Source organism: Euphorbia lathyris, chromosome 7, assembly GCF_963576675.1.
Source record: "Euphorbia lathyris chromosome 7, ddEupLath1.1, whole genome shotgun sequence".
Taxonomy (NCBI): domain Eukaryota; kingdom Viridiplantae; phylum Streptophyta; class Magnoliopsida; order Malpighiales; family Euphorbiaceae; genus Euphorbia; species Euphorbia lathyris.
The window spans coordinates 66,147,496-66,219,584 of NC_088916.1; the positions used below are offsets into that span (position 1 = coordinate 66,147,496).

Sequence of the window (72,089 nt, forward strand, 5' to 3'; positions counted from 1 at the left end):
ATATTATATCGTGTGTTTATTCTACACTAACTTATTTCCCAAAAATGGATTTATTTACATGGTTCGCACCTTAATCGCCGTTGGAACGATTCAGGTGCGTTTTAAAACCCCATTTGATGAAGTTTACCCGAATCGCCGTTGGAGCGACTCGAGTATTTGAAAACGTTTGAGATAAAAAAAACCTTTTAATGAGAAAACATGGTTAAACATACAAGTCAATTTTATTTTGTACAAATTCTTTAAGAAAATGGTTCAAAACTCTATTATTCGCAAAGAAAACGATTTTAATTACAATGATCCTTTAATCCGCCTTTGGAACGGATTAGGGTTTTAAAACTTGGTATTTTGAAGACAACTTGAAATATTAACAAGAATGACTCCATTTATTTACATTACAAATCTAAAAAAAACATTAGTTTAAATAATTCAATTGAAAACTCTCTTTTTGGTGATTTATTTTCCCCACTTACTTTAATGGACTCTTTAACTATTATAATTACAATAAACTAACATTTACACTCAAATGAAGCCCTTTTGAAACATGGACCCATGAATGGGCCAAAAGAATAAAGAAAATGGTTTTAGACCATATATATATATGTATACATTTAAATCAAAAAGGAAGATAAGAAAATAAGATTTAACCAAAAACAACTATATGTATATGAAGATAATAAACACAATATATCTTATACTTTGAAATGTGAAAATAATAAGTAAATCCTATAACTAAGAAAGTAATACTTATCTAAAAATAATTTAACTCAATAATCACTAAAATAACCCAAATATTCTAAAAAAAACTATACATATATATACATAATTAATATAGTTTAAATATCAAAAATACCATATGCTAATGTCTATTCATTATTTCTCAAAATATCAAGTAACTAATATTTAAATATAACCTAAGTTAATAAAAAAGGGAAATACATATATATATATTTATACTTATATTACCAAATAGAATAAAAAGAGATATACAAATATTCTAAAATAGATATATATACTAAAGTTCTAAAATAAGTTGAAAAACATGTATTACATAATCATATATATATATATATACTAAGGATTAAAAGTCTAAAAGTTAAGAAAAAGGGACTGAAATGGCATTTTTTACATTTTGGCAGATTTACCGACGGAATATCCGTCGGTAAACAGCCTTTAGTGACAGAATTGGCAAATTACAGCAGCACTCCAATATTTTCCAGATTTGTTCAAAAGCCTTAAATTAAATCTAATTCAATCGTTTTGGACTTCCGAACTACCAAAAATGGATCATAGTCGAAAACGGAAGTTCCTAAAACGATGTTTTTATTTTAAAACATTATTTGGAAATTTCTTTTAAATTAAAAAACTTATAATTACAACATTTTCGACACCCGAACTACCTTTTTATCGGATCACGGTTCGTATTGGGATGTCAAAACAAGGTTTTTATTTTAAAACAAAACCGAATTTTATTTAACACGAAACGAAAATTAAATAAATATGCTAACTAAATAAAACGTGACAAAATAAATAAATGACTAAAGGAATAAAAAACTATAACATAAAAAAAATAAATAGAAGGAGAGAAATAAATTAAATAAAGAGTCTAGTCCTCGGATAATACCTTTAATTCGGTATCTGACAGTCAAAGCCGATTGATTCCACGAACCGCGAGCTTCCGTTTTTTAATGAAAATTTAGTAAAAATTGAACTTAGGAAATTTGGAATTTTTGAGAAAAAAAATATTTTTCTCAAAAAAATCCACTCTCTCTCTCTAAAAATGTTTAGAGTGAGAAAGTTTTTCTCTCTCTTTTTGCCTTGGGATCCGTGCCCTTATATAGGGAAACGGGTCCCGGAACTTTGGGCGACGCCCATAAAATTGGGCGTCGCCCAAAGTTGTTGGGCGGCCGCCCAACACTAAGTTGGGCTACCGCCCAACAATGTTGGGCGATCGCCCAACGGCGTTGGGCGAGCGCCAAACAATGTTGGGCGGCCGCCCAACATTCGTTGGGCGATTGTTGGGCGATCGCCCAACGGCGTTGGGCGAGCGCCCAACGCAATGTTGGGGCGCCCGCGCCCAACCATCGTTGGGCGTTCGCCAGACGTAGTTGGGCGCTCGCCCGACGACCTTCGGGGCGCGCCTCGCGCCGTCGGACACGCGCACCCCGCAGCCGTCGAGCGCGCGTTTCGCGCCGTCGGACGCTCACACGTCGCGGCCGCCGAACGCGCGCTTCGCACCACCGGGCGCGCACGCTCAATGGCCCATGAGAGCGCGCACCGTGCCACCAGACCCGGGCATTATTTGGACGTCAGGGGCGTGCCACTCGCGATGCATCCGACGGACGCCGAGCGCACGTCCCGTGCCGCCGAGCGGGCGTTCGACCATTGTCGTCCGCGTGCAGGATGCCGCTAAGCACCCGTGCCCTGCCGTTAATTTTCTTTGCTTATTATTCTTTATATTTTTTCAAAAACTTCCGGAACCAATCGCTTCAACTGTCTTGTTTTCAGGTTTTCGTCACAGGTCCTCCGACTCGGTGTCTACAATGGTAATTAAAATCGCTTTCTTTGTGAATAATAGAGTTTTTGAATCATTTTCTTAAAGGATTTGTACAAAATAAAATTGACTTGTATGTTTAACCATGTTTTCTTAACTAAAGGTTTTTGTCTCAAACGTTTCCAAAGCACTTGAGTCGTTCCAACGGCGACTCGAGTACACTTCACTAATCGGGGTTTTAAAACGCACCTAAATCGTTCCAACGGTGATTAAGGTGCGAACCATGTAAATAAACTCGTTTTGGGGAAATAAGTTAGTGTAGAATAAACACACGGCATGACATTTAAATAAGGTTATAAATAAATCACTTCTTTCTTCCCCCTTCTCTGTGTATGTATAATATAAATGGGTGATTCTTTACTAATATGGCTTTCCAATAATATATGCTCAAAACGGTTTCTGAAAAAAGAAAGAAAATGTTTCAAATGAATTTTAAACTTAAAGAAGTATACGATTAGTCCGTTATCGCCTAACATGCTGAGTAGGAGGCCGGTGGTTCATAACCGGACGATGTCGGGGTGCCTAGTAGCCTTTCTCCGGAAAGGAGCTAGCCTTCTCGGCTCGTACCTAAGTTTCCCGAACCCACACCGGTCTCCCGCAAGGGATCGGTGTTCATTTTCCCATTCGTGGGTGGCGACTCTTCTATATCTCCGAGCTCCGGTCCTGCCGAGCAGCTTGATTCCACGATTGGTTGCTTTCGGCGCAAATCACCGCTTACGTCGCCATGAGGTTGTCCACCCCCCGGTCCGCCCGGGAGATTAGGCCGCGGCACCTCGTCTAACAACAGCCCTAGCCAAGGGGTCTTCAACAAAACTCTCAACCAAGGTACTAATCTTTTTAGAAAAGAATCAAGGACATTTGGCTGAGAAACCACTCCTCCTCGAAAGATCTCCTCATTCCGCCATCTCTAAATCTGATGGCAAACCACCACAAAAAGAAGAACACCCTGATTCCCATCAGGCAGAAGACTCCCTTTAATTCCATCAACAAACCAATCATTCTCAGAATGGGCTAAAAAGGAAGATAGCACATCCCTAGGGAGAATTCTCCTCCAAACCTCTTTACTTTTCTCACAATCCCTGAGAGCATGGCACAAAGTCTCCTCCACCCCCCTGCATCTTCCACAGGCTCTAGAATCCACCAGATGCCTCCTTTTTCTATCCGAATTAGTAAGCAACATATTCCTAGCCCCAAGCCACAGGAAGCTCCTAATACGGTACGACACTTTTAAGGCCCAAATCGTCTTCCACACCCCAGGGGACGAAGAATCCAAACCCTGATAGAACGCTTGAAAAGCAGATTTACACGAATAGGCCCCATTGTTAGTCAGCGCCCAACACTAACTATCCTTGTCTTCAATTTGATTACTAATCTGAACACCTCTAATTGTAAAGAGCGATTCCAGACTGAGGTAGGAATCAAATTTATCCCAAATCCACTCACCCTCAGAATCCACCTTATCAGCAATCCTCCAGTCCTGAATGTCCAACGGAGGTAAGGAAGTACAAACCTCCAATAAAGGCTTCTTACCTATCCAAATATCCTTCCAGAAACTGATGGACCTGCCATTACCTACATTCCACCCAATCCCAGAACAAAATTCAGCAAAAACCGCACTAATGCCTTTCCAAAGAAAGGAACAATTAACCACTCTATCCTTAGGCCCCCCAAACACCTTATCCTTCTGATACTTACCGCATAAAAGCTGGACCCACAGAGCTGAAGGAAACTGCCACATCCGCCACATGAGTTTTATTAATAAGACTTTATTGTTATCTTTGGCTTTCCTAATGCCCAGACCTCCTATATCTTTAAGCTGACAAACCTCACTCCAAGGAACAAGGTGGATCTTTCTCCCCTCCTCCGCTTCCCCCCACAGGAACCTACGGTTAATTTTATCAAGATCTTTAAGCACAGGTTCAGGAAGATGACAAGCCTGCATAATGTGATTGGGAGTCGCACAATTAACAGATTGAATTAACGTAAGACGGCCAGCGAGAGAGATAGTCTTAGCTTTCCACGTGGCACACTTCATATTAGCTTTATCCAAAGTATCTTTAAAAGACACTTTAGACACTCTCTCATTGTGGAGGGGGATACCCAGATACTTCCCGAGAGAGCAAGTCAGAGGAATACTCGACTATCAGGCTCCTCTTTAAACATGTCCTTATAGAAATCTAGGGCCAAGCTCCGAATATCATCATCCTCATACACCCAATCACCATTAGAGTTCTTAATAGCATCAATTCTATTCCTCTTCCTTCTAATGATGGTAGAGAGATGAAAATACCTGGTATTTCGATCCCCATCTCTGATCTAAGACTTCCTAGATTTTTGAAACCAAAGAAGCTCCTCCTGCCTGAGCATAACCTCCAACTCCTTCTGAAGGGTTCTGAGAAAGCCATTCAAACTGTGATCAAACCTAACCTCCAACCTATGCTGAATGCCCTCAATTCTATTCAATAATTTATTCTTCCTCCTAATAATATGCCCAAAGACATTTTTATTCCACCCTCGCACATTATTCCTGAATCCTTCAGCAGCTTGAAGGACATTCGAGTGAGGCTTCCAATTATCATGAACGAATTCCTTAAACTTAGGATGAGACTCCCAAACCAACTGATAACGGAACGGTCTCTCACCCCTAGGAAGATTGCCTCTCATCAGCCTAAATAAGATAGGACAGTGATCCGAATGACGGAACGGGAGATTTAACACAGAACTTTCAGGGAAAGTAGTCTGAGCTGAAACATTAGCATAAACCTTATCCAAACGAACAAAGGTACTGCTTATGGTGAAGGCAGCGATTAACATAATGATGCGAACCCCCTCTCTAATCACTCATAAAAGTAATATCATTAAAGTCATTAGCCACAAACCAAGACTCATATATGTTAACACTCATAGAGTAAAGAACCTCCCAAACCCGTTTCCGATTGGCCAAGATAGGGTCAGCATACACCAGGGTAATAAAAAAAGGTTTATTACCGGAGACACTCACTTTACAATGAATAAACTGCTTATCCATGCTAATAATATCGAAATGAACCCGATCTGGCTTCCAGAAAAGCCAAATCCCACCAGCCCGGTCAGTAGCCTCCGATCTAACACAGTTCCAGTTCCTAAACTTTTTAACCACCTCATCTGCTTTATCTCCACTAATCTTAGTTTCCATTAAAGCAAAACAAGAAGGATTAAATTGTTTAATTAAATCATTAACATAGATACGGGTAGCCTTGCTAGCCGCACCTGTAACATTCCAACACAACAAATCCATAGAAAGGAGGAAAACTGACCGCACCAACAACCCTAAGCCAGGTATTTATTAGGGGCTCTTGAGAGCCTCGCCGAGGTACCTGCAGGCCCCCTCTTCTCTGGTAAAACCATAGTGTTCTGGACACTTTTTTGCTTTCCCTTTAGCTTTTTCATACTAGTTTTATTAACTCCCATAGTCTTCCCAATCCTAGGATCACCACAAAGAATAGGAATACTAACCTCATTTATCTTCTTCATCCTTTGTGCAGCCAGGGCCAGGGTCCCCCCTGGGCTTCATCTTTGGAGACAAAAAGGGGGTTAACAGATTCAAGCACCTTCTCGGATGGTTCAACAGACTCCAAACCTGGCATGCTTTGATCAATATGCTCATCAACCTGGTCTGAATCTTGTACTTCCTCAATCGTCAGGGCCCCAAATCTGGATCTTGACGTGAAAGCTAAAGCTGCTCCAGTATCCTCCCTTGCTTTAGGGTTAGGCTTCTCCTTGACACTTGGATTAGCAATAGGCTTTGATAGGGAAGACTTCATATTAATGTTAATATCAGGAGGACGATTTTGAACAACTGAAGGTTGTGTTCTTCGTCTAGCAGACCTCTTCGCCACCATCCAGGGTCCAAAATTCCCTCCATTTCCCTGGCTCCCTTCAGATCTCCCAACACCACCCTCAACAACCTCTTTTACAACCTTTTCCCTTTTAGGGCACCCATCCTGAGAATGACCATACATGCCACAATCATAACAAATGTTATGTAAACCTTCATACTCAATAAAAAAACACCTTGTTTCGAACACAGAATTTTGATAGCAAAGGTTTTGCAAGATCAACATCAATACAAACCCTTGCAAACTTGCCCCTAATAGCACCAATTGTAGTTTTTTTCCACGTGGTGGACCTTCCCAACCAGACCTCCTATTTTATTGAGAAAATTTTCATTATAATATTCAATGGGAAGGCTCGGGAACCTAACCCAAGTCAAAATCCTGTTAACCGAGCAATCATGAGGATTAAAATTAGAAACCCAAGGCCGTAAGGCCAGAACATGGTTGGAAATAATATACGGGCCCCCATTGATCACAGTATTATAATCCTCAACTCGGGTAAATTTAATGACATAGTAATCATTTTCCAAGTCAGTAATACTGACTTTCCTTTTCCTAGCCCACTGAGCTTGAATCCTTTGGGCAAAATAGTTAAAGCTAATTCTCTTCCCAAGCACCGTAACTATTAAAGACACCTTCCACTTATCCCTGAGCTCCCGCTTCTCAGCTGAGGAGAGTCTAATCACAGGACAAAGAGGATCGTCTTGGTCACCATCCTCTTCATCAGAATCAGAGTACATATCATCAGACTCCCCCACCATCAACACTTCCTCCATACAAGGCTCCTCCTCGACCACCCCCATAACCGTATCTTTCCAAGAACTTTTCCCTATTTCGTTCATACTAACCCTAGACCTAGGGGAAACCGCGTTCCCCTGGACCTGAGCTCCACACTCATCACCAAACCTACCCGCTCTATTATAATGGATCTGCCCCGAGGCAGCCTGCCCCCTACCGCCGCCCCAACACTGCCCGGGGACTTGCTGCCAGCGCCAGACCCAGCGCCGGCGCTCCAAGCCCAAAGCCCAGCAGCGCCGCCAGCGCTTACTGCGCAGTGCCCTGCGCTGCCGGTGCTCAACCCGACGCTAGGCACAACACGCCCAGCCTCACCCCCCGAGAGCGGAGGCGCCTTGCCCCCAGCGTCCGATACCCCCTGGGCAGCAGGCCTGCCCTCAAGGGTCAGCGCTGCACCTCCTGCACTTATCAAATTACCACCGCTAGCAACAAAATCGCCAGCCGCAAGGAATCCCTTGCTGTCACACGCCTTACCATCATCCATCCTCTGCCTAAATTCTCTCCCTCCCAGAACCTCGCCCTCAATCATCGCCCTACCACCAACAATTACATCCAATGCCCTTCCCCCCTCCAACTCCAGCCGATCCACAACCCTTCCTGGATCTGTGCGATCAACACCCGCGTCGGTTCTGCCTGACCCCCTCAAAACCAAACTTGCCCCTCTTCTTCCACCACCCTCCACTGTCCCCTCCGGCACAAGAACCCCGCCGATCACCATGCCCTCATCCCGATCCGACCTGTCCGCCCAGAACCGGCCCCCCGGACCACCGATCGCCGCCCTCTCCTGAGATCTCTCCGTTACTCTAACCCGCTCCCTCTCACGCTCTTTCTCTTTCGCCTTTGTCATTCACGCCCGTAAAAGTGTGAATGAACTCATCTAATAGCAAATGAAATAATATTAAGTTTAAATATTTGTTAACTGACACAAAACTGAATATTTTTTATACAAAACTAAAATTTGTCCATAAATGTTCTAATCGAGCCTGTTCACGAGCTTTTGAGCCGAGGTTTGACATGCTCAAACTCGTCTAGTTTACAAACCGAGCCAGTAAATTATGCTCATAAACTGCTCATTTACAAATTGAACTGAATTAAGCCGAGATTTTATCGAATCAACCATCGAACCGTTTATGAGCGGGTCAGCTCGTTGTACTTGCTGCAGGGTTGTTGGATGGAGATAGAACATGAGGTTTTATTGAAATCAAGCAGCAGTCAACGGTAGGTGTGAGATTATCCATTTGAAGTCTATCCAATTTTAGCGAAATTTACTAATTTTAGCGGCAATACAGCAGTACTGCTTACAATAGGACAAAAAATAATATTATATAAATTAAAAATAAATAATTGAAATATACTAATCATTGTGATAAGAGAGCAAGGGTAGAAGTAGTGCTAATTTATCAATCTGATGAGATTTAAGAAGAGAAAGAAGATAGTGCAAAATAGGAGCATCAAAAGGCAAAATGATAGGACCATCTTTAGGCAGCCCAAATACTTCCTCCGACAATCTTAATAGCTCTCTGAATATGTTGCTTTGCAGATATGCCAGCGGAACGACAAATCGTTTGGTATCCATAGAGTAAACAACGAAATGGCCCTTCCTATGCTTATGCTTATGCTTGGGCACTGGACTTATTATTAATGTAACAGTAGAGAGAACTTTTCTGAAGCTCATCATTGTCATGGAATTATAAATTACACATCTACTCTTACTTTATATATATATATACAAATAGGGAAAGGAATAATGAAGGGAAAAGGCGTGTGGTGATTGGATAGAAATTGGTAGTTTGAAAAGGACTTAGCTAACAGCAGCATTGCACATGGAATGGAATGGGAATACTAATAATTGTGAATATGAAGCAGTGTATCAAATATCCGACATCAACTACAGAACCAGGCAATGTAATAGAAACAAGATATGTCTTCAACTGGAAAATAGGAGAAATTATTGGCTGCTAAGTCAACTTACTAGTTCTGCGAATTACGAGAAGCACATGGTTTTCTCTATCAAATGGATGACATTCCATACATATTTTGTCATGTGTAATATGGATTCATATGTATTATAAGAGGTCACACTATTTTAATTATTAAACGAGATCACAATATACGTGTACAAATGTAAATTGGGGGTTCTCCAAGTGATATGGAAGACCGGATGCTTAATATAAGAACTCTTGAAATTAATATGACACTTTAAATAATTATTATATTATTGACTTAGAATCCTATAAGATCAAAATTGCTTTGCTAAGTTTGAGGGATATCAGTTTCCTTGTCTATTTCTATTTATACAAGTTATTAGGGTTAAGCCCATACTAATCACATGACTAAACATTCAACCCATATATAGCATATATGTTGAAGACCAAAACACCTCCTCAAGTTGGAACAATTAGATCACGGATGCTCAACTTCCAAAATAAGTATAAAAATGGTCATTTCCCATAATGGCAATCCACCTCTATGTGCGTACGCTCGTTAAAAACTAGATTTTATGCAATATGGAGTGTAGACTTATTGTCACATGTAATCACTGCCATAGAGCGATATTTCACCTCTGTGGATGAGCGAGATATTCCGCCTCTGCGGATGAGCGAGATATTGTATGTTGTTTTTTGGTTTTCCATGAGATAAGAGACAACCAAGAAAGATAAGTCAATCAGTAAGTGAACGATGTGTGAAATGACAACTGGTCCAATAAAAATCACACCACCCAGTCAGGTACAAATCACAATCTGACTTTAACAAAATACCTTGCCCCAAACATCATTTCAAATACTGAACAACATTAAGAACCGCATCCTAGTGCTCTTGTCGCGGTTCTTGCATAAATTGTGCAAGGATGTAAACTGACCAGATCAAGTCAAGTAAAGGATAGATAATTGAGTTGGCCAACAAGATGATGATACCTTTCTGGATCATTGAGGGGAGCCCCAGTAGCAAAAGCCAAAGTATGATTTTGTTCAATCGAAAAGCTAGAAGGCTTTGCACTGAGCAGACCTGTTTCCGCAATTATATCAAGTGTGTAATACATTGACACAGGAAAATACCCTCGGGAATACGAGCCACTTCAATTCCTAAAACATATTTCAAATGTCCCAGATCTTTCATATAAAAGAATGCACTTAAATACTTCTTGAAATCAGCAGTAGCAGAAGAATTATTAGCAGAAATTATCAGATTATAGACATAAACAAAAACGTTTAAGTGTACCTTTCCCTTTTGGAGAGTGAATAAGGAGTAGTAGGAGTATGACTGAAGGAAACTATATTGTTTTAAAGAAGTCGCTAACTTAGCAAACCAGCACCTCGGGGCTTAGCAAAAGCCACAGAGAGATTTCTTCAGACAACAAACCATACCAGGTTGTCCCCCCACTAAAACCATGTGGTAATTTCATATGAACTTCCTCATCAAGGTCACTATGAAGAAAGGCATTATGAACATCCATCTGATGTAATTCCCAATTTTTAGCAGCCGCAACAGTAAGAAAGGCATGGAAGATGACCATTTTCGCAACTCACATTTCAGTGCAATCAATGCCTTCAACTTGATGAATACCAAAAATGAACAGGCGTGCCTTAAGCCGCTCGATTGTGCCATCCGTATGATACTTGATTTTATAGACCTATTTACATCTGAGAACCTTCTTGCTTAAGGATAATTCCTCCAGCACCCATGTCTTATTACTTCTAAAGCCCCAATTTCCTTCTGCATTGCTTCACGCCAACCGACATCTTTCATTGCTTCATTAAAAGTATGTGGCTTAATACCTGATATAACATCTGCAAGAAATATATGGTGTCATAGAGAAAAAGTTCACATTTCACAAAACGTGCTATAGGATGGAAGGTACATGAATGACCAGAAGGCACAGATCGGGGAGGGACTCATTTTTCTGAACAGTGTGCATAAGTCTTTCACCTAACCTAGAAGATGTTTTGCATGAAAGTCACGACCCGTAACAGTGACATGTTGATGAAGTAGGGGAAGTGTGCTAGTAGACATACCCACTGGTGAGGGTAACATACCAACTGCCAGAGTTGGATAGGTAGTGAAGGGGGTTGCATCATCATTTTCTATATCTAAAACCTCATGAGCCACATCATTATCGCCCAACACTGTCTCCATATCTGCCAATAAATCATCATCAATGGCCCCGCTTATTTTTATAGCATAAATACAAGTTTTGGCAGTAGGAAAAGGGATCAAACTCAATCAACAATCAATCAAAAAAACCAACAACAAATCTCAACAATGACTCAAAAGTCTTAGAAAAATCTCTACAACAATTATTGCCAATTTCTTTCAATTTTCAATTGCACTTTCTTTCAATTGTCAATTCCAAGTTCTTTCAATTCAATTCTTATATCTGTAATCCTTTCAATTTTAGAATCTCAATTTCGATTATTCAAGCATTCCTTTTTATTCTTAATTTCAAATTCATCATCGTTTTCTTAAATTAATCTCGATATCCGTAGATATAATTGATGAACTTTAAGCTTTTTTTCATGTCCTTTAAGCTTTCACATAATCTTTTGATTTAGAAGTCAGATTTCCAATTTTTGTAAGTTTTCAACAAATTTTCTGGCACGCTCGCAATCCAATTCACTCAAAAAAGGCGTTAAACAATGAGTAATCCAGGGGAAGCACAATATAAGGCCATTGTGAGAATGATAAGGTATTTACGGTACACTCATGATTATGGATTGCACTATACAAGAGAACCTACAATGTTAGAAGGATTCTTTTATGTGAGTTGGATAGTTGATATTAAAGATTCTAAAGCTATGAGTGGGTACGTGTTTACTCTAAGAGGAGGAGTAGTATCCTGGAAATCCTTAAGACAAACGATAATAACCAAATCCATTATGTAGTCTGAGTTTGTATCTATGGATAAAGCTGGAGAAGAAGCTGAGTGATCACGAAACTTCTTAGAGGATATTCCAGATGGCCTAAACATATTTCCACATGTAACATTGTTATAATCAAGCAGTGATTAACATGGCACATTGTATAATAGTAAAAATCAACATATGCGTCTTCAACACAACACTATTAGACAATGGTTCTCAACACATGTCATAACTATTGATTTTGTAGGATCAAATGATAACACTATGGATCCACTAACCAAAGGTTTAAATAGAGTTTGGGTTGAAAACGCATCAAAAAATAGGACTAAAACCCATTAATATTTAAGGCGTTATGTGAAGGAAAACCCTACCTTATTGACTAGAGATCCCCAAGACCTAGGTTCAAAGGGACAACCTAATTCTATAAACCTTGTTAGTTCATTGTAGGGGGGTCACCCCGAGCCCATTCCTATGATGTAAATAGTGATGTAAGAACGAGAAAGGTTAAGTTATGCTTGTTTAAGCTTATAGATTTTAGTGATTCTTTGTGCATCTAGTGTTTGAGCAAAAGAAACCACCTACTTGAGAGTAAAGTGGAGTTGCTTCAAAAAAGACTAATGTGGCTTAGTGTTCTTAAACTTTTGTAGAACCAAGAGATGTTCATGACCATAATGAACATAACCGTGACAACCAAAAATCGCGGTATGTTGGTATTTGTATGGAGTATATCATCGTTTACAGAAACGGTAGAATAGTTCAAGGACATCGCGTCTACTAGTCGGCTAGTAAATGAAATATACTTTCATAAGGGAAGGTTCAAGGGTCTTTCCTACCTATCCTATGCAGATATCAGCAACAGATAGTTATCACTATATCGAATTCCTTTTCGCTTTGAATTTCATTCATGTGGAGGATTGTTGGAAAATTGAGTACATATAACATTTTATATGTTATTTTTTCATCATTTCGAGGCTTCAATATACAAAGGATAAAATGGTAATTTAAATAATTTTAACACGTAAACATATTATGCCATGAGAGCTTCAATCGGTATATCATACATTCAAACCAAACAAGTGGTGAATGAGAAATTAAAGCTCAAAGTGAACCACTTGGAATTATTTGCATTCACTTGGTATATTAATTACATTCAAATGTTGAAAGTAATTGCATTCAATTGGCTGATTAATTACATGAATTAATCTGTCTATAATGGTTTTTCCAACACCTTTATATGGATAAGCCTGCATCAGTTTGTCTTTGGCCAGTAGAGATAAATCGCATCTTCTCAAATCTTTATTCCAGCAGACTGATCTTCTTCTTCTACTACTTCCTCTTTTTGCCTCCTGTTGGGGTTTAGTGTCCTATAGACAATTGTTCTAGGATACAAACTTAATGTAAATGAATTGTTCTTTATATCATTTATTTAATGAGATATATGTTTTATAACTATATAAAGGCAATCCCTTTTAAGCACTAAATAAAGTCTAATAAAAGGAAATCCGTAAGTTTATTTAAAGTGATTATAAAGTGTTCATACAAGCATGAAGTGAGACAAAACTTTACAGTAAACTGATAAACTTAAAACCACCTCAAGTCAAGTGATATGTTTGGGATTGACATATCACTGTTGAGACTTGTATGTAACAATGTCTTCTGTCCGACAGAAAGCTGATCTCACAAGCTTCATATATACAGATATCTGGACAGTTACATAGATCCGATGAAACGTTGTTCATTAGGATTGGGGATCCGATTTGAGATAACAGGATGGGTAGATTCATCCTTGTCACCTGTTCATCTCATTGGTATTAATAGGTATAACTAATCCTCAGACTCAAAAGAATATTAATTGGTGTGCTGGATTACGGAATGTGATGCTTTGACTCTGGTGTAACACGATCCTTAACAGAGATGACTCTGGGGTGTGAACAGTAGACGTTGGGTATCACATGAAGTAATTGCGGAGTCGTTATATATTGGATTGAGCATTTATCACTCCCGATAAATGGGAGATACATCCATGGATCGCTTGTGGAAGACTCGACTCTAAATCCTTGCAAGGTGATAGCTTAAGAGTAAGAAATACAGATTTCACTTAACCTATCTTTTTGAGTTGACTCGGCCTGTACAAGTAAAACGAACGTCTCGCTATATGTGACTTGACATCACCCATAGTCATAAGATTCAGTTCAAGGATGTAGTTGATAAAGGATCGAATTATACTGTAACTAATACGGAAAGGTTAACGACAGAATCAACCTGTCTTCTTATAGCTCTGGGGGAATGATTACGGACTTGCTAATCACATACTCTGTACATCATTCCGTTATGCAAAGATTAAATATAATTCTTTGAAAATTAATTTAATAACGTTGCATATGGCTAGAAGCAATAAGAACCTAATGGATCACACATAAGACTTGGAACCTAAAAGAGAGATAGATGTTAATTAATTGATAGAAGCCCAATTGAGCCCAATAAGGCCCATGGACATAAGGGGGTCGAAATTCATGTAGTGATATACATGAATAATTAATTTGATTTTGTTAATCCTAATTAGATTAGGAATATGAATTAAATTAATTAAGAGATAATTAAGTTATGAGTTTTAATTAGATTAATATACTCCTATTATTATCCAATAAGGTTATTATTATTATCCTTAATATATTATATATATAGTGAGATAATAATTAGGAATTCTATTCCGAATGGAATTCCTATTCAGTAACCTAATTCTATCTAACTAGGGATTAGATACAAGAGATTATAAATACCCCTTCCCTTGAGATTTTCGAAATCCAAGCAAACCATACCCTACTTGTGATTTTCGAAATTCACCTAGTCCAAGAGAGAGAAAATTCGACACCCCTAGTTCGAGGATGAGATTTCTCTACGGCTTCGTTTGATCAATTAATTTTCATCTATTTCTTTTATCCTTGATCTTGTGTTGATTAGTTAGAGGCAATCTACTTTGGTTGCTATTCAACGGTTGATACTAAATTAATCTTCCCGTGTTTTATTTCGTGTTTGGAAACTCGAAGAAGAAAAACAAAAGGGAGAAATTCGTTTTGCTACTCCTACATCAGGTCAGTTCACGATTTCGCGGATTCCTGGAGATTGAACCGTTGGATCGTCGCGATTTTTGGACAGGAGCTTCTAGACATATTCTTCCACGTTTCCACCGAAGGGATTGTCGTTCGGAGGTCTGGAAGGTCTGTTTCGGATAGGGGCAGATTGGTAGACAGTTTCTATCTCTTTTGAAGTTGTGGGTACTTCGTTTGCAACGGTAGATAGAACTTCTAAAAGGTATTTCTTCTTATCCTTCTTTATATGAAATAACGGTTAACGGATCTTGTGGTTAAATGGAAATAAGTTAAAAAATTTATATTTCCGCTGCTATACCTTAGCCTAATTTCCAACAGTGGTATCAGAGCCATCGTTAAATCCGTTATTTCATATATGAAAATTTAGAAGTTTTTCAATAGGATTGAATAAATATTTACAGTTAGGATTAATTAACATATTGTTTTGATTAATTAATTTTAAAGATAAATAAGTTTTAATTAATTGTTAATTAAAACAGATTATGCGTATTTTCCTAATTATTTTGGTTGATAATCATTATAACAAAATCTATTAGTTTTATAGTTAGATTGATAAAATCAGTTTTATTAATTCTAAAGATAAAACGGAAATCTATAGTAGTTTTTTCTATTTTCTGAAAATCGTTTTAAAACAGTTTTAGAACTGATATATATATATATATATATTTAAAACCGTTTTTATATTTAAATATATATGTTTCAGAAATTGATAGTTTTCTGTTTTGATTATCGAATGAAAATTTGTTTAAAAGTTTGTTTTACCAATTTGTAAATCAAAATGTTAAATGAATTAAAATCAAAATAATTGAGACGTGCATAATTAAAGTTTTGTATAGTTATATTAATCTAAAGATTAATATAAAAGATACGAAACTATTAGAAGTAAAATTGGATGAAAGTTAATTGATAAGTTAATGTGATTAATATAAATATTACATAAGATAGTTATGTAATCAACCAATTAAATTTATTTAATTGAGTCTATGTATGTTTGGAGTTATGGACATATTTGGACCCTCTTTAGTCTTTTGGTATTTTTGAAATAGGGCATGCGAGTCCTACATTTCTACTATCTATTGTAATTTCTCCTCTCATATGATTGCCTTCAATTCAATTGAAGTTTTCTTTAGTAGTATAGAAATTAATATGTAATTTCAAGGCGCCATGGAGAAGACGGAGGACCTAAAGAGAAATATATAATAGTTAGTATTTCCTTAGGTTTGCCCTTTTATTCCGTCTCTGGCTCGACGGAATAATTTAGATGATATGTCCATAACGCCAATGTATGTGAATGTATGTGTCTGATGTATGCTAAAGCAAATCAAGACTAAGTTAGATTATGAGACCTAAAATAAAATCCCTCATTAAAAAGTTAAGTAAATAAACAAGTTATTAAAATCGGTTGCCCCTCCCTAATATTATAATTCAGCCAGCAGTGCTGAGGGCCCTTGGGTTGTTGAGTAAACTCAAGCTCGGGGTCCTTTCGGTAACACCTGAATTATCGAAAATCATTTTTCATGAATATGAGGTAATACTTAAATTAGATTGTGATAATTGGATGAGTAAACTCATGTTGTCATAAACTAATGGGCAAGACGGTTGGGATTAATATGAATAGCATATTAGTTACTAATGTGGTTAGTAACCCAATAACCTAGGAATCACATTAAAGATGTGATTGATTACATGAATCTACCTAATGAATGAGACTAGCTTGTTGAGTAAACTCAAGGCGAAATCTCAAGAGTTAGGATCCTAGCTCACTAAAGGATTTGTGAAATTCTTCGAATTAATATGGAGGGCTATTAATTTGACAAAATAGTGGGAGCAATCTAAAATAAACTAAAAGGCCTATAATTTTAGATGGATATACTTTAAGCAAATGAATGACATACGTTTACTCTTTCTCACTCTCAGGTTTAATTAAACCCACTCTTATAATCATGACTAAAACCAATCTGCAAAACATTCTTACCGATAACAAATTGAATGGTTCAAACTTCACCGACTTGGTATATTAATTACATTCAAATGTTGAAAGTAATTGCATTCAATTGGCTGATTAATTACATGAATTAATCTGTCTATAATGGTTTTTCCAACACCTTTATATGGATAAGCCTGCATCAGTTTGTCTTTGGCCAGTAGAGATAAATCGCATCTTCTCAAATCTTTATTCCAGCAGACTGTTCTTCTTCTTCTACTACTTCCTCTTTTTGCCTCTGATGATAACTTTGCACGTGGTTAGAGTTCGTTAATGGAATCCGTTGTATTTTGGAAGACGACCACCAATTACAGTGTAATCTGTCGTAAGAAAACTGGTTGTTCAGGCCTTGGATTCAATAACCTTTTTCCTTCATTTTTCGGTTCGGCAAAGGTTTCCATTTCACTTAGTTTCAATTAATTTCAGTTTTGTTTCATGTAACTTCACTTCAATTTCAGTCAGTTTCAGTTATGTTAATATATATTCTATAATTGTTTTACATATTATTAATATTATATCTTTGTTTACGTTTTTGGATTGCTCGTATCATTACAAGAAGAAATTACTAAATCTACCATTATAGATCAATCAAAAATTTATTCAATAAAGGAAAAAGCAAAATAAAACAAAGAAAAAACTTATCTTCCAACTAAAAGCCAAAAGAAAACCCCAAAACTTGAATCTTCGACGGCTAGATTTTTTGGTTGCACCTTATCTTTTGGTTGGGAATGTAAAATTAAACTTTTTATTTATCATATGAATAAAATTAAATTTTTTCAACAAGTAAAATTTGGTACTTATTCCTTGAAATATTGAGGTTTGTAGGGCATGATGCTAGCTAGCAAGCTTGGTAGAGAAGTGATGCTATAAGTGGATCAAATTTGAAGTAAGGTTGTGGTTTGTTTGAAGTGAGGGACACAATAAGCAGTTATAATTTCTGTATTATTTGAAAAGGGAAATGAATTCTATGTTTTTATGGGCAGATACATATATGGTCTATTTCCTCATAATTGCCCAAACAGATTGTACTTGTTTTTCCTTTTAATGTGAAAAACATCACATCCAATTCTTCCAAAATAAATATCACCTCAATCATTGATATCCATAATCTAGTTGTAGTTTTTCCTCTCTATAGTTATACTATTTTATTTTTCTATATTCATTGCAATAACTTAATGGTACATTTTACCTCTGATCAAGTGAAAATGAATGATGACGGTCTCCGATGAAAATATCCAAGAATTAAAGTTCTTTAGAAACACATTTTTCATGTAACTACTATTTTCAATTTTTCAAATCATCATTTTTGGAACTTTCTCTCTCAAGTAAACAACAGTTAGATGATCTCGAAGTCAAAAAGTTCAAGAAATTGAAATGGTACAACAGAATAAACAGATCTTTGTTACTAATAGTTGATTCAACGCACGAATATCCTAATTAGTAACTTTCAAAATTTTGAAGAACTATAGTAATGTGAAAATTCACAAATTCATTACTCAAATCCCATTTTTTATGATGAAAATAAACCGTGGCAAAAACTTAACTCTAAAACAGAAACTAAATAGGAAATGAAAAGAGAAAAGGAGAATTCCTAAAATTAATACCAAATTAATTGCAATTAATACTAATCCTCTATGAGGCGTTTGGTATTCTATTGGGATAGGGATAGGGATAAAGGTTGGGATAGGGATAAAGATAAATGGTTGGGATAAGGATAAAAATATGATAGTTGAGAATTATTATTCAATGTTTGGTACATGGGATAGGAATGGGGATAAAATAATACATTTTACTATTTTAACCTCATTTAAACTACATAAAGTTAATTTGAGGGATAAGATGGACTTTTTCATCCTATTAAAATCGCAGGAGCTTATTCCACCTCCTTATACCACCCCCCTCCTGGGTATAGGATTTGAGGGATAAGAAGTTTATCCCTCATCCGTCTCACTCTTCTATCTCCCAAATAAACACGGGATAATTTATCTCGTGTTTTTTATCCCTATCCCACCTTCTATATCCCTTCTAACAAACACCCCGCTAAGAAACAATAGATTGTAATTAATACTAGAAAAAAACAGTAAATTGTAATTGACACTAAATTAAAATTAAAAAGGAGAATGGAATTAATTAATTCAAAAATTTTAACCGAAATGCAACTACTTCATATTTTTCCATAAACTTTACAACTTACTCTTCAACCGCATCATTAATGATGAAGTGGCAATTGTATAATTTCTTTCAAGTGGTGGATCTTCGGACGTATCAAAATAGGCATATGATTATTGGGGAAGTATCAATTTATACTACACGTATAAAATAGCACCAATATAGACTTAATGTTTTAAAAAATGTACAAATTTAGGCCTCGATAACGGAACGAGACACGTCATTGATATTAGTCCGTTAAGTTCTGTCAATTGTATGTGGAGAGAGAAATCAGAACTTAACAGAGTAATAGGAATTACATGTCCAATCCGTTATCAAGACCTAAATTGATACCGTTTTTTAAATGTTAAGCCTATATTGGTGCTATTTTGTACGTGGGGTCTAAATTAATACTTCCCCAAAATCTATAGACCTATTTTGATATTGTTATTTTCTAACTAAAGAAAGCAGAAAACAAACAAAAAAAAACAGTAGCTATCCAGGCATCTGCCTGGGAAAGCAGGTTTCAACATTATCATCAAGCAACGTCCTGTAACACACTCCTGAGGCCTTAAAAGATTAAGGGGGCGTTTGGTTCACGTAGGGGTAATATAATGGAATTAAGAAAGGGAAACAAGGAGAAAGGAATGTAATCATCCTGATTTCCCTTGTCTGTTCCCTTTCAGTTCCACAAAGGGAATGATATTCTTCTAATTCCCTTTGTGGCTGTTTGGTTCAAACGAGCTAATAAATTAAAGTTGTGTTTTTAACAACAATTTCCATACATTCATGTGTTTGTATAATAAATTAATCACATGTAAATATAAGAATTAAAATCAATTACTTCAACCATTAAAATAAAAAGATAATGTAACACATGAAACTGAAATAAAATTAATCGTAAAAAATGCATAAATATTCTATTTTAAAGAGAATAATAATTTTAAAATAATTAAAAAATAAATACTAAAACTGAATAATATGAAAAAGAAAAACAAATTTGGTCAAAATTATTTGTATGGTAAAAAAAGTAAATATAAATAAGTATAAGGATCAAAAGTAAAATTAGTCTAGGGATAAAAAAAATATAAATAAATAAGTATAATGATCAAAATAAAAATACAAAAGTAAAATTTAGTTAAAAATATTTTTTAAGAAAAAAATTAAAAATATATAAGTAAAATGATCAAAAGTGAAATTAACCTAGTGATAAAAGAAGTAAAAGTAAATAAATATATCAACTAAAATAAAAAAATTAAAAAGTAAAATAGAGACTAAAGTAGAATTTTACAAGAAGGGTAATTTTTAAGTTAGTAGGAGAGGGGAAAGGGAATAGAAAACCTTAACGAGGGGTTTGACATTTGAGCAGAATATGGATAGGGATAAATGTTGGGATAAGGATAAGGATAAATAATTGAGATAGAGATAAAAATAAGATACTGGAATTAATTATCGCATGTTTGTTATGTGGGATAGGGACAGAGATAAAATAATGCATTTTACTATATTACCTTTATCCAATTTTAAATACATTAAATTGAAGGGTAAATAATTATAAGGTCCTTATGTTTTTACTTAACACGCTAATAGGTCCATCATAATATTATAAGGTCCTTAAGTTTTATCTTAATCAATTTTTTAGTCCTTCCTTTTGTTTTTGTAAATGAAATTCTAAAATTACCCTTAGTTATATGTGTAAAAAAAAATTCTTTTAGTTTCAAATTTAATCTAATTAATTTTAATGAAGTTTTTGAATTACATATACACCTAAATTAATATAATTGAAAAAATATATTATTAATTTTCTTATTATTTTTTTATTGTTTTTTAATATAAATTATTTAAACTAACATTAAATATTATTATAAATTTTTTAAAAATCATGTATATATTTTTTTTCATTCGTAAAATTTATTAAAATTGTAAAAACCTTTTACAGTGATAGTTTTAGTTCTATTTTAATAATTTTTGAAATATTTTTCATTCTTTTTTTAATCAATAAAATTTGCGTTATTAAATTAAAGTCCTATAATTATATAAAAATTAATAAATCAATTACTTTATATTGGAGTTTATATTCGAGAGATTGTGAATGTGTAGGAAAAAAGAGAAAAAAATATAAAATAAGAAAAATAGATATTTTATTGTTAAAAAATAAAGTAAAGGGTAATTTTGATATTTTAAAATTTATTTAGTATAGTTTGACCATTGACCCAAACATAAGGACTAATAAGGAGTTAACAAAAACAAAAACTGAAGGACTATATAATTATTTCTAAGAACACAGGGACTAAGTAGTGTATTAGATAAAAACATAGGGACTTTATAATTATTTACCCTAAATTGAATTATCTTGCAGGGATAACTTCGTCTTTTCATCTAACTCTTCTAATCCCAGATCTAATACCAAATATAAGTTTGATGGGATAAAATCATTATCCCTCTCATTATCTCACCCTCTATTTTATAAACAAACAAGGGATAACTCATTTTAAATTTTTTATCCTTATCCTTATACCTTTATCCCCTCAAACAAACGGCTCGTAGGGGGTTTGCGGGAATAAAATTAGAAGAGTTAGGGGTAAACCTCAAAACTGAAAATAGGTAAAGAGAATGATTGAATTGATAAAACAAACACCAACAAATGGAATGAATGTTTATCTTTCCCTTATCCTTTCCTGAAACCCTCGAAACAAACACCTCCTAGAAGTCTAATTTAACATATATCTTCTGAATTTAATATATCTTTTGGATTCTATCAAAACAAAATTATATATATTTATATATATATATATATATATATATAAAGAAAATAATACGCTTGATAACACAACCGAGAGTGATGTTGTCCAAAATAATTTAAATCAAACATTACATTACATGTATATTTGTAGGACTTAAATGATTAATGGACACAAAGAATTCGTTGGTATGCACGATTATTCTAAAAGTATACTGTACTAAAATAGTATCTTTTTACACACTATTCAAAATCAAGGTTTTTTATAATATTCAAAAATTATAATTTTACACATGATTAATTAATAATCATTAATTAGGAATATTAATAGTTAATATTAACAATTTCCTCTTCTCGTGGCTTTTAGGATCACAACACAAGTATCATGATCCAAGTCATATCAAATTGTTATAGAACTCAAACTTGGTAGATGGTATATGTTTAATGGTCATGTACTTTCATAAGTATGAATCTTATTCATCAAAATTTGGCCCTACGCTCACAACTTTCTGAAGAAAAAAAATGATATTATATGTCATTTGGTTCTGTTCTTTCATAAAACATTAAATTATTTATCAAATATATAGCGTTTTTGGTATTATAATTAACGTACAAGCCTTGCCTTTGGCAATCTCCTAACAGAGATGGTCTCTTTGGCAATCTCCTCCTAATCTCATTTGAGAGACATGTGGATAATGTTGAGAGTTTTTTTTTTTTTTATCTAGTTGCTTCTACTGCTCCTCCGTTATAGAAGTAGACTCATATCCAATCCTTTCAAGCGCCTCCCTCGTCCATCTTGGATTAGTATAGCACGCATCTTTAGTTTCCATAGACCGAAATTCGATGATCTATCAAACTTTTCAATATCAAATTGTTTAGCTAAAACCATGTCTAATAAATAATTAATTTATTAAAGAACATGGCACTCTGATGCCACTTGTTAGGATATTATGACCGTATTATGTGAATTAATCGAACAATTGAAAATAAAATAGAATAAACAACATAAAAAAATTACATGGTTCAGACAATTCGTGTCTACTTTCACGGGAGAGGAGAAGCTTTTATTATTGGAGCAACCAATAACAACTTACAATATAAATTTACGAAACCTCACAAACCCAAAAAATTTCCTATAAATTTTAAGCCCAAATGTTTTCTAACTCTCTATTTTTTCTTTATTCTCAAATGATTTAAATCAAACATTACATGCCTATTTTAGAGGCTATTTAAAGGAAACACAAAACTTATTTATATGTCCAATTATTACAGAAGCATGTTTTCACACTGTTCAAAAATTATACTTTTTACACATGACTAATTAATAGTTAATATATGAGATAGATTCTAAATTTGCTCCTAACATATTTAGAGAAGTGCCTCCTAATGTCAAAAATGGTAAAATTTTAACATTAATATTTTCAACGTGAAACAAATTTGGGCTCGGACAATAGCAGTGTCAATCTCGACTGTTCATGAGTGCAAAAAATAAACCTAACTCGTATGAGTTTTTTTTTTTTTACCTCTAGCCTGGCCAAAATGATACCATTAATTTTCATCTGAATTGGGGTAAAAAAGATTAAAATGCATGACCCTTCATATGTAGAGGTGCAATCATCACCATATAGATGAAGATAGAGGGGTGCACAGAGGTGCTTTCAGACGACTGGGACGTGCTGCCCTTGTGCCCGTCTCTGGCTTCATGGTGGAGTGAAAAGTGATAATGGTTAGTCAATGGTTTTTTATGTTAAAAAGTATAAAGTTCTATAACTTTTATATTATATTTAAAGTTTAATATCATACCATGAAAACGAGCACACTTCAATAGCCATAGGTGAAATTAACCCCTTAAAAATGTAAATTACTGTTCATATTTGAAGTATGTCCAAGGCGATGGCTATTCAAGCATAGCCGGGGGAATTTTCGTCCCATTGACGAACCTAATCCTACTTTGGTGGGAAAAAAAGAAACAAATGTCCCAAGTTATATTTTGAGCTTAAACTGAAGGGCATTTTCACAAAGGGCCACGATTCTACATCTATGATAAAAAGGACCCCATGACTCTTGAGCCCTGTTCCATCAAATAGAAGCACACCAACTAATTAGAAGATCCTTAACTTCTTATCCATGTTATATAGCCTTCCTTAACTTATTATTCGATCATATTTGCTTTTCCAATCGGTTCGTTATGCCTCGAACATTTGATAATATTTTGACATCTAATATTAATATATTGACATGTGACATGGAAATAATTAATTAGATTTAAAAAAAACAAAAAAAAAAGAAAAAGTAAAAACCAAATCCTTTAAACTATAATTTATTAAATTTAAGTGTTAAAATATCATTACGTATTATTCAACTTGGATGAAATTTCACCAATTAGAATAAATTAGAAATTAAATGTGACTAAATAATAAATCAAATGTCAACTGTCGAACCAAATATAAAATAATGATTTAAGCCGTGTATATGTAATATTGATTCTACATTTTTTTGTTTGTTCTAATGACTTAATTAATTTCGACCCTTTCTTCTAATGTTACTATATTTTTTAAAATTATTATTTGGTTATAAAAAGAAAACAATTAATAAGTTTTGCAATTTTCTTATTTAATAAAATATTATTCATAAAAGAAGATCGAGATTGATTCCCTTTATGTGATTTCTCAGGTAAATTACACTCATATTCACTGAACTTTGCCCATTACACATTGTGGTTAAAATAAACTTTACATTTTTTAACACCAATGGCCACGGAACTTTAATTAATTCCTCAAAATGACTGTTAACAACCTTAAAATAAAAATATTCGAGAATTAAAATTGTTCAAAACGACATTACCATAAACCCACATTTTTTATTTTTCAAAATCTCCTTTTTTGAGATTTCTCTCTCTATAAATTCACTCTCTTTCCTAATAAAAAAAACACCTAAATGGCCTCAAAACGAAAATGTTCAAAAATTAAAGTTCCTTAGAATGTCATTAATTATTCGAATTTTTTATTTTGAGACGTTGAGTGACCATCCCTGTTAAAAAGTGTAAAATTCAGTGGTCATACCATTAAGAATTGAAATTCAGGGCCATAATGTTAAAAAGAGCAGTCACAAGAGATTTTCCTCCTACTAAAATTTACTCTGTTATATTTTATACTTCAATTGTTTCTAACTAATTCATGTTTTTACTTTAATTTGTGAAGTCCATAAGAGTAAATATTCAGAACTAAAATAAACTGAGTAATAAATCTAATAAACTCTCATGAATAAGAATAAAACTATTAAACTTATTTAATTTACTGTCAGATATTTGTTATTGCTAGTGTTCAGTTTGAGCTGAGCTTTTAGCTAAAACGGTTCCTTGACATGGTATCAGAGCCAGTGTGACCAAATGGTCCAGGGTTCGATTCCTTGACAGCCAGTATATTAGGCTAGAAAAATTGCTATAAGCAAATGTTTTTTTTTTTAATGTTAACTAAATATTTGAAGTAAATTAGCAAAAATGAGTTACTAATAAGAAAATCAAACCGACAAGTAATTCTAAAATTCCAAACCTCCACTAGCTAAAATATTCCAAATCAAAAAAAGTTTCATCATTCTTCTATTACTTGAGAACTCACCACACCACCACCATCAACGAGGCTCAGCTCAAGTGAATGAGCTGATATTATAAGTTATAGACAAAACTCAAAAGTTCGTTTTCAGTTATAATTGAAAACACAACCTTTTTTTCTACCTCTTGCTGCCATACAAAAGGTTCGGTCCCAAACATTATCATATATCACAAGAAACCCATTCTCTCCATACATATGCAATCTACCTACTTGCCTTGTCTTCTTAATTTTCTTTTTTACCCAATCCTCTAACTGCCTATAAGAATCATGAGTTAAAAAGCAAAATTAAATTAAAATTCCAACTTACAAGATGAGCAAGAAGATACTAAGTGAGATGGTTCAGAAATGGAGCAAAAGAAAGAAAGGTCATTTTGCAGTTTACACTAAAGAAGGCAAGAAATTTCTTGTGCCTTTGTGTTATTTGAATCATCCTATTTTCAGGGTTCTACTAGAAATGGCTGAGGATGAATTTGGAACTGCAATTCGTGGTCCACTTCAAGTTCCTTGTGAGGAAGAATTCATGCTGTATATTTTCACTCTAATGGGGAAGAATATTCCTTCTGTCCAAGTAGAAAGTCATCATCTTATGTCTATTAATAGTTGTGAGGGTGGTATTCCAATATCTTCTCTACTTCCTTGTTAGATTGTACTAGTTATAAGCTCTCTTGCTTCCTTCTATTTTTATTTTGAGGCAGGTGACAGACAACTAACTATTCAGCTAAATTGTTGATATCAGGTTTTTTCTGTTCTTGATTTTGAGTTTCAAAGTTTGTACTTCCAGAGACAATGATAAAATTTGTCCAGGGTCTTACTTATCTCCTTAAATTTTCCTTGATACGGCGTAACAACTTTTTATACCAAACCAAAAAGGATTCAAATTGCAACTAATTCACTCCAAATAAGGATGATTACCTCAAATATACAAGTCATGTAGCTATCTAATTAAGCAAGGTAAGATATTTAAAGCACTCTCATGCTCAAACCATTTGGAACATTTTGGAACATGAAGCAAATGGTGTAACAATTTGGATCAATACCATGTAGTTATTGTCCACTTTGATCCAAATCCAACATCTTGATCCTCGCGGTTTTAAAACGCGTCTACATATATCAAATACTCACCTTACAAATAAACCCCAATCATTCTCTCTCCATTTCCCACATGGGATTCATCATCATCCCTTAGGTGTTGCTCCTTGCTCAGGCCTTGGTACGTCCCCAGAACTACACATCGTACGTGGAGAGTTGGCTCCAACAATAAGTGTAACAGCTATCATGTAGATATTGGCCGCTTTGAGCCTCGCGGTTTTAAAACGTATCTACATGTATTGAATACTCAACTTACTAATAAGACTCGGTCACTCTCTCTTCATTTACGATACGGATTCCGTTCATTCCGGCCCCCCATCTCCAGTGAACTGCTACGCTGGGAGGGAAATGGGCAATTTACACATGCGTATATAAAAAAAAAAAAAAAAACGCTATCTAGACATCCCCAATCCCAATCTTATGGAGACAGAGGGTCGGAACCATCCCTGACCCCTGTCTCCACCCTTGTCCATCTCCATCCCTTAGAGTTGCTCCTTCCTTAGACCTTCTACTCCAGCACCCCCCACTCCAAAACAGGAAATATTGACTCAACATTAAATAAAGACAATGATACTATGTAAATAAAGAGGTAAGTCACCTCAAAAGGTACCACAAAGAAGCAGGATCGTAGCTTCCTAATTAAGTGATATGCGATATTTAACACAAATCCTCACAACTTCATTTATTAATAGAATTTCAACACTTATTACAATGAACCTGTGATGTCCATGCTTCAAGCTCAAAGGGGCATTTGTGTTACGAGATATATCAGAGATTATAATAAAAAACAGTTTTTAGCTCTTTTCTGTCAACTTAAGTTCTAGTGTTCAATTAAGGAACAGAACTGGATCAAATTGGTTTCAAACACTATGCCAAACATGCATGCAGATATACAAAGCCAAGAAGCTGTGCTGTGGCTGAAAAAAGATTATTGAAAATCACGATCTACTTGTTTCCTTTTAACAAATATACAAATATCAAGAACTAACCATTTAAAGTTTAGAGGTTGCTAGCTTAATCAGATCCTTCCTTAGAATCTTGCCGGACGGATTTTTGGGTATGGTAGAAACAAATGCAACTCTCCGAATTCTCTTGTATGGAGCCACCTGGAAATAATTGCAGATCATAATTAGAAGATGAATTTTGCTAAACCATGTTAATTAGAACATAGTCATAACTTATAGTATTAAAGTACCTGTCTTGCTATGAAATCCATTACACCGCCCTCAGATAAATTAGATCCAGCCTTTCTCACCACATATGCCATTGGAACCTGCCCTGCCTCATTGTCAGGAAACCTGAGATGCAATTATTACATTCAGAAAACAAGAATGAAGAAAAGAAACTAAATGGCAGAAAGTGTTTAATCCAAGGATGAAAATGTGGCAAATGAGAGTTCAACTGTGGAAAAAGTATTTGTCATATACAAAATGGAAGAACATATATACTTACGGAATTACAGCAGCATCAGATATTTCGGTATGAGTGAGTAACAAGGCCTCTAGTTCTGCTGGAGGAACCTACAAACAAAGTGAAGGGAGATCATACATATATCAGAATAGCACTTTGATCTTAAGCCCAAAGTCAGCTTTGAACATAAACCTCGTTTAATACAATGGTATTCGTTTCATTTGAATTTGAAACTTGTGTTTTTAACAATTGAAAAGAAGTTTTTCTATAGGCTTAATGTGGCTGTAGAAAAGATGAAATAATGTTCTTCAATTTTGACATTCACAACTAATTAATTTGGTAAGCATAGAGCTTAATACTCTCTCTAGTTAGAATTTATTGCGGGCTCAATCAACAAAAATTGAAAAAATCAAGGACTTGAAAGATGCTCTTTTCCTTGATTAAATCATAATCTCCCTCGGATAATAAGGAAATTCTGCAATGGTTCGGGATTAAACTCTGTCCTCGACCGTTTACGTGGTGACATGTTAACATCAATATTGATATGTCATCTCCTGAGTTGTCTAGGACCAATTGGTCCCGAACAACACATTTAGGTGACTAGTTAGTTACTAATATGTTCAGTAATAAAATGTTAGGGAAATGCATTAATCACCTGATATCCCTTGTATTTAATCAGCTCTTTCAACCGATCAACCACAAAAATAAAGCCATCATCGTCAATGTAGCAAAGATCTCCAGTTCTTAACCATCCCTCGGAATCAAGAGTGGATGATGTAGCTTCAGGATTACTAAAGTAACCTACAAAATAAAACTATTAATGAGATTGCTTGTGCTTAATAGGTTAATTACATATGCCATATATGCTAAAGGGTATTTAAAAGGCTTTAAAGCTTTCTTTCTACTCCACTCTATAATCTATATCATTAGGGGTTAATTATACGCTAGAAATAGAACACTAATGTCATAAAACTTAATTTCTTAACATCAAAATCATCCAACTTTACATTTGATTTTTCCTATAGTCATTTTGCCCAGATTCTAACAATAACAGTCGCAAAAAAGACACGTGGACGACACATAAACCATATTGTTGCACGTGGATTAAAAGATGATGATAATAAAGTCTAGGTTGGTCTTGCCAATCTATCCTTTTCCATAAGGACAATTACTCTTCGTTTTACAACGCGACAAGCTAACGAGGCGGCTCATAGCATAGCTCAATCTTCTCCTTTACATTCTTGTCCCTAGTTTCTTAATATCTGTATTACTTATAGTTCCTTTATGGCTTCTTAATTATAGTTCCTTAAAAAAAAAAAAAAATTGTATATACTATAATATATCCTTCATGTTAGGCCAACTGTACAGAAATAAATAAAAAAATCCACAATGTACCCTGCAAATTTTAGGTTTTTTTCAAATAATATTTTATTAATATTAACTCTAATATCTGCACATGGAATATTCATTTATATTTCATTAATGGAAAAGAAAGAACAGTCACTTATGTTTTATAATTGCACAGAAAGCGACAGATGAATATTTTAAAAGAAAAGAAAAAGCAGCACGGCTATGAGCTCATACCTTTCATGATAGAGGCACCTCTAAGCCAAAGCTCGCCGGTCTGATTTACCGATAAAGCTTCACCGGTCTCTGGATTCACAATTTTGGCCTGCATGCTTGGTGACAACAGCCCCGCCGTACCATACCTTCTACTCTCCTCTAGCGTATCTGTTGATGCACCCATGGCGGTAGATTCCGTCAAGCCATACCCCTGACGAATTGTCACCGTTGGATATTTTTCCACGAACCCCTCGATCACCTCCTTGCTCAGTGGAGCCCCTCCGCTTAAAACTATTTCCAGTGAACTTAAATCGTACTTGGAGTTTATCTGATCAGCGCCGTTGATCATTGCTATTAGTATTGGCGGCACAACTGGAAGATCTGTGGCACGATATCTCTCTATAGTAGATAACATCTCGTGCATCTCGAATTTAGACAGCACTATGATTGTTGATCCTGACGCCAGTATTCCCGTCGCAAACGCCGCTAAGCCGTAGATGTGAAACATAGGGACTGTGCAGATGAATCTATGTTCTCCGTCTCCATTGACTCGTCCGATCACAATTTGAACCATCGCGATTAAGTTACGGTGGGAGGAAACCACTCCCTTGCTTTCTCCAGTCGTACCAGACGAGTATAGCAGAGTGGCTGTGTCGTCGATGTTGACTCGCTCCCTAACTCGGCTTCCACTCGGCTCCTTCCTCATCATCTCACTCAAATTCGCCTCGATTTTCGCATTAGCGTCGACGGAAGTGGAACTTTGGTCGTCTTCGTCGATGAGGATGATCGGGAGATTAGCATTTGACTCGGTGAGTTTGGGAACGAGTTGAGGAGTAGTAAAAGCAATTACAGGATTGGAGTCGGCGATTTGTTTTGCGATTTCACGGGGAGTATTGAGAGGATTGGTGGTGGTGATAATGGCGCCTAGGGACATAACAGAGAGACAAACAACAGGGAAGAAGATGGAGTTAGGGGAAAGAAGAAGAATGACATGACCCTTGCGGACTCCCATATCGGAAAGACAAGCAGCGACGGAATCGACAGCTTTCCATAACTGGACGAAGGTGAGGTGGCGGCCGGTGGCGGCGTCGATGAAGGCTGTTTTGCCATAGTGGGCTTGGGAAGAGATAAAAGTGGTGATATCGAGGGAATCGTTTGGTGGAAACGGAATAGGCTTTCTTTTGCTGTGGAAAATGGAAGTAGATCTACAAAAACCGCTTCTCGGGTGGATCTCGGCGGTGCTACTTTGTGCCATGTTTGGATGTCAGAATGCAAGCTAGGCGACACCAGTGCCCCCCGCTAATAAGAGTAGGAAATGCTTAAAAAAAAAAAGGAAATTGTTTGACTTGGCCACAAAATTTATTAGTCGTTAGATCGTGTGGTTGTTGTCGTTTCCTTTTCAACTCTAATTTTGCACGTGCACTACTATGGCAAATTAGCAATCATATGCTTTTATTATATAAAAATAAAAAATAAATTCTAATCATTTATTCCTTTCAAGAAAATACTAGTAATCATTTATTTTGAAAATACTAGAAGATGCTTAAAAAAAACAAAATACTAGAAGATAATTAATTTTTTTTTATGAAAGAAGATAATTATTTTTAATTGAAAATGAATGCCACTTTTAAAATTGAGGCATAACAAAATTAAATCCTAATTTGTTTAGAAAAAAATATTACATATTTTCCGATTTGTTGGTGTTTATTTGTTTAAAAAAAGAAATTAGCCAAAATTTTACGTTAAGTAACAAAAAAATATACGAAGAAAATAAGAAAAATATTTTATCTTTTCAAAAACAAATAAATATTTTTAAAAATATTTTCTTAATAATTGAAAACAGTGGCCGCCCATCAAACGGGGCTTAAATTACTACATAGAATTAGAAGAAAAATGTCAAACGATTAATTTGAGAAGCCATAGATATCGTTGGAGGAGTTAGAACTATAGATATTGATCATGATACGATATCCAGGGCCGATTCTGAGATTTTAGAGGCTCATGGGCGAGTTACCAAGTGAGACCCTAATAAACGATCTAATAAAAACATTGCATATGAAAAAACATTTTATATTGCTTTAAGTACCCAATTTCTTATACAAAATGATGTATGGTCATTTCTAGATGCAAAATTCTCAAATTTAATAAATTATGAAATAGTTCTAATAGATTTTATGCTCTTCAGGACACAAAGTATGATAACATAAAAATGAAAAACCAAATCTGAAAATCATCTCACTTAACGGGCTTTAGGGGCTAAGTTCTTGAAATTTGAAGATTTTGATGCGTTTTTCCAAATTGCCTCTGAAGACCAACTAAATCAGAATTTTGATAGAGTTTTTTAAAGACAAAAAAAAATGCTAATAGCAATTAAAAGTTTCACAATAGGGTTATTAGAGAACAAAATTGATTATATAGCTAATGAATTGAATATGAACTGAAGATGAAAGATAATACCATTCAATATTCTTTGGGATTGGAGTGTGAAAGGGAAGATAAATTAGAAATTTTATTATGATTGATGAGTGATAGAGATAATTATGGAAAGACTTTGAGATAAATTAGGGAATTAATGTTCAATATTATTATTAGGAAATTTGGAAAGAATTTGAGGTAAATTAGAAAATTTGGTAATTGATGCCCATGTTTTTAATCAAGTATAATTTTTTTTTTTAATTTAATCTAATGCCAACGTTTTTAATTTGGAAAGAATCTGATGACAATGTTTTAATCAAAATATATATTTTTAATTTAATCAAGTATAGTTTAAAACTCTTACGGGGTGTTTGTTATGAGGGATATAAGAGGTGGGATAGGGATAAAAAACACGAGATAAGTTATCACGCGTTTGTTTGTAAGATAGAAGAGTGAGACAGACGGGGGATAAGTTTCTTATCCCTCAAATCCTATACCCAGGAGAGGGGTGGTATAAGGAGGTGGGATAAGCTCCTGCGATTTTAATAGGATGGAAAAGTCCATCTTATCCCTCAAATTAATGTTATGTAGTTTAAATAAGGTTAAAATAGTAAAATGTATTATTTTATCCCTATCCCTATCCCATGTACCAAACATTGAATAATAATTCTCGAATTATATTTTTATCCTTATCCCAACTATTTATCATTGTCCATATCTCGACCTTTATCCTTATCCCTATCCCAATAGAATACCAAACGCCCCGTTAGTACTATACATTACTATAATTGGGCCCTCTCTCGTCCCTGGGCCCTGGGCAGACGCCCCTCCTGCCCATGCTCAGGGACGGGCCTGACGATACCATAATTTGTGTGATCCGCAAATTAAACGAATTAGGATTGAGGTTTAATAGGTTAGGGTTATAAATGGATTGATACGATTAACTTGTAAAATGAACGAGTTGGATCGTGTGTTGGCTCGCCAACCTATTAATAACTCCTTTAACCTTTTAACTGGTATTTATTTATATAAATGTGAATTTCAGGTAACTAACCCATTTTAAATTGACCCGAGAGAATTCGAACTACAAAGCCCACCAGAGCCCATTTATTTGAAGATGTTATGCTAGTATCCCATAGGCCCATAATTAGAAGAAAACTGCGATGCAATCCTGCAAGCAAGGGTAGGATCTGCTACGACGCGGCGGTCAAATTTCTAAAACCAGTGAGTTTGTGAATTGGGGGTTCCGCGCTGGAAGTTTGAGAGAGCTGAGGAAGAGAGATGGCAGGAGGACATGGAGATAACTTCAATTACAAAGGCTTGACCTTGCATCAACCTAAACGATGGCATAAAGTTACCGGAAAGGGCCTTTGCGCCGTCATGTGGTGAGTTCTTACATTGATTATCTTTCTCACACTCTCTAACCCTAATCAATGCTTCCATTTTGGCATTTTAACCATCATTTTACATTATCTCGTATTCGAGTATTATATTATGGCTTGCGATCCGATTCTTTTCATTCTTAAATCTATTGGAGTTATTTTGTTGCTCTAATATTCTTTATTGTTTCTCTTCTGGATCAGTTGCTGCACTTAGAAGAGATTCATATTTAGGGCTTCACTTATTCATCTGTTTTAAACTGAATTGGTTTTTAAAATATGTTTTATATGTTTTGATTTCCTCAATTTTGTCTGAGAATTTTGTTAAATGGAGATATGAATTGGGTAGGCATATTCTGGCACTTATCTAGCAGGCAAACGATGATGAATGAATTTGTTGAAAACATAAAATTGAAATTGGAGTTAGAAGGGCCTATGATATATTAATTGCATCTATGCGTATATGGTGTGTGTCTGCGTTCTTCTTTTGTTTAATAGTCGTTTATAGGATCCCTGCAATGTAATATGCCGCATTGGCAAGACTAAGTTCGTAATGAAGTATTTTTATTTGACCAATTTTCTTTAACAGGTTTTGGGTCCTATACAGGGCTAAGCAAGATGGACCTGTAGTACTGGTGAGACTTGATTGTGATTGAACCTTGTAATAATTGATCTTCTTTTCACCGTGAATTCATAACATTTCACTGTCTTGTAGGGTTGGAGGCATCCTTGGGATGGCCATGATGACCATGGGCATGGACACTAGGTACTTTTCGTGTTACTACTTGCTAAACTTGACCTCGTTTTTTTTTTGTTTTGTTTTCAAAATTCAAATTTGATGTGAATGGGGCATAAGTTGAAAATTAGGTTGTACTTTTTCTGGTGTATGTCTTTCAGGGGATTCTTATTGTTTATGATGGCATAAAAGCTAAACCTGCAATTTGTCTGAGAGGATGAAAAAGTGACCTGAATATTTTTCATTGTGAAGAAGAAGCTTTGAATTCTTAGTGTGAATTTTCTTGAAATCTGTTTTAGGAACTTAGTTGTAATGCTAAGCTTGGAAAATATTGCAGTGTTTTGTGAAAGATTGAATGAGACATTTAGGCGCCCCTTACACATTTAGGCGTCCCTTACACATGCTTTTGGATAGTGCTTACACATTTAGGCGCCCCTTACACATGTTAGCCGACCCCGAATCATTTCGGGACTAAGGCTTTGTTGTTGTTGTTTTATTGATAAGAGGAGAAAGGTTTTCTCATGAGTTTTAAATGTTCTCTGTTTCATGCTATTTTTATCCTACTCGAATGTAAGCTGTTTATTACTTCTGAGCCGAAAGCACCAACATTTCGAAGCAGTTGCCAATTTTAGGCTACTTATGTAATTCTCTCTTTTGCATTCACTTTGTTCTTTCAACTTGTACACCATGTAGGAAAGACTGACTACAATTTGATATACCCCCTTTTGAGATGTGGGTGCTGTTTGGATTGATCATTCATGTCTCAGCTAGGGGCGTCAAAATGTGTTGTCATGTTGTAATTGTGTTACGTGTGTAGTGTAGATATCTATGTATTTCATATGATTATCTATGATATAAATGTATAAATAAGATAATCATGTCAAACGGGTCATGTCAGATAGATTATCTCTGTAAATTATGTTGTGTCATAAATTAACTATTCTAGTCTCAGTCACCTAATTTTGGTGCATGACCTTTGAGGTTATTTGTTGTCATATCTGGCCAATTACATGCTTATTGTCTCAAGATATGCAATAAGATATCTAGTCTCTTCTTGTTTAACGAACGAAAGATTAAGACCTGCACTAGTAAGATCCAGAATCTGCATTAAAATGTGTTAAAGGCACGCCTCACTCAAGGCTCGAGGTCTTGAGCCTTGAATGCAGAAAGTGAGGCACTGTACAAAAGGCTCTCGTCTCGCTTGCGCCTCAGAGCCTGGATCAAGGCACGCCTGGCAATTTTCACTAGGGTTTATTTTTTAAATTTCTTTTACGGTTTTTTGTAAAATAACTGTTTGATTAATCTCGACAACTAATCTAATTTAAATAAAATTAATCTTAACCTTTATCTAAATAAGAATATCAATAGTCGTAATTAAATATAGAAAGAATAGAGAAGGATTAAGAGTCGTCACATAAAGAAAGAAGAGTTTCCTCCACGCCATGCAAAAATAAATATAGAAAGAATGGTGATGATTAGTTTTTTTTTTGTGTGTTCTTTTTGATTGACCAAGAGGTCACGGGTTCGAGTCTTAGGAGCGGCCTCTTGCCAAATAAGTTGGCAGGGGAAGGCTTGCCCCCAGTACACCCTTGTGGTGGGATCCTTCCCCGGACCCTCGCTCAGCGGGGACGCGTAGTGCACCGGGCCGCCCTTTTCTTTTTGATTGACAATGAATGGTTCTTAGTTTAGTAGCATTAGTTATATGTTAGTGTCTTTATGCAGTATGAACTTAATTTGGTGTTTTTGACATTTATGATTTAGTATTATGTTTTTATGTGGTTTTGTTTTGTTTATGTGGTCAGAAGTGTGTTTTTTTTGGTTTTTGCTTAACTAGTAAAAGAGTATATGTATATATAATTTTTTTTTATGCGCCTCGTGATCGTAAGGCGCTCGGCTCGTCTTGAGCCTTTTGAGCCTAGGCTCCAGGACCCTTTAGCGTGCCTTGCGCCTTTAGCAACTATGCGGTTTGGCATAATATGTTTTTCCAGCAGTTTTTTTTTTTTTTTTTGTCATCCCCTTTCTTGGTGTCTGTCTGTTATTGCTCAGCTATGAATTTGAACCAATGGATCCCACAGTTATGGACAGTTTTATTTTTCCTACATTGTACTTTGGAATAAAACCATGGTTTTATGTTTGTGATTGCAGATGATGAAACATACCCAATTTTCATCAATGCTTAATTTGCATGGAAGAAGAAGAAGTGTAAGAAGAAAGGATACATGTTTTTGCTTAGGTGCCAAATGTAGATTTTTCCTATTCAATAAAATGATTATCAAAAGATATTGTCGTGAAGACTACTTCGCCTGGAATTTCGTTTTCAGTGTGGTTCTCTTCTGAATTTCTAAATTTCTGTGGTAATGATTGCTGAACTGAAGGTTTGATCATCTTGATGTATTAGCCTGCAATAATCCTTTGCTTGATTATATTTGATAAGACTATTCAACAACAGTTAGGTTAAATATGCATTAGAGTTATATTGTATGCTCCGAAAGGTTTAGATGTTTAATAACTGATTTTCTTATACTGGAATGTTAAAAAAAACACGAGTCGTGGTTAAGAGTTAAGGCAAGTTTAGGGGGGGGGGGGGGGGGGGGAAATCAAGGTTGGAGCTTGAAGATGTTGATAGTTCTGTTTTTTTTTTTTTTTGAGGACCTTTGTCTTACTTTTTCTGCACTGGGATTTCCAGGTTAGTCCATACTAGTCAGGGGGGTGATCACTGGAAGTTATTTCTGTAATTGTTGTAGCCCTTTTGGAGTAAAAGTATGAAATGCGAGCGTCTGCTATTAGTTTATAGTACTTTTAGTGCTCGTTTGGTTCCATTTTTCGGAACTACTCTTTGCTTTTTAATTCTAAACGAGAGATAAAAAGTGTTTATTAAAATTTCGAAAAAGTGTCTTCCCAACCAACACATTCATCTTGAATAAAACCGGAGCAATCTTTTGTACTCACAGTATTCCGGAGTTTAAACTTGGATAGTTGAGGGCTGTTAACTTAGCTTGTATCTCTTTATATTAACTTTTACAGTTAAAATGTTCTGGAAAGAACTTAATGTTAAAATAGGTTCAAAACTCATGCCACCCAAATGATTAAAGCATTTTTCTTAACGGAAGGAAGAAATATGGCTCTTGAACTTGTCCAAAAAGCTTGATTGGCCTCTTGAACTTTTAAAGTGTTTCGATAGTTCTTTGAACTTGTATAAAATATTTAGTTAGCTTCCTGAACTTTCAAAGCTGCTTTACGATGTAGAAAAACAATATCAAATGCGCACTACGTCTATAAGATAATAACAATAGACATTAAATAGAAATTATGCAATTATTTGATGAAAAAGAAGTTAATAAAAATATAATTAAAGAAAATATAATGAAGGATAAATATAAACTTATATAAGTATCATTTATAAATATGTAACAAAGGACAATTATAAAAAAAATATAAAAGAAATGCCAAATTATATAAATACAGTTTTTTAAATTTTAAATGGGGGGGAAAATACAAAATAAAATAGATCGGATTAGATGGTTTATGATAATTCATCCAATCAATCTAATCCAATTTAAATTAGATTTGTTCATGGATTAGATCGGATTGGGCTCGGACTGGATCCATGGGTTTTATACTAAATTTATTTTTCCAAACTCAACGTAACCCACATTATATTTACATTTGGTTCGAGATAAGAAAAATAATTCCCACACCTAATTAATATATTTTTATATTAGAAAAAGTATTTAAAATTAATATTAAATTATATAACAATTAATACTACATGTTTACATTTTTTTAAACTGCAACTGTATAACAAGAAAATTTTTATTTAATTAAAACAGTACTAAATGTTTACAATTTTGTAAACGGTAACTATATAACTTATAAATTTCGGGTCAGGCCGAACATAAGTTTTAAGATAAATTTGAAGTCTAACTCATCTTATATTCAGGCTCGGACGGGGCCGACATGGATCTAGATTTTAAGATAAATTTTAAGTCCATCCATCTTATGTTCGGACTTAGATAAACTTTAACCGAACCAAACCAACTACTAAATAAGTATGTTGAGAGTGGATCTGAACGGGTTGGCATGTCTGTATTAACGCTGCATTTTCAGACATAAATTTAAGATTCAATTTGCCATTGCCACAACTTAATTTATTTTTTGATTGTCGGGGTATCAAAATAAACAGTTGCCCACTGGTTGGAGAAATGGTTTTTGGTGTGGATGGTTACTAGAACCTTCTTTCTCCAACTCAATCTCTGGCTCAGCATTATAGTCACCAATAAAAGTCAACTAGAGAAGTCAACGAATAATTATAACTCTATTTTTAATAAAACAAACAATTAATTCTTTTTTGACGTACCAAAAGCCAAACAAATTATCTTCCTCCTGTTCAGGGCGTTCAAATTCATGAAATATAACACGATGTAATATGTAGGATAGTGCTATATATCTAAAGTAAAAAAAAAAAAAAAACATAATTAAGAGTAAATTGTAATAGTTCACCACGCTATCCTTCTTCGATGCGGAAGTTTGGAGAGTATAAGATTAGAGTACTAAGTAATTAAGAGTAAATTGTAGTATATATGTACATTGACTATGAAGTCACATTGCCCATATGTAAAGTCGACCTGGTACATGAGTTGACAAAGTTTGTTTCCAACTTACAATCAATCATTGTCATTAATCATTAGTTCATCATAGGGTAAAAAATCTTTCTCATTTTCAATGACATTTAGGGGTGTTTGTTTACCTACTTTTCACCTCTTGTTTGCATTTTCATTTTAAAAGACAACGTTTTAAGTGTTTGGTTAGATTACTCTTGTTTGTTTTTTACTTCTGAAAAGTAGCTTTTTACAAAAGCAGAGAATCTCTGCTTTTTGGAAAAGCAGCCTTTTCCAAAAGCAACCAGCAAACAGGAACAAGAACCAACAAGTAGCCAAACGGACCCGTAATCTTCTGTTTTTTAACTTTACTTTTTGGGTTTTTCTATTTAGAGGGTATTTGGTTACATACTTTTCACTTTAAAAAAGGCAGAATTTTAGGTGTTTTATTAAACACCTCATGCTTGCCTTTTAGAGCTGAAAATAGTTTCTTGCAAAAGCAGATGATCTCTACTTTTTGTCAAAGTAGCATTTCGAAAAGGCAAACAATAAACAAGAATAATAAACAACAAACAGAAAAACAAACAACAAGTAGCCAAACGAGCCCTTAGTTTTGTAGTATAAATATTGTACTAGTTTAACCTTTTTCTTAGATGAGAATTATTTAAAGTTTCATTCAAATTATTGTTAGTTTATGATCATAAAATTTATAATGAATACACGCCTATGATAAAAAATAATAATTTAAAACTTGAAAATAATTATGACATTATACAAGTAATGCATCATGAAATAACATATTATTTATTATAAAGAGTAAATACAATAAATTAGGTTAATAAAGAATGGAAGTACAAGGTTTTCAAAAGTAATAATTAGAAAAAAAATGTCATGTCTAACTTAAATAATAAGTAGTAATTAAGTGATCCCCCATATATATCAAAGTAATCCTTTAAAACAATGGAATTACTTAGGACAATATAATTAATCTCCCTAATTATGTATAAATTCTAATTAATTAGTAAGTATATTAAGAAGTGAAACCCTAGTTTGGATCAAACGCCTAGAAATGCACTCTAATTCCATTTCAAGATCTTCAATAGCAATTTCCACTGCCTCCAATCTCTTATTCGCACTATGAAGTGCCGTTTCATCGAAAAAATCACCACTTGATCTAAAAAACTTCGATTTGATAGCCGATTTCTGATCCAACCACGGTATAGAAATGAGCGACAACAAAGACTCGATAGTCGAGAGCGTGATCACTCTCACTTCTCTTATTACTTCTACCACGAGCATAAGCTTGTGATCTACGGCAGAGGAATCCGAACCGACGAGGAATGATCTAGTCTTCATTCCTTTGAGAGATTTTAGGCATTTCAAAGTCTCTTTCTTTAGCTTGTTTCTATAGTTATTGTAAGCTGAAATTTTGGAGTTAATATTTGGCTCACTAAACATTTTTCTTCTCAAAATGAATTGTAAGTCCAAAAGATGTTCTTTGACAAGGGAAAGAACATCCTTAGAAATACCACAAACGTCTAACATTTTTAATGATGCTTCCGAGACTTCGTTTACCCATTTTTCTTGCTTCTGATCGCCGAGAACTTGTTGAATTTCCGGTGAGTGGAGGAGATCGTTCGCCGAGTTGTGCAACTCTCTGAGAGCATTGAAATTTGGGAATGCCATTCTTTTTTTTTTTTTTTGTTGAATTCAAAGAGGAAATTATGAAGAAATGTGTAGGAAAAAATTATAAGAGAATTGGGGCTTTTTTTTTTAATTTTTAAGATAGAGGTGGTAAAGGATATGATAACTAGCTTTAGGTTTTTATAGACTATAGTTTTGAGACATATAATATCCTGGATTAGATCTTAGGCATTAAATAAATTAGACTTCAAAAAAAAAAAGGCATTAAATAAATTTAAATAATTGAATTATAGTATGGTTTTGTTTGGACGTACGGAATTGGGACAATTGCACGGAAGTTTCCTAGGTAGAAGAAATAGGAAATAAGACAAGTTAAGTGGTAAATTACACCAATGAACCCTCAATTTAGATTTTATTTTCTTTGTGACTCTTCACTTTTCAAATTGGATATAAAACTCTTGGAACTTTGCGTTTTACTAATATAGAAAACCTTTAACGTGAGGGAATCTGAGCTGAGCTTAATACTTGAATACTTGAAATAAGACAAAAAGAATTAAAAAAAAGTCAGAAAAAGAATAAAAAAAGAGGCCATTGATCGGTGATGTCTAAATCAATCATGAAAAAGCTATTGAGTAATGTACAGAGCTTAGGTGAGCAATGAGAATGAATACTGTACCTTTTGTGTACGTTATATTCAGAGGAGTAGGAGAAGGGTGTACAAGGAGCTCTCCCGCACAGGGCCACAAATTTCAGAAGGCCCAATTTTTTTATTATACATCTAAATAAATTATTGTTATTAATTATTATGTGAAAAATCAAGTGAATGTTATCTAGAAAATTAACGCTCTAACAGTCTTAAGGGGTCCAATTTTTATTATTTTTATTATTGTTATACAATATTTAATTTAATTATTTTTATTATATTTATTATGTTAAAAATCAAGTTAAAAGTATTTTGATGTTTTATTTTGTAGAAACATTATTATTATATGAAAGTATTAATTTTTTTAATGAATATGATTCAATATTTTTTCTTTTAGCACATGGCCCCAAAAATGTTTAAGACGGCCCTGGTTATATTTATATGAAAATTAGGTTGTTTGCCCTAAATGAGAGCTGAGGACCATTTGACAGTCAGTCAATACTAAGAGCTTGTTGTCAATCGGAAATAGTTGTAACGACGGCACATTTATAACGACTACACATGTGATTCCCAAATCACATTGACGGATCCATGTAGGAGTAAACGTAACATTAAGGTCTCATTTGGCAGAAGTATGCGGTAACATTAAGGTCTCATTTGGTAGGAGTATGTGTAACATTAAGGTCTTATTTGACTGGTCCATGTGGCTCCAACGATTACTTTTATGGGAAGAGTTATCTCATTGGTCAACGTGTATTTATGATAAATTATGCGATATCAACTCTAATAGTAAGTAACCCTTAAATATAAAGCTTATGAAAATGATATATTAAAAAAACTTTAATTCTTAAACTTTTAGACTTGAGGTCATTTAAGTTTTGTTTGGTCGGAAGTGAGAGAAAATTGATGTTTAAATAAAGAAAGTTCCGGAAATGGACATTTTAAAAAATAAAAAACGTTGTTGATTCAATTGGAAATGTGTTTCGAAACAATTTTAATTCTTAGAATTTTATATCTTGAAACCGCCAACAATCATTTTAAGGTAAACTAATTTTATAAGCGATTTTTATATTATCAATGTCCAAAAGTGAGAGATCATAAAGAATAAAACTTAAATTGAAGTATCATGAATGAATTTTAGCCGAAATTAAGTGGGAAAGTAGTTAAGATGTTGCTATGTGATTTAGAGTGATAATATAATGTATGCATGAACGAGAGCATTCGGTGCCAGGCTGTGTTTAATTAATTGTCACACACACAGACATTTTGTCTCCCATTATTAATTAATCAAACTTTAAAATTTCAAAATTGCTTTTAAATTTTGTTTTATCTAATTTTTCTTATAAAGATATTACAACTGGAGATTCTGTTGCCCTCTGAATTCAGCAAGAGATCTGAGATGAAGATCCATATATATATATATATTTCCATACTGAGTAACTTCCTAGAAATTCCTCTGAAAGTTCATGGATATACTAATTAAGAATATATATCTATAAAATGCAATAACATGTTACTTAAGAAATCATAGTACTAGATCAATGGAAATTCATACTTTATTAGTTCAAGTGTTTCATGTCAATAAGCTCATAACACGCATAAATGTAGTGATAAAAGAGAAAATATTTTAACCAATTAAGGTTGGTTGAGTGGTTAAGGGTTTCAAGTCGCTTAAGCTAAATTTCGAGTTCGAGTCTTAGCGTATGTAGAAAGCTTTCTTTTATCACTACATTTATGAGTGTTATTAGCTTATTGACATGAAATATTTAAACCAATTAAGATTGGTTGAGTGGTTAGGAGTTTCAAGTCGCTTAAGCTAAATCTCGATTTCGATTCTTAGTGTATGTAGAAAGCTTTAATTATGAGAGGATCCACCTAAAGATATATGTAGATCTATTCACAGACGCCTAGCTTGTTCGACCCTTCTAAACCGTTGCGTAATAAAATTTAGTATATTTGGATACGATTCACCTGGACTATCAAACTAATTGGAATTGGAACTATACATGTACATGTTTCACGGCAGACAAGCCGCGTGGGCTGCCTTGAAGTACAATTCCCACTGGGCGGTGGGCAGAATCCTTTGCAAACGACTTAAATATGTGACGGGGTATTGTAAGTGGCAGAGTGGTCTTGTTACCACGATCCACTGAGATTTAGCCATTTATCATTTATCGCTCCGATTCGTTCCTCCCTCCCTCCCCAAACCCAACTTTCATCCCTTTCCGAATTATCCATCCGAGGTTCGCACGACGTGCCGTGGAAATACGCCCAAGTAAATGGGTTTCCATGCACCGAGCGTGCCCCTCGCACGGGCCTTCCTCGGAAATATCAAATGTCGAGGATGTTTACTTGGCGGACTTTGATACCAACTCGTGTAGGGCGCTCTAATAACACATTTGTCAGGTAAGTATACAATACTAAGGTTTGTGAGAAAGATTGTATTGTATTATCTTGTACAATTAGTATTAGGAAATATATCTTTTAGTAAAACTCCTAGGACTAGTAATATGATAGAGATAAGAAAGTTGGAGCATAGCTCAAGCCTGCTTAAATATTTTATGGGTTGAGCTATACCTAAACAATCATTTTAGAAGGTTGAGCCCAACATCATAGCCCATAAACATATCTAAGGTTAGAGAATAACCTTTTTTTAGCTAGAAAAATTTAATTTCATAACGGGATAAATACGAAAACTAATAATTGACTAAAATAATATCTTGCAATTTAATACCATACTTATTGGTTTTTAATTAACTTGCCTGTTAACATTATTTAATTTCAGTTAAGTAAAAAAATTATTTATTTTAGTAAGTCAAATATTTAATTTAAAATTGAATACTACAAACTAATATTTAAATATAATATGCAAAATTTAAAATTCAGTAATTAATTTTTTAATATTTGATTTTTAATTTTATCAAATAACATCTTATTAAAAAATATAATTTGTGGTGAAACTCTTAGCCTAGTGATTGAAAGTATATTTATAATTGGAGATGTTATAAGTTCGAATTACAATTTTTAATTTAATGTAAATGTATTATACCTAAATTTATAAAAATAATATAAAACTACACTTTTAAAAGAGAAATAATTTTTATTATAACACGTGGTAACAACTTTTTGAAACAAAAGTTTGTTATAAGATAAATAATAATAATAATAATAATAATAATAATAATAATAATAAAATTGGGGTAAAAGTAGGAAGCAGCCTTGGACCAGATTTAGGAAACAATTAAATCAAATTCCCAACCTGATCCCAAACTCATCCAAACCACCTACTTCATCTTTTCAGTCAACTGACTAGAAATGTTGGTATGCTTTTACAATCTTTTCAAACTTCATTTCTCTCTCATTTACAATAATTAGATCACATGATGATAAAGGAAAAAAATAATGAATTTTTAAACAAATCAAGTTAATACGTAAAAAACATCACGGTATTCGTGATTTTGATTTTGGTGAATTGAACTCCTAATTTTCATTTCACTAGTTTTGAATAATATTATTTATTTCATACGTGTTCGAAATTTACATTTTTTAACCGTTCAATTTTTTTTTGGTTATATGTGATAGCACTATAAAAACTGTATAAACTTTATTTTGAAGCGTAAAAAATACAAATTTTAAACGCAGATAAAATAAATAACAATATTTTAAAGTAAATTAGATAAGCACAACTAACTCATTTGCCTAGTTAATACGAAAAAAACAATCAAATGTTTAGGGTTCTAATACGTTGAAACTAACTATTATATGTTCAATTTGATTTTGACAAGAGCCTAAAATTATTTTCCCCAAGTTGATAATTAATGAAAGTTGAAATTTAAGGACTCTGAAAAGTTTTTTTTATGATAAATGATTCACATATTTAAATGTATGAGTTGAAAAAAGAGTAGAAAATTGAGTTTAAACATTCTAAAATGAAGCCAAGTATCAAATTTTAATTCCTTGTAGTAGTTAGTTTAAGTTGATTATCAAGTCCACATCCCTTCCTTGGGTTCCAAATTCATAGTCTAAAGACAAAATAATTAAAATAATTTCCCTTGCAAGAAAAAATTGTCCCCTTGTTGAAAAAAATGGATAAAAAGAATATTATAAAATGGTTCACCACCACATATTAATTAATTTCATTCAAAATAAGTTTGATCTATACTTTTATTATATAATATATTCAACAAATAGCTTGTAAATCTGTCATGTATGCATAGAATGATCATGTCTTGGAATAGCAATTATCTTTTGGCAATAGGAACTTTTTTTTTAATTTATTAATTAGTTTTACTATTTTCCTTCTTACATATTATGTTTTTTTTAAAAGATAATTTAGTGATTTAAAAAATAAATATTGAAGAAGTTGAGTATTCAACCTGTGACTCTTATCTTCACTTATGAAAATGTGTCAACTCACCTATATCCAATTGATTTGATTTATTATTTATCTTTTCTTTTATGAGATTTCATTATCTATGTAAAAAAAAAAACTTAGAGTTTTTGTTGGAATCAATATAACATTGAAATTGTTAGCTGAGTATCTGAACTGGTAACCGAACGTCCGAACTTCCTGCTGAATCTTTCAACGATGTTTTTGTAAGATAGAATAATAAGCCAGAGAGGGAGCTGGAGTCCAACGAACCCGCTCTGATACCTAAATCAATAGGTGTTGGAAGGGTTGAAGAGTATGAACTGTTTGAAAGGGAGAAGTGTTAACGTACATTTTAGTGTAACCAAACCTGTCACTTTATAAGGTTTAAACCGAGCTCCTCTTCTTCTAAGAGTCATATATGTTCTAGGATTATTTCTTCTATTGGAAGTCTTGTTTTGGAAGAAGTCTTCTATATGGGAAGAAGTCTTTGTCCTAGCTGCAAGAGGGTTTCCCTTAATGGGGAACATTCCATGGAAGTCTTTAAGGGATCTAGAGGCTTATGCTTCTACACATGGTATTAGATTTGAGGGTCCCTAAAGTTTCACATATTTCGATTTGTTTTACACAATATCATATGCCCCCTTCTTTCCTGAACTCTTGTAGGGTTCGGTAAAAGGGAGAAGAAAAAACGGGTCTTCAGCTTCGACCATTTTCCTTCATTGCTTGGGTGCAACTTTCCCTATTTACACATGTTTCGAAGGTTTTCTTGGAAATAGTTTGCGCTCTTCTGTATGGCACGCGTTGTCCAGGTGACCTATTTTTACTGGCCTATTTTTTCGCGCTTGTCAGAGGTTCTGGAACGATGGCTAAGTTAATGGTTACAAGCATTTATTATGCCTATTTCTGTCGTTTCTTTTTTGTCGTTTACTCTTCCCCCCTATTTAAAGGTGCTTTGAGCTTGTTCGTAATTGTTTCTACTGCTTCTGTATTCCCAAGACTTCCTCATTTCCTTATGCGTTTCGAGCTTCAACTTGTCTGTTTTCTTTAATAAGTTTTATTTTCCATATTCCTTCTTCCTTTCCGGCTTTAGTCTTTTATTTACTTGTAATGGGTCGAAAGAAGCCCCAAGTTGAAGAGGTTTCCGATTCTGAGAATGTTAAAAAGAACATTGTTCACAAGCCCAAGAACTTTGAGCAATCCTCTACCCTAAATGACATTTCTTTAACATAATTAGTTTCCTTGTACCTTGAGTTCAAGAATCTAGGTTTAACTGTGCCCGACCCAGACCAAGTGATAACTAAGGCTCCTGAAGAATTTTGGGTTTTTACCGTTTGTTTCTAGAGAATGGGGTCCGACTCCCCTTTTCATCAAGCATCATCAACGTGATGAATGAGTTCAGTATCTGTCCTGCTTAACTTTCCCCGAATGGGTGGATGGACTTGCTTGGACTCGTGAAAGTGTGTGAAGATCTGTACATTAAGCTGACCGGATCTTTGTTTCGTCGTACATGGACACCTTCCATGAGGCCAGGGACTGGCGATTCTTTGTGGACTTCTAAGTCACCTTCAGACCAGAATTCGTTTTTGAAGAATAAGACTTTTAGCAACAAGAACTTCAAAACCAATAGCTTCTAAGTCACCTCTTTACTCTTATGTATTATTTTGCTTTAAGGCTTATAATTCAACCTCTGTTGCTTGAACTCAACTACAGTTTTTTGATGCTTCTAAATAATTTTTTACTTCTTTATATTGTCGAATATGAGATAAGGTAGTTTGAGTGGCATTAAAGCCTTATACTTGAGGTAATAGTGTAGCGCTATGTATAACTTATACAAAAGAAGATTGCCACAATGGAGATTTCTTCAGTATAATGGATCTTTTGAGTATATTATTTGGGCTAACATTTGTTTGGTGAGGTATAATATAATATGTGGGATATGATGATGCCATATTGATATCACTTGGAGGTGATTTATTTGTAATAGGATCAAGAGATGATGAAGCAAAGGTTTGATGAGTAAAAGGGAAAATATCCATCTAGAATAAAACTTTTCAAGAAATAACTATCTTTTTAAAAGACAAACTGTAAACTTTCTACCCTTTTCTCCCTAGTGAAGACTCCAAACAAATGCTCAATTGAAATTAAAAAAAAACAAACTTTGCATAAGTAGCCAATATCTTATACAAACATTAGCAGCCAAAAATAAACAAATTAGTATTAGTAAGGGTTTGGTCAAATAAACAAGCAAATGATGTTCGCCAATTTAGAACTCTACTAGGCAGTATATTTAGATTATTGCAATATGTGAGATAGCCTCACTCCAAAAGTGAATTAGTAGATAAGATTGAAACATAAGAGCTCTAGCAACTTCTAATAAATCCTTATGTCTTCTTTCAACTACACCATTCTGTTATGGTGTGTAGGCACAAGTTCTATGATGAAGAATTCATATTCCTGAGAAAAAAATGCAAATTATGATTTACAAACTCACCCCCCATTATCACTATATATTACTATTACAAACTCATCCGAAGCGGATTGAGAGAGTTCCCTATTGGTCCACGTGTCTTAAGGAATGCTTATTCGTGTTTAGTTTAATCCAACGATCTTCATTGCTTTGTTCATCCATGTTGGTTTAGAATGAGGACATGTGGATCTTGATATTATTGAGATGATATCACCTGTTATGCCAAGGATCATATTGTTTTCTAACGTTGCAAACTAAAATTTTCTGATTATGAAACTATTGAAGTTTGGCTAACTGTTTACTGTCAAGAGATTATGAATCTAGCAAATAGATTCCCTCAACCATCCAAGCTACAGTTAGGATTTCATGTGTCCTTGATTAATGTAAGTAAGTAGATGGAAAATGATTTTAATGATGGATTGTTTGATATAAGTTATCCCATATAGTGTAAGTTATACTTAAAAGATGGTACTAATAGCATATCCAACAAGAATAAGATAAGGGATAATTTTATAGTGCCACAGTGATTAACAACTTGATTTTGGTAAATAAAATCTTTTTGAAAGAACATATAAGAGGTAGCTCCACTATCCATATGAGATTGTAATATGGATTCAAGCCAACTAGAAATTGGAGAAGCTTATCTTCTTCATTGAAATCAACAAATCTTTGAAACTTGGTAAAGGTCGTAAAATGTCGATTCATCTAAAAAATTCTTCAAACGACTAAAATATTGTATAAATGAGAGGTTACCTTAAGTAAAACGGATGATCTCTCATTTGATCTTGTATAATGAAGGATCATTGTTATCACCAAATTTGTGTTCCAATTCCTTCCACATATCTCTTAATGATGTAACATATTGAAAGACTTCAGCTACTTATCTGAAAATTGTGTTTAGTATCCATGAAGTTACAAGAAAATCGTTCTTGTTCCATTTCCAAAATTCAACCCATCCTTCATCTGTTACGTCTTTAGAATCATCAATGAATTGTAATTTGTTTTTTACTAACTCACATTATAGAATTCTTCCATGATAAAAGATTACTTCCATTCAAGTGTGTTGCAATATTAGTACATGATCAAGATTATCTAATATAAATCAATTTTTTGTGTTTATATTTTTGATTGAGGCTTCTCATTAGAATATTCTTCATAAAAAATAGATCATCTGAATCTATCTCCTTAGCTCATCTTCTTATTCATTATGTCTTTAGCATGTGTTTGACACCATGAAGAACTTCAATGAATTAAGAGGCTTCTGTTTGTTTCAATATGAAAAGCGATGTAAAATGCAAGATGAGCAATGTTATATAAAGCAAAGAGAGCTTACAAGCAACACAGAAAATAACTAATATTCCCACTAAATCTTAACTATACCTTACCTGCAAATATTGATTACTTTGACTAACCAAGTACAATCATCAATCTGTGTGAAGTAGCAATTTAATAATGACAGCTAGGCCTAGAAAACATAAGCTGACAATAGCATTGTGACGCAACGAGAATTACAAGAACTGACGAGGACATCTCTGCGGATAGCTCTTCGGCAAAAGCAGGTTCAGGTAAGGAAGTTATCACGCAGTAGACCTAGCTTCTGCTACTCTTAAGTGTCTTTGTTTCGGCCTTCCTGGATATATCTATTCGGCTTCGGTCAGGTATGCCTTTAGTCTCATATTGTCTTTGGCGTACCCTCCTGGTTACTACTAAGGAGACAGGAAATATGTGCTCACCAAGGACCAAGGATTACTTGCTTATTAAGGAGACAAGCCTGACACCGACCTGCTCTCGATAATTTACTATTTTACTATTAGCTCATATTTATTAAATTGCCACTTATTTTCCATTCATTCCAATAGTACTATTGTTTGATGTTTGAGAATGAAAAACCCTAGTAGGGGCTTGTAAGTCTTTTATCCCTTCACTTATGGGTATTTAAATCCCTAAGTTGTAAGAGGAAAGTAACTTTTAGCAAATCAAAATATAATCTTATCTTTTAAGTTTTGTTAAGGTTTTATACCTTCAACAATGAGGATTTCATCATTCCTACGGATCTAGTCCATGAAACCTTGAGATTAACTCCTTCAAGCTAGGTTTGAGAAGAAACTCTTTGTTTGTTTAAGATCAAAATCCTCTACTTCGACTATCATTTCTGTATTAAGAACACATTACAAACAATTGATTGATGCACAAATACCGATTGATAACCTTCAAAATTTAGAGCACTTTGGAAGAAAATGAAAACTATATATTGAATATCAAAAGCTAACTATTACAGTCGAAATTGTTCTTTAAATAGCAAAAGAAAAACCCTAAAACTGAACCCTAAACGGAATAGGAAAAGACTAAAAAGGAAAATTACACAATAAGCTCAAAAATAGTGCCCTGAAAAAACACGTACATCACAGCAAAGCAATGCGTTTTACTTGTCATGCAAAATAGGGTCTGAAACGTACAAAACAGAAACTTCAAAATTTGACAGAAATTATAAAACTGACACTATATAAAAATTTATCCGATTTCTCCACGAACTTGAAAGCAAATTCTTCAACCGCGTAACATTGTGATAAAGGATGGATGATGGATGAGGAGAAAATAGTGAAAGCATGTGAAAGTAAATGAAATGATGAAACAACCACTTATTCCAACAAATACTATTGGATTAATTCTAACAAAGCAATAATGATTAATGTTGTTGAATTTTTAGATTAAAACATAACACTTTTCAAAGTGAGGTCCATTTTCATATGAAGAAATCCAAGTTGTACACGTAATAACTTTTCCTTTGAAGAAATGCACACTATGCTTTCTAAGCCACCATTTCCAAATAAAATTGATAGATTTCAGTTTTTCTTTCCACACCATATAAGTTATAAAATCGAGTTATTTTTATTATTTTTTGGTTACATAAAGTTGAGTTATTTAATTATTAATTATTTCCCTTTTTAGATGAGGATTAAGAAAATTAACAAATTTTTTTATAAATTAAAACATTAATTTCACACATATCCTTTAATTATTTATAGGATATGGTCCAATTACGTGATTTAATTGATCAATACTTTCTTTTTCTAGAAAATTATTAAAAGAATACTAATTTCATTAATTTAAAAATATTTGTTTTCTTGTTTTGACTAATTCAAGAAAAGGAGTGGTTGGTGGAAAAGAAAAGGACTTAGAAAGCTTAATTAGAATATTTGATAATATAAAAAAGTATGTTAGTGTATAAGGATGCAATAAGGTTTTGACTTTAATATATATTTATAGAAGATTTGATGTGTGGGACATATTCATATATAACCAGACAAATTAAATTCCTACTGTTAAAACTCAATATGCCTCCAAAGAGATTGGAACTTTATTCATAAAATTAATTTAATATTTATATACCAACATGATTTTTTTTAATTATGTTAAAAAAAAAAATACAGTAAGAGGGTTGATTATATATAGATTGGAAAGACATGTCATTTCGAGCTAAATAATTGAGATCCAATTATATTCCTAATTTAGTTGTTATCAGCAAATTTGACTGCTTTTGAATTATTGGTGAAATTGCAATTTGTTGATAATCAACATTAATTTGTAATGTTTCCTCTATTTACTAGGGAACTTTTCTAACTATTCATACGTGTCCTCATTGAGATTACATCTATTTATAGGTAGGTCGGATCTAATCGAACTTACATTAAGAGAATGTCGATCCGTTTGGGTTTACACTTTTATGATAAGTTCCAAACTCAATCTATTTTATTTCGTGATTTGAGTAAAGCCCATCGAGTCAAATTTTCAGTGTACATGTCTAATTTTTAGAAAGACGTGTTTGGATGGACCAATCGGTCATAAACATGTCTTATTGAGATAATCATACGTGTTCGAGAAGTACTCACAATATTTACTTCTATTTATGTATGTGTTTAGTGAAAATTGAATTTGAAATCTCCTTTATAAACTTAACTTGTCCCGTAAGAAATAAAACTATCACGGGACTCGCTGCCGTCTGATGGACCTTCAGACGACGGTTGGGTTCTGTCATGCGAAGGCATGCCACATGACATAAGCCTATTGGTAGGCTGTCATATTACGCGTGTTACGATGACAACTTATTTATTATTACCGTCACTTATAGGGTCATTGTATGTATGTCATCCTAATAATTAAAAACGTTAATGAGATATATGGAAAATTGGTATATTGGTATTTGGGATGACAGTTTGTATAATAATTTCTGTCGTTATAGCTTGTTTCAGACGACATAGGTCTTAATCAATTATATCAATGGATTTGTTTTCAGATTACAGATTCGTTTATTTTTTGTGTCTTCCTATTGTTGTTTAGATGACATTTTTTTAATTAAATGTAGCTCTTTGCTTTCATCTTCGAATGAATTTCTGGTTTTTACCTGAATAATGAAACATACTCAAATGAACATGAAATGGTTTTAAATTAATTGGAGACTCATGTTCATAATCTGTTTACATTTGCATAAATAAATTTGACGTCGCTTTGCTGAGTCAAGCGACTGCAGTGATTGTGGGCTAACGGAAACGATTCTGCACATACTCAGGGATTGCGTAGAAGCACGGGATATATGGCTTGATTTATTGCCACATGGTGTTGCTTCAATTTTCTTCAGCCTTGATCAGAATGAATGGTTTAAGCAAAATAGGAAAGAGAAATCCAGGTTCGTGGAGCTGATTGGAGAACGATCTTTGCATTCGCTGTATGGTGGATCTGGAGGTGGAGAAATCAAATGATATTTGGGGGAGAGCAGTTCAGAGGTAGGAAATCAGATTTAATCCATGAGAAAATTATTGAATTTCGACAGGCACTGGAGCAGTAGATCAGTAGCAGTGAAATTCAAAAACTGGAACAATGGATCCGATGGCACCCACCGGAGGATTATGGTTTAAAATAAACACGGACGGAGCATGTAAGGGTGTTACGGGAATGGCAACAGCAGGAGGTGTTCTAAGAGATCATGGCGGGAATTGGTGTGTAGGTTTCATGATTAACTTAGGAAGATGTTCAGCGTTCACTGCGGAGCTATGGAGAGTTTTTTATGGTCTATCGTTGGCATGGGCAAAAGGATTAAGGAATATTGCCTTAGAGGTTGATTCTCTTAATGTTTTAATAATTCTGGAAGGGGATTTGGAGAACCAGCATCCTCAGGCATGGCTTATAATACAAAAATGCAAGAGTCTTAGGGATAGGAATTGGAACTTTAAAACTTTACATGTCTACCGCGAAGGAAACCAGGCGGCTGACTGGATGGCAGATTTCTCAGAAAAAAGTGCAATGGGCTATCACGAGTGTGATGAGCCTCTTGTAGGCCTCCAGGCTATTCTCGAGGATGACCGGTTAGGCAGGTCAACTAGAAGAGTAGGAATTACTTAAATTTTTTCCGTTTTTCAGGGCTATGCCTTCCATGTAACTAAAAAAATAAATAAATTTCTGAATGTAATATAAAAAATATAAGCAATACATATCCACTAGGAAATAAAATCGATCTTGATGTATTTGCATATCTTAAAGTCATTATTGCAAGTAATCCACAAGTCTTGATATATGCAAAACCAAAAGCAGGTCATTAATACACTATCATTTCACAAAACCCTAAACGCACTACCCTTTCCCCTTTCATGATCTTTCACTTAGCCACTCTCAAACCAGTATAAATATTAAGCTTTTCACCCGTTAAGTTCTACCACATTCTGTACATTCAGACCCATAAAACTTACACTGTATAATGGTTTACCTTGGACGTGTTCAGAGACTGGTTTTATTGGATCTATGCAGATTGTACCAGGAGAACTTAGGGTAGCTTATTGCCATCGAAGGTATTACTATCAATCCATATTTTCTTCTTTCTTCCTGATTTCATTTTTCTTCCTGTAATTATTCTTCTGATCTTTGATGCTAACATGTCATCTGGATAAAAACATATTACAATGAGGGGTCAAGATAAGAGGGCCCCAATACACCGCCTATGAAGGGGGTGTATTTCAAATCCGAATCCGCTATCTTTTGGAATTCCCAGCCAGACCTCCAATAATAATAACAACTTATCTCATTAAGATATATGACCTTACATGATATTGCATATATATATATATATATATATATATATATATATATATATATATATATATATATATATATATATATATATACAAATCAAACTATCTTCTATTCTCAGTTTTACTTCAGAACTAGGATCTATCATCTTATCGTGGCTCCTCAGGGGATGATTTCTCTTCCCCATCTCCTTTCTCGCTCTGCCTATCCCACTGCCACGGTTAGATTTTTCATAATTTATCTAGTTATTTGATACACAATTAATCATGTTTGTGATCTAATTAATCTATACACGTTGTAGCTGATGTGCCATAACAAACAGCTAACAGCTTACTGTAACTGCAAATAGCTAACAACAACCGCAACAGCTATTAGTTAACAACTGAACCAAACAACCCCTTAATGTTATTGATAATACAAATTATTATGCTTCGATATCAAGATACGATGAACCCTAAAAAGAAATTGTAAATTTTTGGCAAAAGGCATAATTAAGTCTATGAACTTTACATGTTTTAAGAATCAAGTCATTGATCAATTATTTTTTCCATATTGAGTCCTTGATCATTGATTTTGTTATGAATTTGATCCTTATTTAACTTTTCCGTCGAGCTTGAGAGAGGAGAAGATCGATTTGGCGATTCTGGTGCTGAAAATCACAAAATAGAGGAGAAGACCGAGTTTGGAAGAACTTACTGGAAATGAATTTCTGTGATTTCTTGTTACTTTTTACTCTCTATCTATCCTAGTCAATAAACTCTTATTTTTATTTGTTCATGTCAATAAGCCGAATCGTCCAAACGATACATGCCCCCCAAACTCGACAGAAAAGTTAAATAAGGATCGAATCCATAACATAATCAATAATTAAAGGCTCAATGGAAAAATAATTGATCAAAGACTGGTTAGGGGTTTAAATATACTTTTTGCCTAAATTTTTTAAGTTTATTTATACTATTTAATATATTTACACTTAATTATTATAATATTTAAAATTATCATTACAATTTTATTTGTGTATAAATTCTTAATATTTTTCTCTCTTAATTTTAAAATTTCACTGTGTTTTTAATTTCACAAATTAATGAGGTTGTCACGATTTGAATCAGGACCGATTCCAATATTTTAGAGGCTCTAAACAGGACCGCTCTTGACATTTTTATGGGCCCTTTGTGAAAAAAGAGATATGAAACTCTTAATAAAAAAATTGTACTTAAAAGTTTAAAATAGAAATTTGGGCCTATTTTAGACCTAAAATATCATATTATTTGGTCATTTTCTAGGTATGAATGAGTATTATAACTACATTTAAAAAATTACTATATACAGTAAAAAATAATTTGGGTCCATTTTGGCTCAGGCCTTATGCGGTTGCACTCTTGGCCTCTGCTTCGGATCGGTCCTGACTCTTGGCAACTCGCATACTCCATTTTTTTTTACAAATTTAAATCTAATATATATGAAATATAATTAATTTTTGATCCAACAAAAAGAACCAGTTGAACGCAATTTGCAAAGAACGAAACAATTAATTGATATATTATTGTTAGACTATGTACAAATTTACTCCTATGGTTATTAGGTGAAAATTGATCTAACCCTTATGTACAAAACAATCAAATTTTAAACCTCATTAATGAAAAATGATTTTTTGTTTTATGTGCAATTTTATGTTCTGGTTATCCTGCAACCTCTAGCATTCTGACCACCCAATAAAACTTTTCCTTTACCGAAAAAAACTCATCATCCACCAATGACATTGAAATAGCATTGTCTGGTGAATCTTGACTTTAAAATTATATTATTTTGTAAGTAGGTGTTGAATTTGCTTTCCCCAATAGCTATATAGTTAAATTTGTAACGTATCCCTATTAATGCGAAGAGAAAAATTATAAAATAAATTTTGAAGACTCTTGTTATACTATTGTTGTTAAGAGATGATGACTAACAAAAAAGGAGCCAATTTATATTATTGTATTATAATTGAAATTAATTTTGAATTTTATAAAGAAAAAATTAATTTTTTTTAGATCTAAGACCCTCCTAATTGGGAGACCCTAGGCGGCCGCCTATACGATTCCCCTAGATCCTCATTTGATTCGAATTATCGACTGTTTGATTTAAGAAGCTCTGATACGATATTATTAAATCAATTGAACTAAAAATTTAAGTTAATAGTTAAGGCTCATATCTAATCATAGATCAGATATTAATATTAATATATAGATCTGATATTAATATGACAGTTTTATATTAGTATAAAGATAAAATTAAGTTGATATTACGATGAAATTTGAAAGTGGGATTACCATAATGTTCGCCAAAGTTTAGTCATGTATGTAACTTTTTCTAGTATAAAAATCAACAAATTTAACCAACAAATTTAAAATTATAACTAATTTATCAATTTTACTAAAAAAATATTATTAATAATTGCATTAATTCAATACTTATTTGTTTATATTAATAAATTAAATAAGAATAAATCGAAAAAATCATTTATAAAAAGCTATACTTTTATTATATTAACTATTCTCGACCTAATACATTAAAACCCCAAACACAAACACGTGTAAGGCTCATCCAACAATAGACTCGGATGTCTCACCGGTTTCTACACCTCAACAATCATTACCGCCTTAATAGGAGCAATAAAGCAGTGTTTTGAAAACCGGACCGGACCAGCCGGTCGAACCGGTCGAACCGCAAACCAGTCAAGTGTCCGGTCCGGTTTTAGCTATACAGGTTCAATTATATTTAACCGCATCAAACCGGGGTTGAACCGCGAACCGGTGTTGAACCAGTGAACCGGATTGACCCTGGTTTTTTGCCATTTTTTGAGAAACATATTGAATTAAGAAAAAAATTTAAAAATTAGGTAGAGAACAACCTTTTTAATAATTGGTGTTAATTAATTTAATTTTAATTTTAATATTGTGTTAAACTATGAGTTTGATTTTAGATGTGTGAATTTTTAATTAATGTGTTAAATTAAGGATTGGTTACCGATGTGTGAATTTTTATATTATCTGTATGAATTTTTAATTTTTAATTAATATGTTAACTTAAGAATTGTTTATTATATGTATGAAATTTTTAATTTTATGTTCAATGAAACATCATTTTATTTTTTATATATATATTTATTTATTTTTTTATCCGGTTGAACCATTCCGGTTGAACCGATTGAACCTATTGAATCTTGAACCAGTTGTCTCACCGGTTCAACGTCCGGTCCGGTTTTCAAAACATTGCAATAAAGTAATCTCATCCTTTGTGACTCATTATAAAGGCTTAATAGACATCCAATCCCCTAAAATTGTAACTTTTTTTCACCTGGCCCCCTCAACTTAGGGGACAACCTCTCAACCCCCTCAACTTTCCAAAAACATCACATACAGCCCCTTACACCCCTATATTCGGTCAAAATATTGACCCGTTAGAAAACGTGCTTGACTGTTGACCACACACCAATGCCACGTGTCATTTTTTAATTAAATTTTTCCAAATGATTATTGTATGCGAGGTGTTGTCGCTGTTTGTCGTCGCAGCCTTATCGAGGTGCTGAGGTTAGCGGTAGTGGTCGTCGAGGTGAAATCACTTGGAAAAATTTAATAAAAAGTGACACATGACATTAGTGTGGTCAATAGTCAATCGCGTTTTCTACACGAATCAATATTTTGACCGAACATAAGGGTGGAAGGGGTTGTATATGATGTTTTTAGAGAGTTAAGGGGGTTGAGAGGTTGTCCCCTAAGTTGAGGGGGCCAGGTGAAAAAAAGTTACAAATTTAGGGGGTTGGGTGCCTATTAAACCCATTATAAATAAAGGGTAAATTTTTCCTTTCTATGACAAATTTACATTCTCTTAGGGTACTTTTCCTAATAATCTTATTAGCTTTGACATCGGAGCAGAGTCGGAGACAAGGGAGGCCTAGAGGGGCCCATGCTGCCGGAACCACCCTACCATGGATGGTTTCTAGCCCATTCGGAAGTTGAAACTGTACCCTTATTATGGATGGTTTCGGCCATTGTTTCCGATAAATTAAAGTTCGGAGTGGTCAATTAACTAATTGAGTTTGTATTTAATTATAAAATCCAACTTGATTAATATATGATAGACGATAAATTTCTCTAAGTTTGTTCAAAACGATTCAATCTTACTTTTTTAGTCCAAATCTTACATTGGTATATAAAAAATTGATTCTAACCACTCAGATAATAATATGTATATATATAGAAATTTTGTGAATAAGTTCGATTTAGTAAAAAAAAATTAGATACGCACTTATAAAATTGACCTCCCTAATAATCAAAGTCTATCAATGTGCAAGTCAACAAATAAAAACTGAATTCTACCAAAAAAAAAAAAACAAATAAAAACTGAAACAATCGAGTTTATTTGATCATCAATATTCATGTGAATAAAATACTGAAAGAAAGTATTAGATTAGAAGTATAAACATAAAAAAAAATGAATATAAAAATAAATAAATATGTGTCGGATATTGGAAGTTGAAGAGGAAGGTCCCAAGCAAGCAAAGAGTTTAGTACGTGTGATTGGGAAGGAAGAGGAGAATCACGTGCATTCACTAGGAAACATCTAAATAAACTTTCTTCTCTTATCCAAATCCACCCCACCAACATTCCAACCCTATTTCCTCTAATTACAATCTAATTCATTTTCACCTAATTAATTTTTATGGGGAATTGGAGCCCGTTTGTTTTACCTATTCTTTGGTGTTGCTGTTTGTTATTACAGTTTGCTGTTTACATTGAAAAATTTTGATTTTCCAAAAAGCAGAGATTTCCTGTTTTTGTAAAATACTATTTTTCAGGTGTAAAAAGTAAACATGAAGCCACTAACCATACACTTAATTAACCTAATTAGTATTTCATTGCCTTTGTTCCTAAATTTTAATTAATTTTAGGACTTTATTTCACGTTAATGATTATGATTGGAAACAAGGTGGGAATTCTTTATTTGCTCCGGTGGGAATGAGAATCTTCGTCCAAGTCTTCATGAGCCGTAGAAATTCTTAAATAATATATTTTTAAAAAAATTTAGATGTTTATTCTAATATTTGATAAATTCATGTATTACTCATGAATTATTATTGATGTCACTAGCGGATCTATCTAGCTCATAGTTTTAGAAGTCTCTGACATTTCCGGGCCACGGCTCCACACTTAAGTAGTTGTTTTGGCTGCTGACAATCCCTCTCTCTCTCATTTTTTAAAGCAGACAACCCCACTATTTTTGTTTTATATTAGCATATTTATAGTATATTTACTACGCCAAAACCCCCTTCAGATGACGGTTAAAAACCGTCGTCCCGCGAGATATAAAACTGTCAAAGGGCTCGCTGCCGTCTGTTGCACCTTCAGACGACATTTAGGTTCTGTCATGTTACGGCACGACACATGACATTAGCCTATTTGCGTACTGTCATCTTACTCTTGTTACGGTGCATCTTATTTATTACTACTGTCACCTTTAATGTCATCACATGACATACTAATAATTAAAACCGTTAAGTTGACGTATGAGAAATTGGCATATTGAATTTGCGATGACAGTTCATATAATACCTTCTGCTGTTATAGCTTGTTTTAGATGGCATATGTCTTAATCAATCATGTCAAAGGATTTATTTTCAGATGACAGATTCGTTTATTTTAATGTCTTTTTATTGTTGTTTAGATGACATTTTTTAAAATTAAAATGTCACTTTTTGCCTTCTTCTTCGTATGAATTTCTAGTTTTTACCTGAATAATGAAACATACTCAAATATGAACATGAAATTCTGTATATCAATAGTTTTAATTTTATTGGAGACCAATACTCATAATCTGTTTACATTTGTACACATACATTTCTAAATTAAAACTAAAAAAAAAATAACCAATACATATCCAAATTCTGAAACAAATCGATCTTGATGTATCTCCATATCTTGGAGTCATTATTAGGCCTATAATCCCAAAGTCTTGATATCTACAAAACCCAGTGCAGGTCATTAATATACTAGCATCATTATACATAACCTTAAACGCACTAATTAAAGACCTTTCCCCTTTCACGACCTTTCACTTAGCCACCACTATCATATCACTATAAATAATAAGCATCAAAATCGTTCAGTGTCCATACATTCAACCCAGAAAACTTACATCGTACAATGGATCCCCTTGCGCTTTTTCAGCAACAAGTAATTGTTGAGATGGAGAAATTGTACATGGAGAGCCTAGGGTGGCTTCTGGCCATCGATGGTATGTCAATCCATATGTTGTTCTTCAACTCTTCCTGGTTTCTTGTGTCTACTTGTAATGATTCTTCTTATCTTGGATGATAACAGGTCCTCTGGATGATAACTTCTTCAAATGGTCGATCAGAATAAAAGGCCTCCAATACACCCCATATGAAAGGGGTGTATTTGAAATCAGAATCAGCTACCCTCCGGATTTCCCAAACAGACCTCCAACATTAATATTAACTTATCTCATTAAGATATATGAACCTACATGACATTGTATACACATACACTAATCAATGTCTCCTCTTATTCTCAATTTCGCTTCTGGAATAAGATTTATCATCTTAACGTGGCTCCTCAGGGGATGATTTATCTTCCCCTTCTCCTTACTCACCCTCCCTATCCCACTGCCACGGTATAGATATGCCACCATTTATCTAGTTCATTTGATAAATACTTAATCATGTTTGTGATCTAATTATTCTATGCATTTTGTAGCTGCTGTGGCATATATATGATCTACTACTACAACCCCACATTAAGGAGCCATTTCCCGGGCAAGAAGAAGTTGCTGAGCAATACCTCAGCAATAGGGAAGATTATGAGGGGCTCACCTGGAGATGGACTGAGGAGTATGCAATGTGGATATGAGGGGCTCCAAATGTGGTTCTCCTTTAAATTCCAAATTTCCTTTACTATCTTTACTATGAGATAGTAAAGGAGATTTGGAATTTGAAGGAGAATCGAAAGGCAACACTCAACCCCCCCCCCCCCCCCTTTTGTAATATAACGTAGAGCTTGCTATTCAGTTCGTATGTATATGTATATTCAAGTCATATCAAAAGACATCTTATCGTTTACAAGGCATATCAAAACATGCAAGTAGCCTAAATTGACCCTTTTACAATGTTCCTCCCACTTGGATTGTACTCGTTGAACAATGAACTTGGTAATGAGGTTTATGATGCTGTCACCACAAGGGACTCTCTTTGTGCTAAATGCATCATAAACCTATCACCATGCTGAATGCTTTTTGTACGTAACAAGCCAAGTGAAAAGGAACATTATAAGAGTATTCCCATATCACAATGAACATTCATAGTGTTAGACTATGCCTAATCAGCTACATGCCCAATGAACATTCATACATAAACTCAATCATAGCTTCCTAAACAGAACATAAAACAAGCCAACATGCTTCATACACATACACATACTCAATCAGTTCTAGCAGTATAGCTCGTAGGTATAAGAGTATTCCCATATCACAATGAACATTCATAGTGTTAGACCATGCCTAATCAGCTACATGCCCAATGAACATTCATACATAAACTCAATCATAGCTTCCTAAATAGAACATAAAACAAGCCAACATGCTTCATACACATACACATACTCAATCAGTTCTAGCAGTATAGCTCGTAGGTATAAGAGTATCCTCATATCACAATGAACATTCATAGTGTTAGACTATGCATAATCAGCTACATGCCCAATGAACATTCATACACAAACTCAATCAGTTCTAGCTTCCTAAACAGAACATAAAACAAGCCAACATGCTTCATACACATACACATGCTCAATCAGTTCTAGCAGTATAGCTCGTAGGTATAAGAGTATTCCCATATCACAATGAACATTCATAGCTTTAGACTATGCCTAATCAGCTACATGTCGAATGAACATTCATACACAAACTCAATCAGTTCTAGCTTCATACGCATACTGATAGGGGTAAAAAACCCTATCTTTGGGTACGATTTTAGGACGGTTTTTAGTGTTATTTCATGAATAAGCGAGAAATTCTCGCATTTATATGCCTTTGTGTGAGTTAGTTAGGAATTGGAAATGTTTTATTAACTTTTCGTTGTTTAGGCTCGTTTTCTGATCATTTTAGGCAAATAAGGCCAAAATGGCATGTATGTTATAATTTCGTTATCCTTTATAGCTAATTGATCCGCCCAAAGTCGCACCAAACGGAGCGTTTGCTCAAAATGAGCGATTGACGGGTCAATTTAGCCTTTGGACTAATGCTATTTGGAGTTTTCGTGCATGCGCAGGGCTAAGTTCGGGCGAAAATTACATCATGGGACATCAAGCGACAGTGCAGAAGCGTGCAGGGCAAAACCGCTCGTCGGACTGGCCTTTTTAGGCCAGCTCGCCGAGCAGGCCTCCAGGGGCCTGCTCGGGCGAGCTGGCCATGCCTGCTCGGGCGAGCTGGGGGCCTGCTCGCCGCGAGCTGGCCGCGCAGGGCCAGCTCGCCGAGCAGCGCGCCCTTCTCGGCGAGCTGACCTGCGGGAATTGGTCAAAATTAGCAGTTTTGACCCCACGATTCCACGACCGGTCCCACGACTTCCCACCTGCATAAGGACACAAAATAGGTCAAAAAGAGGGCCCGAGCTACAACTATAAATAGAACTTTTCCATTGTAAATTAGATATCTTTCATTATTGTAATTTACTTTAGCTTTTCCCCCTTGAGAAATCCTCTCCACCTCTTCCATCTTCTCCAACCTCCATTGAAGAAGCTTCGAAGCTCCGCATCTCCACCGAGGATTATTCAAGGTCCGTCCTTAAGACCTAGGAAGCCGGCTACAGAGTAGACAGGTTCCCTGAAAGGGATTTTCGTATCTCCTTTTATCTTTCCTTGTTTGTACTCTTTGATACAGTCTATGAATCCTAGGCTAATTGTATCCTGTGACATTGTTCTTCGCCTTTAATAATATTTTAGCTCTTATTTTGTTCTATGATTATTTGTTTAATCTTTGTCTTACGCTTTATTCAATTGGTTTAACTCATTCAAAAGCCCCAAAATCTAGTAGGCACATATTGTGAGCTGAATCTGACCTAGTCAGAGCCTAGGAGATTGACGACCTCTTAGTTGATTAAGCCCAAATTGATGAGTCTTAGACCTAGTTTCGGCCTTACAAGGGAATCACGCACTAGGAACTTCAGGAGGGTAAGTAGGGTTAATCGCCTTGAATACAAGTGACTTAGATTAGGTTTTTAATCAATAGACCTAATAACCTAACTTCATTATTATCGTTCATACCATGTTCCTTCGGGTAATTGCATTAGTGAAAGATCACCTAGGAGTAGTTTAACTTAATTAGGGGTAGAGTAACTTAATTAGGCGTAGAATAACTTAGTTAGAATTAGATAACTTAGCTAGGCGTAGTATAATTCAACCTAGGAGTAGATTAACTTAAACAAACAAACTCAAAACCCCCAAAGCCTAAATAACACCTGAGACCAAGTAGCTCGATACTTGTAGTAAATAAGTCCTATGGATTCGATACCTGGACTTTCCAGATTTTATTACTTGATAACGATGGGGTACACTTATCCCTAAGATCGGCCTCATCGTTGAGAACCGCTGAGGCCGTGTCAAGTTTTTGGCGCCGTTGCCGGGGATTTATTTCTTCTGCAATATCGAACCAAAGGTCGATTTGTTAGTTTAGGCATTCCTTGTGAATATCCTTTGTTTATATCGTTTATACTTGTTTATATATAATTCTTTATAACTTCTATACTTGTTCATATCTTTTGTATTTGTTCATAACCATATACTTTTACTTATTAACTGTTGTGCTAGAATTTCACTTTTTCTCAGCATTCTCTGATCAATGAATTGGTAAGAAAGAGTCGAGTGGCAAGCTCAAAAGTTTACAATCCCTCCATGGCCGAGTTAAATAAGAAAATGGATATCTTGATGGCGAAACTGAGCCTCAACACCAATGAAAGTCTAAGTTTTGTGGGTAATCACCAAAGGTATAATTCTAACTCCAATTCTTACAACTTTTATGGTAGTGATTGGAGGAGACCTCAACACTCAAATCTGTCCTACGGGAACCCTAATATGTTGAGGCCTCCAAATAGGTTTGTTAATGAGCACAGAGAAAACGAATTGGGAATGTTCCCTTACGAACAAGCAAGCCAAGTTCCTCCACAACCCTCTAGCTCACGAGACGAGGTGCTGTCCCTTTTGAAAGGAATATCAGTCCGACTTACAATCAACGAGGAGGTTTGCAAGGACTTGAGCAACCAATTGGCTCAAATAAACCATGAGATGCAAGAGCAATCCCGAGATGCTCTCCTAGGCATAAAGGAAAACATAGAAATCCCACAAAGGGAATCAGCTCAAGCCATCTCCTTGAGGAACGACAAAAAGGTAGAACTAAGCCCACTGTCACATGCATCACTCAAGGTAAGTGAAGAACCGGAAGCGGTAAGCAACCCCGGTTCAAAACCTAAAATCCTAAATCATGTGATAGAAATAAATGATCAGATCGAAGCTTGTGTATATGAACTACCTTTTCCTCAAAATTTAGAAAAGTTTGGATTTACTCCTTGTTCAGAAGTTTTCATTCTCTTCGACCTACCAAGAGAATCCAAAAGGGAGCAAACCAAACGTTTTCATAATCTGTTTAAATTTGGCCTCTTATTTTTATTTAACTCATTTGAGGCTCCTAATCCGTTTTGTAGGTACGGATTATTTGTTAAGGAATTCGAGTTCCTAACGCGGATAGAAGCTTATACTTAGGAAGGAAGTCTATGTCGAGCTAACCAACTATAAAAGTAGCGCTTCTTGGGAGGCAACCCAAGCTTGAATACAACTTTCAGGTTTTTACTTTTTAATAAATTTTATAGATATACTTTTAGGTTTGTTTAGTTTTCTTTTACGTTTTTTTAAGTGCTCGGGTTTAAAAAAAATATATATATATATATATTTTTCCGGACCTTCTGCCTACCAGCTCGCGACAATCTGAAAAAAAATCGTAATTTCGCCCCGGGAGGCCTAGCTTGCCGAGCTGGGCACCCCAGCTCGGGCGAGCTGGGCACTGCCGCCCAGCAGCCCACTGGGCACTGCCGCGCAGCTCGCCGAGCTGCTCGGTCGAGATAAGCAACAGTTCGGGATTTTTCCCGAACGGAGCTGAAAAAAAAATTAGATAAATAAATAAATAATAATAAAAAAATGGCACCGCAAATCATCAAGTTTTTGGCGATTGCGATAAAATCAGTAAGTTGTCTTCTCCACCCTAATTTTTTGCACATGCGCTTGATGGTTTTAGATGCAATGTTGGAACTTATTGCATGATTTAAGTGTGAGAGAAGGGGTAGACAAACTTATAAAAATTTGTATAATTTTTAAATTTTTATTGCGTCGTGTCTAGTTTAGTTTAGCGTTTTCAGGTTTTATTTATGTTTTTGCATGTTTAGGGCCTAAAACCGTGAACCTCTTTCGAATCTAAACTTCGTTATTTTTCCTTGAGGGCTGAGAACCGAATCTAAAATTGCATGACAACTAGTTTAGGTGTAGGACACAACCCTTGTATCTGTAAAAGCATGAGCTAAAGTTTGCATTTAGAGCCTACTTTTGAAGAAATGCTAAAATCATTACTTAGGTAGATAACTTAAGAATTGAAGGCATGTGATATTAAACTCGAGTTTGGGGAGAACTAGTAAGCACAAAATTGAAACCCAAGAACTATGAGTTGAATTTGAGCCCAAGAGCGAACATCAAGAAGCTCTTTTTCTTGACATTTTTTGTGTGAATGCTTTGACTTGTGGAAAGATTACAGATTTTGCACCTAATACTGAGTTGAACCTACATGAAATGATTTGAGATGGTAAACGATGAATCAGCCTCACTAGAATTAACCCTTTTCTTTACTTTATTTTCTCTTTTTCATCCACTCTAGGAAGCCCCTTTGAGCCTGTATTTTTGTAGTTTGTAGATTTTTCTTTCGTTCTAACCCAATTTTTGCAAACCATCACTTGGTTTGTTATCTAACCCGAGTTTTTGCAAAGCTCACATTGAGCCTTTGTTTTCTTCTAGCGCTTTATCTTTGTTTATGGCATTATAGTAGCAAGCCAAAAGGCTAAGAAGTGAATGAGCATTACTATCCAAAAAGAAAAAAAAAAGAAAAAGAGAAAAAGAAAAGAAAAAGAGACGAAAAAAAGGGAGAACTCTATTCCCCAATTCTAAGACTAGAACGTCTCAGAAAAAAAAAAGAAATATATGTGAATAAAAAGCTCAATCACTTCACAATTTGCTAAAGCCATTTTAAAACTTTGTTTTTCTAGCGCTAGAACTCCTAACCCTTGTTGTACCTTTAACCCTCTAACCACATTACAACCCTAATTCGAGGCTGTTTTTGATATCATTGGAGTCATATAGCATAGTAGAGGAACTCGGATGAACGTGCAAAATCAACGTAATCCTAAGCAAGAACATAAGCCGAGAGTAAACACTTTAGCCACCAAAATTGTGTGAATTGAGTGAACTACCTATGGTGAGGTGTTTTACTTAGCTATCCCCTTAAGCTCGTTCAATTGAACATGTGTCCTTTTTCTTAAACATATGGCCTGTGATAATTGAAATGCGGCTTTTGGATATCGTGTCTCTACTTTGTACTTCCGAATGCATGTAATTACAGATGCTCGAAATTGTGTCAAGCACCTAGTCAAACCGGGAGGTTTTCTAGCTTCCTTGTGATTGCGGGTTTAGTTTTTAGTTTACTTGGGGACAAGTAAAGTTTTAAGTGCGAGGAGGTTTGATAGGGGTCAAAAACCCCTATCTTTGGGTACAGTTTTAGGACGGTTTTTAGTGTTATTTCATGAATAAGCGAGCAATTCTCGCATTTATATGCCTTTGTGTGAGTTAGTTAGGAATTGGAAATGTTTTATTAACTTTTCGTTGTTTAGGCTCATTTTCTGATCATTTTAGGTAAATAAGGCCAAAATGGCATGTATGTTATAATTCCGTTATCCTTTATAGCTAATTGATCCGCCAAAAGTCGCACCAAATGGAGCGTTTGCTCAAAATAAGCGATTGGCGGGTCAATTTAGCCTTTGGACTAATGCTATTTGGAGTTTTCGTGCATGCGCAGGGATAAGTTTGGGCGAAAATTACATCATGGGACATCGAGCGATAGTGCAGAAGCGTGCAGGGCAAAACCGCTCGTCAGACTGGCCTTTTTAGGCCAGCTCGCCGAGCTGGCTATGTCAGCTCACCAAGCAGGCCTCCAGGGGCCTGCTCGGGCGAGCTGGGGGCCAGCTCACCGAGCAGCGCGCCCTGCTCGGCGAGCTGACCTGCGGGAATTGGTCAAAATTAGGAGTTTTGACCCCACGACTCCACGACCGGTCCCACGACTTCCCACCTGCATAAGGACACGAAATAGGTCAAAAAGAGGGCCCGAACTACAACTATAAATAGAACTTTTCCATTGTAAATTAGATATCTTTCATTATTGTAATTTACTTTAGCTTTTCCCCCTTGAGAAATCCTCTCCACCTCTTCCATCTTCTCCAACCTCCATTGAAGAAGCTCCGAAGCTCCGCATCTCCACCGAGGGTTATTCAAGGTCCGTCCTTAAGACCTAGGAAGCCGGCTGCAGAGTAGACAGGTTCCCTGAAAGGGATTTTCGTATCTCCTTTTATCTTTCCTTGTTTGTACTCTTTGATACAGTCTATGAATCCTAGGCTAATTGTATCCCATGACATTGTTCTTCGCCTTTAATAATATTTTAGCTCTTATTTTGTTCTATGATTATTTGTTTAATCTTTGTCTTACGCTTTATTCAATTGGTTTAACTCATTCAAAAGCCCTAAAATCTAGTAGGCACATATTGTGAGCTGAATCTGACCTAGTCAGAGCCTAGGAGATTGACAACCTCTTAGTTGATTAAGCCCAAATTGCTGAGCCTTAGACCTAGTTTCGGCCTTACAAGGGAATCACGCACTAGGAACTTCAGGAGGGTAAGTAGGGTTAATCGCCTTGAATACAAGTGACTTAGATTAGGTTTTTAATCAATAGACCTAATAACCTAACTTCATTATTATCGTTCATACCATGTTCCTTCGGGTAATTGCATTAGTGAAAGATCACCTAGGAGTAGTTTAACTTAATTAGGGGTAGAGTAACTTAATTAGGCGTAGAATAACTTAGTTAGAATTAGATAACTTAGCTAGGCGTAGTATAATTCAACCTAGGAGTAGATTAACTTAAACAAACAAACTCAAAACCCCCAAAGCCTAGATAACACCTGAGACCAAGTAGCTCGATACTTGTAGTAAATAAGTCCTGTGGATTCGATACCTGGACTTTCCAGATTTTATTACTTGATAACGACGAGGTACACTTATCCCTAAGATCGGCCTCATCGTTGAGAACCGCTGAGGCCGCGTCACATACACATACTCAATCAACTCTAGTAGTATAACTCATAGGTATAAGAGTATTGTCAAGCACAATGAACATTCAAAGCTTAAGAGTATTGCCAATCACTTCATACACAAAACCCTTTACAATATACTTGCCATTTGGATTGTACTCGTTGAAAAGTGAGCATGGTGATGAAGTTTGCGATGCTCTAACCACAAGTTCATAACTTATGATGATAGCATCGAAAATCCATCACCTTTCTGAATGGTTTCAATCAGATAACAAGCCAAGTGGGAGGTATATTGTAAACCTATCTCAGCAGCATAACTCATGTTCAAATAAAAAAAGAATCAGGTGAGTTCATAACATTTTTAGCTTTAGACTATAACTAATCAGCTACATGCCCAATGATCATTCATACACATACTCAATCAATCTAGCTTCATAAACAGAACATCAAACATAAACATGCTGCATATACATACACATACTCAATGAGTTCTAGCAGTATAACTCATAGGTATAAGAGTATTGCCAATCAGAATGAACATTTAAAGCTTAAGAGTATGCCTAATGAGCCACATGCTTATCAATGATCATTCATACACAAACTCAATGAGTTCTAGCTTCCTAAACAGTTATATCTAACCAATCAGTTCATACCAATTACTTCATACCAATCATTTCATAGCAATATGACTCACATACCAATCACTTCATGCATGGTTAAGGTATTCAACCAATCAGTTAATAGCAATGCACATACAAAACCCTTTACAATATACTTGCCACTTGGATTGTACTCGTTGAAAAATGAGCACAGTGATGAAGTTTGCGATGCTCTAACCACAAGTTCATAACTTATGTTGATAGCATCGAAAACCGATCACCATTCTAGATGGTTTCAATCAGATAACAAGCGAAGTGGAAGATATATAGTAAACCTATTTCAGCATCACCCACAACATCATACATATACTCAATGAGTTCTAGTTTCCTAAACAGAACATCAAACATAAACATGCTTCATACAGATACTCAATCAGTTCTAGCTTCCTAAACAGAACATCAAGCATAAACAAGCCAACATGCTTCATACACATGCACATACTCAATCAGATAACAAGCCATGTGGAAGATATATTGTAAACCTATCTCAACAGCACCACCCACAACAATATCATATATGCAACCAATCAGTTCAAATCAACATAACAATAATATATACTCAATAAGTTAAAAAAATCTTCCCATATGCTAAAGGCATGAACTGATTGGCAATCTCTTCAGTCAGCCTTCCCATGTACTTAAGCATTCTTACTATCCCTGCAAATATTATGTTCAAATAAAAAGAAATTAGATGAGTTCATAACATCTTCAGCATCAGGCACTATATTGCCCTAGGTTAAAAAAGATAAAGACCCAAGCTTTTCAGCAGTGAATCTAACAATGAATACAATAAAATCAGCATATCTAAGCGAGAGATCTAACCCTTTCAACGATAGGTCTGAAAATCAATAGATCCTTATTCCAGCTGCTGAAATCGACATACACAAAAGTAAATCGAATGAGGAAAAGATAGAGTAAGAAACAATGAAACTCTAATACATCCAGAAACGAAGAAAATATGGTTTACTAGTACCGTGTTTCGAGCTCACTCCCAGTGATTGCATGTAGAAATCAACCATGGAGATAAAGAGGGATGAGAGGGATGAATATTGCGTAACCTAAAATGGGGTTTGGGATGAGAGAAAGAGTTTATATATGAGCTGAAATTTCAGTCAAACGATCGAGTGCCTAAATTTGGTATATGGCCGCGTAAGTGAAATTTCATTTGTCATTTTTTTTCCTCATACAATGACAGTCATTTATTACATGTGTCATCTAATGAGCAAGTGAAATTTAATAAAAACGCGCGTTTTCTTTGGATGACAGGATTGTGTCATCGGAAAGCCACATGTGAATCGAGCGCGTTTTTAATTACGCTTTCAGATGACAGAAATTTAAAATACTATCACGAAAAATATTCAGACGATACGAAAATAAATGTCTGTCATGTATCTTGTGTCATGTGAAAAGGAAAATGACATAGTGATTTTTAATATTTTAAAGTGGTTGAGTTGGTTTAAAACATTATGTTTTAATATAAGAAGTAATGAGTTCAAATCCGATAAAGCTATTTTTTTTTCTTATAAAGCTTTTATTTAAGTGAATTTTATTTTCTAAATACTTATGTTATCATTAATAATTACTCCCTTTCTATGTGCTCTTTAACTTCTTAACCCGATTCAACTAAATTTTTTTTCAATTTTTTTTACAACTTAAAGAACTTACTTTTTTTAAAAAGAAAATTATGCAAATTATAAAAAAAATTATAACTTAGTGAATCATTCGCTATCTCTATTCAACATCTACTCATCGACTTCAGAGTCGACGGAACCGACCAAATAATATTGTTGGATTTTGTGATGCCGATTGGGGTGGTGATCCTTATGATAGAAAATCAACTACCGGTTATGTTGTACCAAATTTGGTTTCTTGGCATTCCCGGAAGCAGCATACTGTGTCTCGGTCATCTATGGAAGTCGAATATCAAACACTCGCTTCTGTTGCATCCGAAGTTTTATAGTTGCACATATTTCTACGTGAAATTGGATACTGCTTAGTTCAATCCCTGTAATACCTTAGGAGCCACGTATCTAACAACCAATCCAATTTTTCATGATCTCTCCAAATATTTGGATATCGAATTTTCCTTTATTCAGGATAAAGTTGCAAAGAAAGAATTGCAACTTCCATACAATTCATCACTTATAATCCAACCGCAGATGTCCTTATTCTGTACTCTTTGTGACAAGTGAACGTCCAACTACCTTTAATTTGAGGGACATATTATTATTATTATTATTATGTCTGAGGTAAAACATGAAATTACTAATATTTTATATTATTTATATTATGTCCGACAAAAATTGCACATGTGAAGATATAATTTTACCACATGTAATAATAGTAAAATGAGAAAGGGTTGGTAATAAAGGCTATGTTTCTTAGGGTACAAATGATGAGTGAAGACCAGAAGTAACTAGATACATTAAACTACAGAGTAGGTTAAACATAAGGCTATCATTCCATTGTCCTTTTGCTGCCCCATTCAATAATGCCCATTCTTTTTATTAATTAATGAAACTAATTGAGTTTTCACCCATATTAATTCTAACTATACATTAAACTTTTAATTATAAAAAAAAGTCAATTTTAATATAAAATTTCGTTAATATAGTGTTATTCAGTTTTTTAAATAATAAAATTATACACGATCCGATTAAACCATATAAAAAGACACATAATTATAATATTTAGGTTTAGTTTAACTAGTAAGTAATAGGTCATTTTTGGATTGAAACGAAATTGACACACTGTTTGATCCGGACATTCTGTCGGGACCCGCCAATCAAGCACAACCTGGCGGATGCTCTCCTGCTGTTGAAACTGTGAGCAACACGTGTACCTTAAGGCGTATCCTTAAAGACGTATCCTAGAGAAGCACGCTGAAGGCGTATCACTAAACGCGTACACTGAAAGCGTATCAC

At 34.5% G+C, this 72,089-nt stretch overlaps 4 protein-coding genes across 5 annotated transcripts; 2 read left to right on the top strand and 2 right to left on the bottom strand.

Annotated features, from left to right (window-relative positions):
- Positions 1–25,979: 25,979 nt before the first annotated feature.
- LOC136200451 (auxin-responsive protein SAUR22) lies at positions 25,980–26,316 on the top strand. Its single transcript, XM_065990828.1, has one exon. The coding sequence runs from the start codon at positions 25,984–25,986 to the stop codon at positions 26,314–26,316; it is 333 nt and encodes a 110-aa protein (XP_065846900.1). The 5' UTR covers positions 25,980–25,983.
- Positions 26,317–27,537: 1,221 nt separating this feature from the next.
- Positions 27,538–31,065, bottom strand: LOC136235729 (probable CoA ligase CCL5). 2 transcript variants are annotated; one of them, XM_066025635.1, is made up of 6 exons: positions 29,757–31,065; positions 28,828–28,973; positions 28,215–28,282; positions 27,958–28,060; positions 27,752–27,868; positions 27,538–27,679 (listed from the first exon to the last, which is right to left on the bottom strand). In XM_066025635.1, exons 1-5 carry the CDS (start codon positions 30,988–30,990, stop codon positions 27,755–27,757), a joined length of 1,665 nt encoding a protein of 554 aa, XP_065881707.1. In that variant the 5' UTR covers positions 30,991–31,065; the 3' UTR covers positions 27,538–27,679; positions 27,752–27,754. The 2 variants fall into 2 exon arrangements, with proteins under 2 accessions (XP_065881707.1, XP_065881706.1); XM_066025634.1 differs by having other exon boundaries at positions 27,538–27,868; positions 29,757–31,064.
- A 2,270-nt stretch (positions 31,066–33,335) lies between these two features.
- LOC136234666 (NADH dehydrogenase [ubiquinone] 1 beta subcomplex subunit 2) lies at positions 33,336–36,711 on the top strand. Its single transcript, XM_066024131.1, has 4 exons — positions 33,336–33,535; positions 34,119–34,164; positions 34,245–34,295; positions 36,411–36,711. Exons 1-3 carry the CDS (start codon positions 33,432–33,434, stop codon positions 34,293–34,295), a joined length of 201 nt encoding a protein of 66 aa, XP_065880203.1. The 5' UTR covers positions 33,336–33,431; the 3' UTR covers positions 36,411–36,711.
- Positions 36,712–39,877: 3,166 nt separating this feature from the next.
- On the bottom strand, positions 39,878–40,563 carry LOC136200452 (uncharacterized). The gene is made up of 2 exons (XM_065990830.1): positions 40,337–40,563; positions 39,878–40,168 (listed from the first exon to the last, which is right to left on the bottom strand). The coding sequence occupies exons 1-2, from the start codon at positions 40,547–40,549 to the stop codon at positions 39,878–39,880; spliced, it is 504 nt and encodes a 167-aa protein (XP_065846902.1). The 5' UTR covers positions 40,550–40,563.
- Positions 40,564–72,089: the final 31,526 nt, after the last annotated feature.

What these genes read in the sequence shown, in the direction of transcription:
- LOC136200451 (XM_065990828.1), top strand. Translation starts at nt 25,984, where the DNA reads ATGAGCAAGAAGATACTAAGTGAGATGGTTCAGAAATGGAGCAAAAGA.
- LOC136235729 (XM_066025635.1), bottom strand. Translation starts at nt 30,990, where the DNA reads ATGGCACAAAGTAGCACCGCCGAGATCCACCCGAGAAGCGGTTTTTGT. An exon ending in TTAAATACAAGGGATATCAG is followed by an intron (nt 28,283 to 28,827) that starts GTGATTAATGCA and finishes CTTTGTTTGTAG; the next exon opens with GTTCCTCCAGCAGAACTAGA. An exon ending in TGGATTTCATAGCAAGACAG is followed by an intron (nt 27,869 to 27,957) that starts GTACTTTAATAC and finishes AATTATTTCCAG; the next exon opens with GTGGCTCCATACAAGAGAAT.
- LOC136234666 (XM_066024131.1), top strand. Translation starts at nt 33,432, where the DNA reads ATGGCAGGAGGACATGGAGATAACTTCAATTACAAAGGCTTGACCTTG. An exon ending in GGCCTTTGCGCCGTCATGTG is followed by an intron (nt 33,536 to 34,118) that starts GTGAGTTCTTAC and finishes TTTCTTTAACAG; the next exon opens with GTTTTGGGTCCTATACAGGG. An exon ending in AAGATGGACCTGTAGTACTG is followed by an intron (nt 34,165 to 34,244) that starts GTGAGACTTGAT and finishes ACTGTCTTGTAG; the next exon opens with GGTTGGAGGCATCCTTGGGA.
- LOC136200452 (XM_065990830.1), bottom strand. Translation starts at nt 40,549, where the DNA reads ATGGCATTCCCAAATTTCAATGCTCTCAGAGAGTTGCACAACTCGGCG. An exon ending in ATCTTTTGGACTTACAATTC is followed by an intron (nt 40,169 to 40,336) that starts ATTTTGAGAAGA and finishes GCCGTAGATCAC; the next exon opens with AAGCTTATGCTCGTGGTAGA.